The 72,089-nt window shown below is 46.4% G+C and overlaps 1 protein-coding gene across 1 annotated transcript; it reads left to right on the plus strand.

Annotated features, from left to right (window-relative positions):
* The first annotated feature begins 913 nt into the window (after window positions 1-913).
* Window positions 914-45,229, plus strand: LOC143995822 (ly6/PLAUR domain-containing protein 2-like). Its single transcript, XM_077490534.1, has 3 exons — window positions 914-1,079; window positions 24,902-25,033; window positions 44,976-45,229. Exons 1-3 carry the CDS (start codon window positions 1,028-1,030, stop codon window positions 45,167-45,169), a joined length of 378 nt encoding a protein of 125 aa, XP_077346660.1. The 5' UTR covers window positions 914-1,027; the 3' UTR covers window positions 45,170-45,229.
* Window positions 45,230-72,089: the final 26,860 nt, after the last annotated feature.

The following is a 72,089-nucleotide window of genomic DNA, read 5'->3' on the forward strand; positions in this document are numbered from 1 at the left end:
GGGGGGGGGGAATAATGATGAAAAGGGGGAAGAGAAAGGGGGGGGAACAGAAAAGGAGGGGAAAGAATGATAAAATGGGGAAAGAGAAAAGGGGGGGCGATAAAATGGGTAAAGAGAAAAAGAAAAAGGGGGGAAGAGAAAAGGGGGAAAAAAAGAGAAAGATAAAATGGGGGAAGAGAAAGATAAAATGGGGAAAGAGAAAAGGGGAACGAGAAATGGGGGAAAAGGAGAAAGATAAAATGGGGAAAGAGAATGGGGTAAAGAGAAAGAAAAAAAAAGAAAAGAGGAAAAAAGAGAAAATGGAAAAAGAGAAAAAGAGAAAGAGAAAAGGGGGAAAGAGAAAGAAAGAGACGGAGTAAAAGGCTCATACACACTATGAGCATTTTCGTCCAAAGACTTCTGTTCGATTTTCGTATAGTGTGTACACAACTTTTAACAGCTGATTATTATGAATTTTCTTACGAAAACTCCAGAAGGGACAAACTCCAAAAAACTTCTCATACGGGAACAGAATGAACGATTTTCGTTTTAATGTGTACCGTTTTTGTTCCAGAAAAATCAGAAAAGAAAGACTGCAAATGATCAGAAACAATAAACAAAAAATGTGTTACGAGAATATTATTAAGAATGTTTGTACAAATTTTCTTTTATCTGTTCCGATTCGCTGTGAAACATCGAGAAAAATCGGACGAACGTTCGCCCCCCCCCCCCTTTGTTTTTTTCATCCCATGTCATGTCTATGGGTGCACATTGTTTTCAGGTTCATACATTTCATGTCATAAATCAGCTTCTGCTTCGGATCTGCAGATATTTTGTACAAAACCTGACTGTGGAATTCTTCTCTGGGAAGACCGAAGCATGTATCTACACGCGGCCAGCTTCTGAGCCAGTTATCTTTACACCCCAATGTTGTGTGCTGGCATGTATTGAATCCATGCTAATAGTTTCATTTCTGTTTTGGGGATAGGCAGAAAACAAAGGAGCAAAGGCGTAGCTAAAATCCATCACACGGCTCCTCCAGCTCACAATGGCAGCACAAGCAAGCGCTCTTCTCCTGGCCGCTTTCTGCATAGGAACAGGTAAGGGGCCACCAAAGTTTTATAGCCAGTAATTCTTATTGTAATATTGAAGCCCACATTTTTTTTTTAAACTGTCTTGCGTCAGAAAAATTACATCTTTATGGTACAAAACTGCCATAAAGCTTTGAGCCATAAAGATGTTCATTCTAATGTTGCGTACACACGACCGGACTTTTCGATGGACTAGGTCTGACGGTCTTTCCAACAGACTTTCGGTGGAGTTCCAACGGACTTTCCGAATGAACGGACTTGGCCACACACAATCACACCAAAGTCCGACGGATTCGAACGTGATGACGTACGACCGGACTAGAATAAGGAAGTTCATAGCCAGTAGCCAATAGCTGCCCTCGCGTCGGTTTTTGTCCGTCAGACTAGCATACACACGAATGGATTTCTCGGTCCGGCGGAGTTCCGGTGGAAAAATTTAAAACATGTTCTATTTCTAAAGTCCGCCGGATTTTTGGCATGCAAAGGTCTGATGGAGCCCCACACACGATCGACTTGTCCGACGGACTCGTTCCGTGTGTACGCGGCATCAGACACATGGTTCAGATCATTCAGTCATAACACAAGTTTTTCTTTTTCTTGTATTCAGAATAATAATTATTTAACCACTTGCTTACTGGGCACTTAAACCCCCCTCCTGCCCAGACCAATTTTCAGCTTTCAGCGCTGATGCACTTTGAATGACAATTGCGCGGGCATACAACACTGTACCCAAATGAAATTTTTATCATTTTTTCCCACAAATAGAGCTTTCTTTTGGTGGTATTTAGTTACAGCTCGGAGTTTTATTTTTTGCTAAACAAACAAAAAAAGATGCAAAAAAAAAAAAAAAATCATGTTTCATAGTTTGTTATAAAATGTTTCAAACAGGTAATTTTTCTCCTTCATTGAAATGTGATGATGAGGCGGCACTGGTGGGCACCGATAGGCTGCACTGGTGGGCACTGATAGACACAGTTAAGGTGGCACTAATAGGCACAGATAAGGCAGTACTGATGGGCACAGATAAGATGGCACTGATGGGTGGCATGGATGGGTGGCACTAAGGGGCACTGATAGGTACCACTGATAGATGAGACTGATGGGCACTGATAGGTGGCACTGGTAAGTGGCTCTGATAGGTGGCACTGCTGGGCACTGATGGGCACTGGTAGATGACACTGATGGGCACGGATATGTGGCACTGGGGTGCAGCACTGTTGTTGAGGCAGATTGTGGGCTCTGATAGGTGGCACTGATAGGTGGCACTGTGGGTACTGATGGGTGGCACTGTGGGCACTGATGGGTGGCACTGATGGGTGGCACTATGGGCACTGATGGATGGCATTGATGGGGGCTTTTTTTACTATTTAGGTGGCACTGGCAGGGGGCAGGTGGGCACTGATAAGCTAGCCATGATCGGGACTGATGTCCCGATCACAGCCGCCGGTGATCGACTTTTTTTTTTCAGCGCGAGGAGGAAAAATAGCCTCTGTTGTGTCACATGATCAGCTGTCATTGGCTGACAGCTGATCACGTGGGAAGGGGTCGGGATCGACCCCTTGCTCCGATCCGTGATCAGGCGAGTCTCATAGACTCGCTGATCACAGGCCGCACGTGCATGGGACGACGTCAGTAGACATCGTCCCGGCAAAGCAGGTCCGCGCTGTAGCCGTCATTCGGCTATAGCACGGATCTCTAGTGGTTAAAGGTGTGTGACTGACTTTCATCGGGGCCGGATTAACATGAGGCTATTGGAGCTGCAGCTCCAGGCCCCTTACCTTAAGATAGGCCCATTTGCCAAAAAAAAACCCAACCATTAATCAAAGTTTGGGGCTTCTACGACTTATGGTTCCGGGGATACAGGGATCCTGTCAGAAGCTCCATACAGAGAAGCCAGTTTAACCACTTCTAACCCCGGGCACTTTTGCCCCCTTCCTGCCCAGGACAATTTTCATCTTTCAGCGCTATCACACTTTGAATGACAATTGCGCGGTCATGTAACACTGTACCCACATGACATTTTTATCACTTTCTTCCCACAAATATAACTTTCTTTTGTTGGTATTTGATCACCTCTGGGTTTTTTATTTTTTGCTAAACAAAGTAACAAAAAGACCGACATTTTTGAAAAAACAAAACAGTTTTTCTTAGTTTCTGTCATAAAAATTAGTTTTTCCCTTCACAGACGGGCACTGATGAGACGGCAATGATGGGCACTGATGAGTTGGCACTGATAAAGTGGCACTGATGGGCACTGATGAGGAGGCACTGATATGTAGAATTGATAGGCACTGATAGGTGGCGCTGATTTGCAGCACTGATGGGCACCACTGATGGGCACTGATAGTTGGCACTGATGAGCACTGACAAGCGGCTGTGATGGGCACTGATAGGCGGTACTAATTGGCACTGACAGGTGGCACTGATGGGCAGCGCTGATGATGACGAGGTACTAATAAATTACTGATAGGTGTTACTGCTGGGCACTGACACTGTGGTGGGCAGGGATTGGCACTGTGGTGGGCACTGATTGGCACTGTGATGGGCACTGATGGGCACTGTGGTGGACACTGGCAGACTTTAATATTGGGACACTGCTGGGCACTGGTTGGCAGGTGATTGACACATCTGAGTGGGCTGTGCTGATAATCAATGTGCGGATTATCAGCACAGACCCCCCTCTGACAGGGAGAGCCCCCAATCGGCTCTCACTGTCAGCACGACCCAAGGAATGCTCTTTCCCGGCACTCCTCTCCTGTACATATTACCCACCCCCATACACTCCACACTCCTCTCCTGTACATATTACCCACCACCATACACTCCACACTCCTCTCCTGCACATATTACCCGTGCCATACACTCCGCACTCCTCTCCTGTACATATTACCCACCGCCATACACTCCACACTCCTCTTCTGTACATACTACCCACTGCCATACACTCTTCTCCTGTACATATTACTCACCTCCATACACTCTGCCCTCCTCTCCAGTACATATTACCCACCACCATGCACTCCACACTCCTCTCCTGTACATATTACCCACGCCATACACTCCACACTCCTCTCCTGTACATATTACTCACCTCCATACACTCTGCACTCCTCTCCTGTACATATTACCCACCTCCATACACTCTGCACTCCTCTCCTGTACATATTACCCACCTCCATACACTCCGCACTCCTCTCCTGTACATATTACTCACCTCCATACACTCCACACTCCTCTTCTGTACATATTACTCACCTCCATACACTCCGCACTCCTCTCCTGTACATATTGCTCACCTCCATACACTCCACACTCCTCTCCTGTACATATTACTCACCTCCATACACTCCACACTCCTCTCCTGTACATATTACCCACCTCCATACACTCCACACTCCTCTCCTGTACATATTACCCACCTCCATACACTCCACACTCCTCTCCTGTACATATTACTCACCTCCATACACTCCACACTCCTCTCCTGTACATATTACTCACCTCCATACACTCTGCACTCCTCTCCTGTACATATTACTCACCTCCATACACTCCGCATTCCTCTCCTGTACATATTACCCACCTCCATACACTCCACACTCCTCTCCTGTACATATTACTCACCTCCATACACTCCACACTCCTCTCCTGTACATATTACTCACCTCCATACACTCTGCACTCCTCTCCTGTACATATTACTCACCTCCATACACTCCACACTCCTCTCCTGTACATATTACCCACCTCCATACACTCCACACTCCTCTCCTGTACATATTACTCACCTCCATACACTCCACACTCCTCTCCTGTACATATTACTCACCTCCATACACTCTGCACTCCTCTCCTGTACATATTACTCACCTCCATACACTCTGCATTCCTCTCCTGTGCATATTACTCACCTCCATACACTCCACACTCCTCTCCTGTACATATTACTCACCTCCATACACTCCACACTCCCCTCCTGTACATATTACTCACCTCCATACACTCCGCACTCCTCTCCTGTGCATATTACTCACCTCCATACACTCCACACTCCCCTCCTGTACATATTACTCACCTCCATACACTCCGCACTCCTCTCCTGTGCATATTACTCACCTCCATACACTCCGCACTCCTCTCCTGTACATATTACTCACCTCCATACACTCTGAATTCCCTATTTAACATGACCACATTCTGCACTATATAAGTCATCTCAGACTTTCTTTAACAACACCCCTTTAAACCAATATTTAGCACATATTAAGACATGTCCACTGTTCACCACGATGCGCTTTGCGTGCCATATTATTGTTCTTCTTGATGCCTAGGGCCCACCTTTGATCTTGCACATAGGCCCACTGATTTCATGATATGCCCCAAAAATCTGCAAAAAAATATGTCAAAAATCATCTTTTTTTTTGGGGGGGGGGGTGTCCCTGAATGGCAGTTTGGAAATGTGGTCACCCTAGTGTCATGTCACAGTAAGCCCCGTTCCCACACAGTTAGAACACATCCCTAGGACACACTTGACCCCTTGATCGCCCCCTAGTGGTTAACCCCATTCACTGCCAGTCACATTTACACAGTAACAAAAAATTATGGAAAGAATCCCCAAAAAGTATTCGTCAGCGAGGACAAAGCGGGTATAACAAGATTTTATTAACGCTTTCACACACATGTATATACAAAAAAAATGAACTATTAAATATCCCTCAATAAATGCAAACCCATTAAAATTAAGACTAGGGATTAATATGACACCGGTGTCTCTTAGCCCCTGTACACACGGTCGGACATTCTGCCAACCAAATCCGTCGGATTTTGTCCGTCGGATTTTGCCCGTCGGATCTTGTCCGAAACTGTTGCATACACACGGTCGGACTAAGTTGTCGAAAAATCCAATCATTCAGAACGTGATGACGTAATTTCGTTACGGTGGGACTAGTAGCCAATAGCTTTGATGTAGGAATTTGATCTGAGCATGCGTGGCACTTGGTCCGATCAAAATTCTCTGCACATGATCGGAGTATGTCTGATCAAACCAGTTGGTCGGAAAATATTTCCAACATGTTGGAAAATTGGGTCGGACGGAGATTCGGACAGAATCAGTCCGATGCATACCACACACAGTCGGATTATCCGACAACACGGTCCGATAAGACGCATTCCGACGGATTCTCCGACCGTGTGTACAAGGCTTTATCTGTAAATCAGCATGCACAACATCCATTCCATCTACACAGATATTCGTTTTCTCTAGAGAAATACCCACAATGACCATGTGAGGTTTAATGAATAATATATATATATATATATATATATATATATATATGTATTAAAAAAAGACAATAATACTCTAAAAAAAATGTCTCCAAAGAAAGATGAATGTGTTGAATTAGATTTCCATTTCTGATGCCGACTACCCTACAGCAGGATATCACCATTCTGGCATGTACATACCCTGTTTCCCCCAAAATAAGACCTATCGTGATTGTCGGGCTTTACACGCGCTTTTTTTAACGCTAAAGCGCCAGAAAAATGCATGAAAAACGCCCCAGTGTGAAAGGGGTCTAAAAGTTTTTCCAAATACCGCTATTCATCTTCCGTACAGCATGATGCTGTTTCATTTGCTTACTAGTTTCCCCTGACACCCAGGCTTCCTCAGAGCATGCGCAATGCTGAGGTCTGGGTCATTTTATCTTAACATTTGTTAATTAGTAATCAATACTGATCAGACACATCCTAATTTCACTCAGCCGCACCATTAACATTCATTCATACTTTCTACTGACCTGACACTAGTTGTACATGATCTCTTGAAGCTCCAGAGAAAAAACACTAAATCAACATATTCGCACACCAGATAGAGACTAAACAGAGGCTTCCGGTATTCAAACATCATCTCATCGTTATTATAACCCAATGGGAGTTCACCCCCCCCCCCCCTTTTTTAGATCGCATCTCAACCTTAGCCCTTGTAAACACGGTCGGAGATTTCGACAACCAAATCCGTCAGATTATGTCCGTCGGATCTTGTCCAAAACTGTTGCATACACACGGTCGGACAAAGATGTCAAAAAATCCGATCATTCAGAACATGATGACGTAATTTCGTTACGATGGGCAGGGCCAGATTAAGAACATCATGGGCCTGGTGCTGAGGATTTTGGTGGGGCCTTTTATAAACAATAAATAAATAAAAATGCAAACAATTTTTTGTTGTAACAAATTAAAGAGAGAGAGGGAGGATGAGAGAAAGAGAGAGAGAAAGGGGATGAAAGAGGTGTGAGGGGTAAGGGAGGGAGGATGAGAGAGAAAGGGGGGATGGTAGAGAGAGGATACGCATGAGCATGTGTGGGAATGACATCAACGCAGCCTGGCCAAGGCAAATGACGGAAGGCACAGAACCCAGAAGAAAGACCGGGTGAAGATGGAAGTGCCCGGGCCCCGCCGGACTGATCACAGCACAGCACTGGAGGGCTCAGTCTGACAATTTAAGTGTACCCTAATGTGCTAATATGCTGGGCATACTTGTACATTATGGCATAACCTACCCCATGGCCTCTAAAAAGTAATAATGTTAGAAAAGTTTACTACCACTTTAATATCACAGGAGCCTCTCATGGGGCCCCCTACTGACCCTGTGGCCCTTGGGCAGTGCCTAAGTGCAGAGTTGTCAACATTTGAAAAATATTTTCAGGGACGCTTTTTTTTTTTACAAGTGCTATATTTAGAGTAGCTGACATCCCCTATGTTCCTCTATACATCACAATAGTAATTACAAAATTAAATAAGTACTAATAATGGGGCAGAAGAAATATGAGGACTGTGAGATTTCCTTTAGTTGAACTGTCAAAAGTGCCTATTCTAGAGCTGGTAACATTGAGGATATTCAGTATAATTTTAAAGAACAGTTTTTGTGGTTAAGAGGCATAGGGGAGGAGTATGGATGGTATAAAAGTGGGAAGTATGTGCAGGTGAGGGAGAGGAATGTGGAGGGTCTAACAGTGGGCACTATGTACAGGAGAGGAGTGCAGAGGGTATGGCAGAAGGCACTATGTACAGGAGAGGAGTGTGAAGGGTATGACAGTGGGCAGTATGGACAGCAGAGTAGTGTAGAGGGTGTGACATTGTGCACTATGTATAAGAGAAGAGTGTGGAGGGTATGACAGTGAGCAATATGTACAGGAGTGTGGAGGGTATAACGGTGGGTAGTGATGGACGAACTTCCGACGGGACGTTTCGCGAACGCGAAACGCGAACGGGCACAAACGTTCGCGAAAACGACCGTTCGCCGCGGGCTCCATTGACTTCAATGGGAGGCGAATTTCGCAAACCTTTAGGTCGAATTTGCGGCCACGGGGTAATTATTAGGGGGTAGCACGTAGTCCCACCACCTGGACAATAGCATAATACATGTATGAGGTGAATTTGGGATCGATAACTACAAGCATTTTTTTTTTATTTGGGAAATTGTTCTGACAATTCAGGACTATGGAGCTAATGAAGGCAATGGAGGAGAGGGAAGGTCAGGGACCAGGGTAGGCAAACAAGAGGGTGCAGGAGATACAGAGCACTGACAGCAGCACCGTAATACAGAGCACTGACATCAGCACCGTGACATACAGCGCTGACAGCAGCTCCGTGACATACAGCGCTGACAGCAGCTCCGTGACATACAGCGCTGACAGCAGCTCCGTGACATACAGCGCTGACAGCAGCTCCGTGACATACAGCGCTGACAGCAGCTCCGTGACATACAGCGCTGACAGCAGCACCGTGACATACAGCGCTGACAGCAGCTCCGTGACATACAGCGCTGACAGCAGCTCCGTGACATACAGCGCTGACAGCAGCTCCGTGACATACAGCACTGACAGCAGCTCCGTGACATACAGCGCTGACAGCAGCTCCGTGACATACAGCGCTGACAGCAGCACCGTGACATACAGCGCTGACAGCAGCTCCGTGACATACAGCGCTGACAGCAGCTCCGTGACATACAGCGCTGACAGCAGCTCCGTGACATACAGCACTGACAGCAGCTCCGTGACATACAGCGCTGACAGCAGCTCCGTGACATACAGCGCTGACAGCAGCACCGTGACATACAGCGCTGACAGCAGCTCCGTGACATACAGCGCTGACAGCAGCTCCGTGACATACAGCGCTGACAGCAGCTCCGTGACATACAGCGCTGACAGCAGCTCCGTGACATACAGCGCTGACAGCAGCTCCGTGACATACAGCGCTGACAGCAGCTCCGTGACATACAGCGCTGACAGCAGCTCCGTGACATACAGCGCTGACAGCAGCACCGTAAGCAGCCCCAGGAGGAAGTCAGCACAGCACAGGGATGGTGTGATCCCCTCATAATAAGAACCCCCAGGAGGAAGTCAGCACAGCACAGGGATGGTGGGAGCCCCTCATAATAAGAACCCCCAGGAGGAAGTCAGCACAGCACAGGGATGGTGGGAGCCCCTCATAATAAGAACACCCAGGAGGAAGTCAGCACAGCACAGGGATGGTGGGAACCCCTCATAATAAGCAGCCCCAGTAGAAATATGACACCGCTCAACCTCTTCAAAGAGGAGGGTAGGGGCATATAGTACGGTGTGCTTTTTTGGGTCAGGGAAGTGAGCCAAATGAATTAAGAAGGTCTGTGTGCTTGATTCCAAAAATTGTTTATAGACATATACATGGTCTACTGATCACATGTGTTGAATTCCTCCGAGATCCATGCCTCATTCATTTTTAGAAATGTGAGGTAGTTAACACTGTCGTGAGCTAGGCGAGTACGCTTATCGGTCACAATCCCCCCTGCTGCGCTGAACGTCCTTTCGGACAGGACACTGGATGAGGGGCAAGCCAACAGTTCGATTGCAAATTGGGCAAGCTCTGGCCAGAGGTCAAGCCTGCCCACCCAGTAGTCTAGGGGTTCATCACTCCTCAGAGCGTCCACATCGGCCGTTAACCCAATGTAGTCGGACACCTGACGGTCTAGGCGTTCCCTGATGCTGGATCCGGATGACACCTGTCGATGGGTCGGCTGAAAGAATGACCTCATATCCGAAGTCACCAACACATCTTCAAACCGGCCTCTTCTTGCAGGCGCTGTTGGATTGGTACCCGCAAATCCTTCTCTGGGAGTGGGAATTGCTCCTCTGCCAGCGCACGCAAAAGCAGAATGCAGCATTTCTCGAAGCAAGGCCTGGAAGTGCTGCATTCTGACAGCCCTCTGCGACGGCGGTAACATTTCCGCCATTTTGTGTTTGTACCGGGGATCTAAGTACGTTGCCACCCAGTACTGGTCCTTGACCCTCATGCTTTTTATACGGGGGTCCCTATTAAAACACTGGAGCATGAAGGCCCCCATTTGCACTCAAGCGGAAGGTATGTGGTGGTGGTGGTGTTGTTGGTGGTAGTGTCTTTGGGGGTGCACATAGCAGAGAGTGAAGAAGAGGGTGCAGATCGAGAGGATGAGGAGGGTGCAGAAGAATAAGGCTGAGTGAGCCACTCAACCAAGTCTGGTGCGTCCTTTAAAGTAATTGAACGCACCTTCTGCAACTTCCCACTTTGGCTCAAGGCTGTTGCTCCTGCCCTACCCCTACCACCCCTGCGGAAGGGCCTGCCTCTTCCTCTGCCTGTCATTTTTTAAATCACCCTGTGACAAAACTCTTAGTCCCTATACCGCTGAAGGACTGCTGCAGTATAGGGCAGCGGTCAGCAGTAGTGCACGTCAACCCTATGTATTGTGGACCGATAGCGGTCCTTACAGAACAGCAGACTGTACTGCACTCAGGCCTATGTACCGTAGCACCCTATACCAAGTTACCAGTCCTTATAAGAACTTTTGTGGACCAAGCAGGTTGTGTGTTAGTGATTAGCAGACTGTGCGTCAGTCCCTATACCAATGAAGGACTGCTGCAGTATAGGGCAGCGGTCAGCAGTAGTGCACGGCAACCCTATGTATTGTGGACCGATAGCGGTCCTTACAGAACAGCAGACTGTAACGCACTCAGGCCTATGTACCGTAGCACCCTATACCAAGTTACCAGTCCTTATAAGAACTTTTGTGGACCAAGCAGGTTGTGTGTTAGTGTTTAGCAGACTGTGCGTCAGTCCCTATACCGCTGAAGGACTGCTGCAGTATAGGGCAGCGGTCAGCAGTAGTGCACGGCAACCCTATGTATTGTGGACCGATAGCGGTCCTTACAGAACAGCAGACTGTAACGCACTCAGGCCTATGTACCGTAGCACCCTATACCAAGTTACCAGTCCTTATAAGAACTTTTGTGGACCAAGCAGGTTGTGTGTTAGTGTTTAGCAGACTGTGCGTCAGTCCCTATACCGCTGAAGGACTGCTGCAGTATAGGGCAGCGGTCAGCAGTAGTGCACGGCAACCCTATGTATTGTGGACCGATAGCGGTCCTTACAGAACAGCAGACTGTAACGCACTCAGGCCTATGTACCGTAGCACCCTATACCAAGTTACCAGTCCTTATAAGAACTTTTGTGGACCAAGCAGGTTGTGTGTTAGTGTTTAGCAGACTGTGCGTCAGTCCCTATACCGCTGAAGGACTGCTGCAGTATAGGGCAGCGGTCAGCAGTAGTGCACGTCAACCCTATGTATTGTGGACCGATAGCGGTCCTTACAGAACAGCAGACTGTACTGCACTCAGGCCTATGTACCGTAGCACCCTATACCAAGTTACCAGTCCTTATAAGAACTTTTGTGGACCAAGCAGGTTGTGTGTTAGTGATTAGCAGACTGTGCGTCAGTCCCTATACCAATGAAGGACTGCTGCAGTATAGGGCAGCGGTCAGCAGTAGTGCACGGCAACCCTATGTATTGTGGACCGATAGCGGTCCTTACAGAACAGCAGACTGTAACGCACTCAGGCCTATGTACCGTAGCACCCTATACCAAGTTACCAGTCCTTATAAGAACTTTTGTGGACCAAGCAGGTTGTGTGTTAGTGATTAGCAGACTGTACGTCAGTCCCTATACCAATGAAGGACTGCTGCAGTATAGGGCAGCGGTCAGCAGTAGTGCACGGCAACCCTATGTATTGTGGACCGATAGCGGTCCTTACAGAACAGCAGACTGTAACGCACTCAGGCCTATGTACCGTAGCACCCTATACCAAGTTACCAGTCCTTATAAGAACTTTTGTGGACCAAGCAGGTTGTGTGTTAGTGATTAGCAGACTGTACGTCAGTCCCTATACCAATGAAGGGCTGCTGCAGTATAGGGCAGCGGTCAGCAGTAGTGCACGGCAACCCTATGTATTGTGGACCGATAGCGGTCCTTACAGAACAGCAGACTGTAACGCACTCAGGCCTATGTACCGTAGCACCCTATACCAAGTTACCAGTCCTTATAAGAACTTTTGTGGACCAAGCAGGTTGTGTGTTAGTGATTAGCAGACTGTACGTCAGTCCCTATACCAATGAAGGACTGCTGCAGTATAGGGCAGCGGTCAGCAGTAGTGCACGGCAACCCTATGTATTGTGGACCGATAGCGGTCCTTACAGAACAGCAGACTGTAACGCACTCAGGCCTATGTACCGTAGCACCCTATACCAAGTTACCAGTCCTTATAAGAACTTTTGTGGACCAAGCAGGTTGTGTGTTAGTGTTTAGCAGACTGTGCGTCAGTCCCTATACCGCTGAAGGACTGCTGCAGTATAGGGCAGCGGTCAGCAGTAGTGCACGGCAACCCTATGTATTGTGGACCGATAGCGGTCCTTACAGAACAGCAGACTGTAACGCACTCAGGCCTATGTACCGTAGCACCCTATACCAAGTTACCAGTCCTTATAAGAACTTTTGTGGACCAAGCAGGTTGTGTGTTAGTGTTTAGCAGACTGTGCGTCAGTCCCTATACCGCTGAAGGACTGCTGCAGTATAGGGCAGCGGTCAGCAGTAGTGCACGGCAACCCTATGTATTGTGGACCGATAGCGGTCCTTACAGAACAGCAGACTGTAACGCACTCAGGCCTATGTACCGTAGCACCCTATACCAAGTTACCAGTCCTTATAAGAACTTTTGTGGACCAAGCAGGTTGTGTGTTAGTGTTTAGCAGACTGTGCGTCAGTCCCTATACCGCTGAAGGACTGCTGCAGTATAGGGCAGCGGTCAGCAGTAGTGCACGGCAACCCTATGTATTGTGGACCGATAGCGGTCCTTACAGAACAGCAGACTGTACTGCACTCAGGCCTATGTACCGTAGCACCCTATACCAAGTTACCAGTCCTTATAAGAACTTTTGTGGACCAAGCAGGTTGTGTGTTAGTGTTTAGCAGACTGTGCGTCAGTCCCTATACCGCTGAAGGACTGCTGCAGTATAGGGCAGCGGTCAGCAGTAGTGCACGGCAACCCTATGTATTGTGGACCGATAGCGGTCCTTACAGAACAGCAGACTGTAACGCACTCAGGCCTATGTACCGTAGCACCCTATACCAAGTTACCAGTCCTTATAAGAACTTTTGTGGACCAAGCAGGTTGTGTGTTAGTGATTAGCAGACTGTACGTCAGTCCCTATACCAATGAAGGACTGCTGCAGTATAGGGCAGCGGTCAGCAGTAGTGCACGGCAACCCTATGTATTGTGGACCGATAGCGGTCCTTACAGAACAGCAGACTGTAACGCACTCAGGCCTATGTACCGTAGCACCCTATACCAAGTTACCAGTCCTTATAAGAACTTTTGTGGACCAAGCAGGTTGTGTGTTAGTGATTAGCAGACTGTACGTCAGTCCCTATACCAATGAAGGGCTGCTGCAGTATAGGGCAGCGGTCAGCAGTAGTGCACGGCAACCCTATGTATTGTGGACCGATAGCGGTCCTTACAGAACAGCAGACTGTAACGCACTCAGGCCTATGTACCGTAGCACCCTATACCAAGTTACCAGTCCTTATAAGAACTTTTGTGGACCAAGCAGGTTGTGTGTTAGTGATTAGCAGACTGTACGTCAGTCCCTATACCAATGAAGGACTGCTGCAGTATAGGGCAGCGGTCAGCAGTAGTGCACGGCAACCCTATGTATTGTGGACCGATAGCGGTCCTTACAGAACAGCAGACTGTAACGCACTCAGGCCTATGTACCGTAGCACCCTATACCAAGTTACCAGTCCTTATAAGAACTTTTGTGGACCAAGCAGGTTGTGTATTAGTGTTTAGCAGACTGTGCGTCAGTCCCTATACCGCTGAAGGACTGCTGCAGTATAGGGCAGCGGTCAGCAGTAGTGCACGGCAACCCTATGTATTGTGGACCGATAGCAGTCCTTACAGAACAGCAGACTGTACTGCACTCAGGCCTATGTACCGTAGCACCCTATACCAAGTTACCAGTCCTTATAAGAACTTTTGTGGACCAAGCAGGTTGTGTGTTAGTGTTTAGCAGACTGTGCGTCAGTCCCTATACCGCTGAAGGACTGCTGCAGTATAGGGCAGCGGTCAGCAGTAGTGCACGTCAACCCTATGTATTGTGGACCGATAGCGGTCCTTACAGAACAGCAGACTGTAACGCACTCAGGCCTATGTACCGTAGCACCCTATACCAAGTTACCAGTCCTTATAAGAACTTTTGTGGACCAAGCAGGTTGTGTGTTAGTGTTTAGCAGACTGTGCGTCAGTCCCTATACCGCTGAAGGACTGCTGCAGTATAGGGCAGCGGTCAGCAGTAGTGCACGTCAACCCTATGTATTGTGGACCGATAGCGGTCCTTACAGAACAGCAGACTGTAACGCACTCAGGCCTATGTACCGTAGCACCCTATACCAAGTTACCAGTCCTTATAAGAACTTTTGTGGACCAAGCAGGTTGTGTATTAGTGTTTAGCAGACTGTGCGTCAGTCCCTATACCAATGAAGGACTGCTGCAGTATAGGGCAGCGGTCAGCAGTAGTGCACGGCAACCCTATCTATTGTGGACCGATAGCGGTCCTTACAGAACAGCAGACTGTACCGCACCCAAGCCTATGTACCGTAGCACCCTAGACAGACCAAGTTACCAGTCCTTATAAGAACTTTTGTGGAACAAGTGAGTTGTGAATGATTAGCAGACTGCAGCAGAAGGGCAGCAGTCAAGTATAATATTCTTTCTATATTTGGAAGAAAGAATATTATACGTGTACAAGCCTATTACCGTACCACTGATACCAGTCCTGAAAAGAACCTTTGTGGAACTAATAGTAACAGCAAGTCTTTAAAATTATCCTCACTGCCTGACACACTGCTTCCTGCCTGTCCCTATACAAATTGGCAAAAAAGAGTAGGCTGGAACGATTAGCTGGAACAGCTCTTTTGTGGACCTGATAGTAACAGCTAATGATGATGATGATGATGATGATGAAGAAAGACTAATCTGGCTGAGCTGTCCCTAAAATAGCAGCATACAGCGCTCTGTCCCTTTATCTAAACTGACAAAAGAAACTCAGGCTGCTGACCTAACACCTATACCAGTCCTGAAAAGAACTTTTGTGTACCAAATAGCTAGCGTTTTCTCTGTCCCTACTCCACACAGGATCCTTTCCCTACAGTGACAGAAGAAAGAATGTAAAATGGCCACCGGATCGGGTGTATTTATAGGTTAGGGGGAATGTCCAAGTGTCCATGAGCTGTCATGTCTCAATTGGTTGTCCTGTAACACATGATAAACGTGTCACGAAAGGTTAAAGTTCTTGTATACATTAAACACGTAAGTCCGCCGGGGCGAACGACGGAAAAAGGCGTTCGAACCCGCGGACGGCGAAAGTCGGAAATTCGCCGCGAAACGACCGCCGGGCGAACCGTTCGGCCATCACTAACGGTGGGCACTATGTATAGAGAGAAGTGTGGAGAGTAGGACAGTAAGCAGTAATTACAGGAGAGGAGTGTGGAGGGAGGGTAGGACAGTGGGCACTATGTATAGGAGAGGAGTATAGAGGGTATGACGGTGGGCACTATGTATAGGAGAGGAGTGTGGAGGGTACAACAGTGGGCACTATGTACAGGAGAGAAGTGTATGACAGCAGGCACTATGTACAGGAGAGGAGTATGTAGGATATGACAGCGGGCGTTATGTACAGGAGAGAAGTGTGGAGAGTATGACAGTGAGCAGTATGTGCAGGAGAGAAGTGTGGAGAGTATGACAGTGGGCACTATGTATAGGAGAGGAGGATGAAGTAATCTGGGAAGGAAAAATACAAAGGTTTGTGAAAGGATGTTTAGGGACTGCGTAGTGGTTAAGCGGGCCAGACATGGATTGAAATTCCACCAATTAAGCAGAGACCAGCCATAGTCGATCTATGTATGGGCTAGCTGGTTTTACACAAGTCAACCTATTAACCGACTTGATTACAACCAGCCTGTCAGGTTTTCCCCAAAACAATCAGTGCTGCCAGCTATAGTTAGCAACACTAATCATTGTATTCACTGGCAGAACACAATAACACTGTGGGAGTGATCGCCCCATTCACAGGTCAGCGGGTGAGAGGGTGTGTGGGGACAGGCTGGGGAGAGATACTAGTCAGTCCCTGGGTAGGCACTGGTTAGTATCAGAGCCAGATACACACAAGTTAGAGCGAGAGCAATAATTCTAGCACTAGACCTCCTCTGTAACTCTAAACATGTAACCTGTAAAAAAAATGTAAAGCATTGCTTAGTACACAACAAAAAATCGTGCAAACTTTAGTGTTTTTTTTATGAATGAAACAGTTTCTTTCCAAAAAAAAGTTTGAAAAATTGCTGTGCAAATATCGTGTAACATAAAAAGTTGCAAAGACCACCATTTTATTCCATAGGGTCTCTGCTAAAACAATATATAATGCTTGAGGGTTCTGAGTAATTTTCTAGCATAAAAAAAAAATGATGATTTTTACATGTAGGAGAGAAGTCTCAGAATGGGCCTGGGTGGCAAGGGGTTAATTATCATAAGTAATATACAAATAATTATTATAAGCTCTGTGAGTTCATCCTCTCAGAAGCTACATACAGAGCGGCCAGTTTAAATACAAGCTGGAACACTCTGCAGCAGACTGACAGGCTGTGCAAGGAGCCCCGTATCTCTGGAACCATAGATGATAGCAGCCCCATATTTTAACCAGTGCTGGAGTGGGTCTTTAGCTACCCACCCACCAAATGTGGGGTCTCTGTGACTCCTGATTGCCGAGCTACAATCCTCAAAGTCGATCTTTTTTTTTTTTATTTTTTTTTTTTTTTTTGGGCAAATGGGCCTATCTTGAGAAGGGGGCCTGGAGCTGCAGCTCCAATAGCCCCTATGTTAATCCGGCCCTGACGATGGGACTACGTTCAGGCTAGTAGCCAATAGCTTTGGTGTAGGAATTTGATCTGAGCATGCGTGGCACTTTGTCCGATCAAAATTCTCTACACATGATCGGAGTATGTCCTATCAGACCAGTTTGTCGGAAAATATTTCCAACAAGTTGGAAAATTGGGTCCAACGGATATTCCAACGGAAACAGTCCGATGGAGACCACACACAGTCACAATATCCGACAAACCGGTCCGATAGGACACATTCCGTCGAAATCTCCGACCGTGTGTACAAGGGCTAATAGATAATGTTCAAGTGGAGGGCCACCCTGAAAAAAAAAGAGCATTAATATTATTAATTTTTTTTTTTTTTAAACATTAAAAAAAAAAAATGTTTTACCTGGTCACAAATTGCTGTTGCTAGGCAGTCTTCCTAATCTGCCTCCTTCCTGCTCCTCGTGATCTTCGGTCTTCTGGGTAATGGGGCGTGCTGTGCTCTGGGAACTGTGTGTTCCCTAACACAGCGCGTCCCATTCACAAAGCGCCGCACGACTCGCGCAAATGCGCAGTAGGAAACGGGCAGTGAAGCCACAAGTACGAATGGCGGCGCTATGACCCGAGAGCCGAGGGCGCCCTGGAGAGGTAAGTCTCCTTATTAAAAATCAGCAGCTACTTTTTATTACAAAGAAGTATTTATGTACAAGTAAATCAGGAGAAGCAATCCAAATGACTTAAGACTTGGTAATTAGATTCGCAAGCAAGCAGTTAATATATCACGAGCCAGCGATGGGTTCATTTCCAGTTATCCAGATCTTATCACCAATTATAATCTAGACGCAGCAATGAATATTGATCTCTACAGCGAGAGTAAAACATTTTGCTCTTCATATAGCACATTTACATCCACATTATATCTTATTTTTATATAGTGGTATCGCACGTATATGGGTGTTAATCGATCCGAGGTCGGTATTATATAAAATATATGGCCTGTTTTGGTCTATCTTGTCTGTGAATTACTGACATCAATCTGTGGACGTCATTGGATCGATATGACACTGATGGTTGTGTGATGCGACTTTGTCTTGACACAGGATGTGGGCTGGACATCAGGATATAATTCCACTTGTGGGATAGGATTTTTCGGGATTGGGGCTTTTCCAATTAATCTACTTAGTGTCGTTTTTTTTTTTTTTTAAACTGTGATTGCTTTTCTATTTCATCCCGGGGCTGGACTGGGACAGAAATTTGGCCCTGGAATTCATCCAGACCGGCCCACTTACATTTTGAGTGTCCCATCAGCAGCCCCCTTACATCAGAGTGTCCCATCAGCAGCCCCCTTACATCAGAGTGTCCCATCAGCAGCCCCCTTACATCAGAGTGTCCCATGAGCAGCCCCCTTACTTCAGAGTGTCCCATCAGCACCCCCTTACATCAGAGTGTCCCATTAGCAACCCCCTTACTTCAGAGTGTCCCATCAGCACTCCCTTACATCAGAGTGTTCCATCAGCAGCCCCTTACATCAGAGTGTCCCATGAGCAGCCCCCTTACATCAGAGTGTCCCATGAGCAGCCCCCTTACATCAGAGTGTCCCATGAGCAGCCCCCTTACATCAGAGTGTCCCATTAGCAGCCCCCTTACTTCAGAGTGTCCCATCAGCAGCCCCCTTACTTCAGAGTGTCCCATCAGCAGCCCCCTTACATCAGAGTGTCCCATCAGCAGCCCCCTTACATCAGAGTGTCCCATCAACAGCCCCCTTACATCAGAGTGTCCCATCAGCAGCCCCCTTACATCAGAGTGTCCCATCAGCAGCCCCCTTACATCAGAGTGTCCCATCACCACCCCCTTATATCAGAGTGTCCCATCAGCAGCCCCTTACATCAGAGTGTCCCATGAGCAGCCCCCTTACATCAGAGTGTCCCATGAGCAGCCCCTTTACATCAGAGTGTCCCATCAGCAGCCCCTTTACATCAGAGTGTCCCATCAGCAGCCCCTTACATCAGAGTGTCCCATGAGCAGCCCCCTTACATCAGAGTGTCCCATGAGCAGCCCTCTTACATCAGAGTGTCCCATTAGCAGCCCCCTTACTTCAGAGTGTCCCATCAGCAGCCCCCTTACTTCAGAGTGTCCCATCAGCAGCCCCCTTACATCAGAGTGTCCCATCAGCAGCCCCCTTACATCAGAGTGTCCCATCAACAGCCCCCTTACATCAGAGTGTCCCATCAGCAGCCCCCTTACATCAGAGTGTCCCATCAGCAGCCCCCTTACATCAGAGTGTCCCATCAACAGCCCCCTTACATCAGAGTGTCCCATCACCAGCCCCCTTACATCAGACTGTCCCATCACCAGCCCCTTTACATCAGAGTGTCCCATCAGCAGCCCCTTACATCAGAGTGTCCCATCACCACCCCCTTATATCAGAGTGTCCCATCAGCAGCCCCTTACATAAGAGTGTCCCATGAGCAGCCCCCTTACATCAGAGTGTCCCATGAGCAGCCCCCTTACATCAGAGTGTCCCATTAGCAGCCCCCTTTCTTCAGAGTGTCCCATCAGCAGCCCCCTTACTTCAGAGTGTCCCATCAGCAGCCCCCTTACATCAGAGTGTCCCATCAGCAGCCCCTTACATCAGAGTGTCCCATCAACAGCCCCCTTACATCAGCGTGTCCCTTCACCAGCTCCCTTACATCAGAGTGTCCTATCAGCCCCCCTTACATCAGAGTGTCCCATCAGCACCCCCTTACATCAGAGTGTCCCATCACCAGCCCCCTTACATCAGAGTGTCCCATGAGCAGCCCCCTTACTTCAGAGTGTCCCATCAGCAGCCCCCTTACATCAGAGTGTCCCATCAGCACCCCCCTTACATCAGAGTCTCCCATCAACAGCCCCCTTACATCAGAGTGTCCCATCAGCACCCCCCTTACATCAGAGTCTCCCATCAACAGCCCCCTTACTTCAGAGTGTCCCATTAGCAGCCCCCTTACTTCAGAGTGTCCCATCAGCAGCCCCCTTACATCAGAGTGTCCCATCAGCAGCCCCCTTACATCAGAGTGTCCAATGAGCAGCCCCCTTATATCAGAGTGTCCCATCAGCAGCCCCCTTACATCAGAGTGTCCAATGAGCAGCCCCCTTATATCAGAGTGTCCCATCAGCAGCCCCCTTACATCAGAGTGGCCCACTGAGCCATATCAGAGCCGATACAGAGAAACTAATCTCTCCATTTTCCTGCTGCAGCTGCTGAAAGCCTGGAGAGGAGAAGTGGGGGAAATGGAAAGATCAGTTCCTCTATATGCAGCTGCTACCACCGCTCCTCATATGCAGCTTCTTTCTGTTGCCCCCCCCGTGTGCTCTCCAGCCCCCCTGTACCTTTTCCTGCCCCCCCATGCTCTCTCCTGGCCCTCCTCTTGTCCCCACAGCTCTGTAGAGTTCCCCCTCCCCCCCTGTGTGGTCTCCAGCCCCCCCCCCCTGTACTTTTTCCTGCCCCTCCTCCGTGCTCCCTTCTGGCCCCTCCGCTTGTCCCCACAGCTCCATAGAGTTCCCCCCCCCCCTCTCCTGGTGGCTGCAGAAGGGTATCTGTCAGGAGGAAGCCTTTTATGAATGGAGAATCAGCGATCCATACCGATCACGGACTCTCTATACAGAGCTATTCCTGTGTGTTCATTCTGTGCAGCTGAGGCTGTGTTCTCAATTTCCTTTCTCAGTCTTAAAGGTGAAACACATCAGACGTCTGCTTAGACCCCCTGATATCTCACCAAAGCCCCCCCCCCCCCCCCCCCGTAAAAAAAAAAAATGGTAAAAAATATTTAGAAAAGATAATATTGTAAAAAATTCAAAATAATAATAAATAAAAACAGACGCCAGTGGCAGACCTACCAGAGTCACGAACGTCACCAGGCCATTTCCGCCACAGGGTTCGGAGGGAAGGGCCCCAGCTGGGGGTCAGGGGGGCCCTTCATTGTTTCTTGCACCGGGGCCCTGAAGGTTCTAGTTATGCCTCTGGATGGGGCCAAATACATGGCAATCTTAAAAAGACTTCAGACTGGGGTGGAGGTTCACCTTCCAGCAGGACAATGATCCGAAACATCCAGCCAGAGCTACAATGGAATGGTTTAGATCAAAGCATATTCATGTGTTTGAATGGGCCAGTCACAGTCCAGACCTAAATCCCATTGAGAATCTGTGGCAAGACTTGAAAATTGCTATTCACAGACGCTCTCCATCCAATCTGACAGAGCCTGAGATATTTTGCAAAGAAGAATGGGTAGAAATGTCCTCTCTAGATGTGCAAAGCTGGTAGAGACACCCCCAAAAAGACTTGCAGCTGTAATTGCAGATTAGCACTTACCCCTGAAGGAGCGGCTGAATTTTTCTGGGCTTACCGGTTACCTCCTCCAGCTCGCACTCGTTGTCCTTGTCTAGGGGTTCCCAGGGTTGATGACCCAGTAACTGTAGAGACCGACACTTAAATTCCTTGTTAGGATTTTTATTTTGCATAAAACGGTTGAACAAACTCAGTCTCTAAGTTGGGAATAGAGGGTATTTGGTAGAGTTTAGCTCAGGTGCTTGGAACTACTGACTTCAAATAAAAGTCTCTCTCTCTGTACACGATCCAGGGAATAGCCGCTCGCAACTGGATCCTTTAGCTGTTGGATGAATCCTTGAGCTTGGACTTAGCAGCCAACAAGTAATTCTAGCCTTGCAAAGTCTCTCACACAGACTTGGTTATAAACTTGGTTACGACTGGAATGGTAGAAGTAGGAACTTTTCTTACTGTACCAGAATCTTTCAGCCTGTCCGGCGATACCGTAAAAAAATGTGTATTCGATCAATGTCCATAACAGCTCAGCTTCCAGGCTCTTACCGAGCAACCAGCCTTGTGCGTGGCTCTCTGAACGAAGAGTCCTCCCCTGGTCGCGCGTAGAGTTGCTGGGCCTCTCCAAAACCCGAGACGGCACCGGAACACCTTAGAATCCTCCTAGTTACTGCGCCTCGAACTAGCCAGTTCCGAGGCTCGGAAACGGACGGATCCGCACCCCAGGCCATGAGGGCCCCCGGGGGCTGGTCAGGAGGACCAGGACCACGGAGTCAACAACAACTTCTGGACCAGAACCCCAAACAACGTGACTTCGGCACCTTAAGTACCCCTTCCCGGATTACACAGCGAGACAAACTCCCACTGATTGGCTCAGAGAGAGAGATTGGTACCCAATGCGCCCAACCAGACTGCGTTCTAAGGCCTCTCACAGGTGCGAACCCCACCTATGACAAGGCAGAACCTTAGTACAGCCCAGCCAAACTGATGCCAAAGCACAATTTAGCACGATTAACCCCAAAACTTAACTATAGTTTTGGGCAAAAACTACATTTACGAACATAGTGCGTACTCATTAGGAGTACCGACGCTACACAGAGAAAGGGGGTTCTACAAAGTATTCACTCAGGGGGGCGCCATACAAATTCCCCCCCCCACACTTTAAACATATTTGTAACAAAAATTGGAAAACCATTTATCATTTTCTTTTTTGTTCAAAAAGTTTTTATTACATATCTAAAAAAGAAAGGTAACACAAACAAAGCATCATATAAAACAGTGTTTAACCACTTGGCGCCCAAGGTACGTCATATGACAGCATCGACTTTGTGGTGTAATATCTGAATGATGCCTGAGGCTACAGACATCATTCAGATATCGGCATTTTCAGCCGGCGATTCCCTGCACCATAAGAATGATCATAGCAGCTTTTCCACCGCTTGATCGTTCTTACGGGCGGCGGGAGGGGACTCCCCCCCTCCCACCGCCCTCCGGTGCTTCTACCGACTCACCGCTTTCATCGGTGAGTCGGTCGCAGGATCCGATCGGTGAGTCGGTCGCAGGATCCGCCGGCCCCCCAGATAATGATCATAGAGATTTCCGGCGGACCAGATGGTTGCCGGAGTCTCTATGATAGTTCAGAGGCCGGGCGCGATGTTATGATGTCATGCCCGACCTCTGCATTCAAAATAACGGCCCCGCCTCGGCTGGGAAGCCAGGATCGTTTTTTTGGGGGGGGATTTTAGGCTTCCCAGCATAGAGGTGAGATGTGGGGTCTTATTGACCCCGATCTCACTATAAGTAGGTCCGATCATGCCATATTCCTATTACAAGGGATGTTTACATTCCTTGTAATAGGAATAAAAGTAATAAAACATTTTTTTTTTTTTTAAAGTGTCAAACTAAAAAAATTTAAGTAAAATTAACAATAAAAAAAAATAAAAATTTTAAATCGCTCCTGTCCCTGTGAGCTCGTACGCAGAAGCGAACGCATACGTAAGTCACGCCCACATATGAAAACAGTGCTCACACCACACATGTGAAGTATTGCCACAAACGTTAGAGCGAGAGCAATAATTCTAGCCCTAGCCCCCATCTGTAACTCAAAACATGTAACCAGTAAAAAAAAATGTAAAGTGTCGCCTATAGGGATTTTTAAATACCAAAGTTTGGCGCCATTCCACGAGCGCGTGCAATTTTGAAGCGTGACATGTTGGGTATCTATTTACTCGGCGTACCTTCATCTTTCACATTGTGCAAAAAAATTGGGCTAACTTTACTGTTTTTTTTTTTTTTTAAAGCATGAAACTGTTTTTTTTTTCTGAAAAAAACGTGTTTTGAAAAATTGCAACGACCGCCATTGTATTCTCTGGGGTCTTTGCTAAAAAAAAACATATATAATGTTTGGGGGTTCTATGTAATTTTCTAGCAAAAAATTTATGAATTTTACATGTAGGAGACAAAAATGTCAGAATTGGCCTGGGTCCGAAGTGGTTAATACAATGTACTAGTTGCATCTCCAGAAATACAAATTATGATTTTATAAAGAGAAAAAGGTTAAAACGGGGAGAAAGAAAGAAAAAATAAATAATTTTCCTTCCACTTCACAATTATGTGCCACTTTGTGTTGGTCTATCACATAAAATCCCAATAAAATACATTTATGTTTTTGGTTGTAACATGACAAGATGTGGGAAATTTCAAGGGGTATGAATACTTTTTCAAAGCACTGTAGAGCGTTTGTAAAGGTTCATCTTTTTTTTTTTTAAATAACAAACATACTTAACTGCTGTGTGTAATGGTTTCGCACAAAGCTGCCCGATCCTCCTATTCTTGGGTCCACCACTGTGGCCCCCCCTGCTAAAAGCCCCAACAGCAAGCTGGTTGCTATGGGGGCACTCCTGCGTGCTCACTCCCGAGGCACCTCTTTGCGTCTCTGAGACACACAGAGCAAGGCTCTGCCCTGAACCCTCACACTCCCTCCTCACTGGCTGTGATTGAACAGTAGGAGCCAATGGCTCACGCTGCTGTTTCACAGCCAATGAGGAGGTGGAGACCCAGGAGAGCTTCGGCTCTCATGCACATCGCTGGATCGGGATGAGACTCGGGTGAGTATAAGGGGTGGGGTTGAGGGGGGAAGCTGCACAATGAAGGTTTAGGAGGGATGTTGCTGAACCCACACCCTCTCCACCAATCCAGTGTACTTCTGGTAAAAACGATCTTCAGCCTTAACAACCACTTTAAATTGTTCTCTTTCAGCCGATTCGCTGCAATGTTACACATGCACAGTTGCAACCAGGAACAGCAACAACAACAACAACTGCAAAACAACGACTGCCTGCCCATTCCTATACAACTACTGCCAGACCAGCTTGGTAAAATCTTTATTTGGTAAGATTTACTCAATCCAATTATTATCATTATTATATTTATAATCAACACAGCGTCAAAGAGCACTAATCAGCCCTAATGTGAAGAACAAGGCCAAACTGCAGCAGAATGACAGCTGATAGCGGGTGTATATAGAGGAATGATAGCGGGTGTATATAGAGGAATGATAGCGGGTGTATACAGAGGAATGATAGCGGGTGTATATAGTGGAATGATAGTGGGTGTATACAGAGGAATGATGGCGGGTGTATATAGAGGAATGATGGTGGGTGTATACAGAGCAATGATAGCGGGTGTATACAGAGGAATGATAGCGGGTGTATAAAGAGGAATGATAGCAGGTGTATAAAGAGGAATGATAGCAGGTGTATAAAGAGGAATGATAGCGGGTGTATATAGAGGAATGATAGCGGGTGTATATAGAGGAATGATAGCGGGTGTATAAAGAGGAATGATAGCAGGTGTATAAAGAGGAATGATAGCGGGTGTATACAGAGGAATGATAGCAGGTGTATATAGAGGAATGATGGCGGGTGTATATAGAGGAATGATGGTGGGTGTATACAGAGGAATGATAGCGGGTGTATACAGAGGAATGATAGCGGGTGTATACAGAGGAATGATAGCGGGTGTATAAAGAGGAATGATAGCAGGTGTATAAAGAGGAATGATAGCGGGTGTATATAGAGGAATGATAGAGGGTGTATACAGAGGAATGATGGCGGTGTATACAGAGGAATGATAGCGGGTGTACACAGAGAAATGATAGCGGGTGTATACAGAGGAATGATAGCGGGTGTATATAGAGGAATGATAGCGGGTGTATACAGAGGAATGATAGCGGGTGTATATAGAGGAATGATAGCGGGTGTATACAGAGGAATGATAGCGGGTGTATACAGAGGAATGATAGCGGGTGTATACAGAGGAATGATAGCGGGTGTATACAGAGGAATGATAGTGGATGTATACAGAGAAATGATAGCGGGTGTATACAGAGGAATGAAAGCGGGTGTATACAGAGGAATGACAGTGGGTGTATACAAAGGAATGATAGTGGGTGTATACAGAGGAATGATAGCGGATGTATACAGAGGAATGATAGCGGGTGTATACAGAGGAATGATAGCGGGTGTATACAGAGGAATGATAGCGGGTGTATATAGAGGAATGATAGTGGGTGTATACAGAGGAATGATAGTGGGTGTATACAGAGGAATGATAGCAGGTGTATACAGAGGAATGATAGCGGGTGTATACAGAGGAATGATAGCGGGTGTATATAGAGGAATGATAGTGGGTGTATACAGAGGAATGATAGTGGGTGTATACAGAGGAATGATAGCAGGTGTATACAGAGGAATGATAGCGGGTGTATACAGAGGAATGATAGCGGGTGTATATAGAGGAATGATAGCGGGTGTATACAGAGGAATGATGGCGGGTGTATACAGAGGAATGATAGCGGGTGTATACAGAGGAATGATAGCGGATGTATACAGAGAAATGACAGCAGGTGTATACAGATGAATGACAGCAGGTGTATACAGAGGAATAACAGCGGGTGTACACCATGTTAATTTTTACATCAAATTTCGATTTCGTTTTGGTTATAGTCTTTTGACTAAAATGTCGTTTTAGTTTGTCGTAATTTAGTCATCCGTCATCATTTAGTTGTATTTTACACGTGTGGTTGTGCTTTAGGGTGCACACCCCAATGCAATAGGCTGCGCACACCTATGGTGGCAACCCTACGCAGGTTGAAATGCTGAGTGGTGAGATAGCTGCTGCCCCGCCTGGGTAGGAGAGGGTTAACCAATTTCCCACATTTTCCCCTGAGCTTGGCCTCTCTTCCTGTGGGGTGAATATAAAGGCGAGGGCTGCCCACGCACGCACAGTTGGCATGGGAGAGGACACAGACAAGATCCAACATGTAGTCTCCAACTGAAGGGATATTTAGCTTAACCGCTTTCATTCTTTAAGAAATTTGGTTTCCATTTCGTGTCTCTCTAACATCCACTTCACAAATAGACACGCTCAAGTTTTGCTAATCTAATTTCCTTTCTCATGTTGCTGTTATCTTCTTTCTGTTGTTTCGTTTCTTGGAAAGCACATGATTTTGAGGAATCACTAGTTTCACTTTTATTGTAGGCTGTACTTGTATATGATTGGATAATCTGTATGACACGTTCAAAGGGCGGTATTTTCTGAAAGCCCCCTTTAAATATTCACACCAAAGAATAAAGATTAGATTTGCTCGGAGAGACTTTGTTATTTTGTGTCATTGTCTCAATGGGCTAATCTTCCAGGCCTGTGTGGGTGATTGGACATCACACTTTGACTGACATGAAGGGATTAAAAACCACCTCTAGACAATCTACATTCCCTTCACTGACTACTACACAAAGCCAATGCAGCTGCCAGTGCCAGAGGAGTTTTGCCCGGAAAGGAGACTTGCTCACACACAGCCAGTAAAATGTAGGAGAGCTGCTGGAACCTGCAATCCCACCTAAAGATGCCAAGTCCTGGTTTCTGCCAAGAATGGACTCTCCCTATGCAGGTTTGCCTGGGCAGCACTCAAGTCTGTAGTTATAGTTAGGGAATAAGGAATAATAATACCTTTTTCAGTTGGTCTGTGAGAAGTCTAATTTGCACCTTTCTTAAGCAAAATATTGAAACCTTGTCTTTGCCAGGTCTGAAGTTACTAAAGGGGTGTATCATACGTAACCGGTCAACTAGTGGGTCTTAACACATTGGGGTATGAAGATATCAGTGTGAAGTGGAGTAATGTGAAGACTTAAGTAGTTGCCAAGAGTAATGCCGCGTACACACGACAGGACTTTTCGACATCAAAGGTCCGACGGAACGATTCCGGCAGACCATTCGATCGTGTGTGGGCTGCAGCAGACTTTTGATTTGCAAAAATCCGTCAGACTTTAGAAATGGAACATGTTTCAAATTTTTCCGCCGGAACTCCGCCGGACCCAGTTCCTACCGAGAAATCCGCTCGTGTGTATGCTAGTCCGACGGACAAAAACCGACGCGAGAGCAGCTATTGGCTACTGGCTATGAACTTCCTTATTCTAGTCCGGTCATACGTCATCACGTTCGAATCCATCGGACTTTGGTGTGATTGTGTGTGGCCAAGTCCGTTCATTCGGAAAGTCCGTCAGAACTCTGTCAGAACTCCGTCAGAACTCCGCCGAAAGTCCGTCGGACCTAGTTCCTTTAAAAAGTCCGGTCATGTGTACGCGGCATAAGGGATGTGTAACAAGCAGCCTGTCAGTAGCGTGTACCTGTTATGGGTGGCACAGCCTCTAGCAGTTAGGAAAATGTTGTCAGCACTGCTTCCGCCAGTGGCCTGTCTCCCATAGCAACAGAAGTGGATTGCAACAGAGGTTACCCATCCTGTACAGAAGTACAGATAGTTCAAGAGTTAGGTTGAGTGCATGTGTGGAGCCTTCGCAGAGTGCACGCCGGGGCCCACTCCACTACTGAGGACTAGTAGTGGAAAACACTGGAGAGCTGGTTGTGGCCTTTGCGCGTCCCCCCAAAATGCAAGTTATGGCGAAGGTGTACATTGTCACGGGGAACCGAGAATTAACTGAAGAACAGTTGCAGTGTCAGTGTGCATGGTGTACGTTCATCTCCAAGAGTAGAGGTCCACCTTAAGCTTGAATATCCCCCCCCCCATTAAATGTGACCCAGCACTTGGCACCCAATAAGTGAATGGGAAAACATGGAAGACACGGAAGACATGACAAGCAACCACAGCACTGCCCAACCTGCCCACAGGGTCCTTTCAGCTACATCCCCCCAGCCAGCAGTCCAGGGACGCAAAGACAAGAATTCCTCACACTGACATCCTTCCTGGCCAAACCTGGGTAGGAAAAACTCTTGGACTCATATCCTCTCCAAACAAAGTCTGGGAAGCAAAGTCTGGGAAGCAATTACTCTTCTAGAAGTTATCCCCAAATATTTATTCCCTTCCTGTCACGCTTACCCCTAACACAGGTGGTCAGACACTATAGCTATCTTCTGTGTTCTTCGCCTAGAGCAGCCCTCTTTCCCATAAGGCAAGCCGGCCTACCAGGGCTCAGTTGCCACCAGAACTTATACACAATGCCATAATGCCTGCCTACCATGCCAGGGCAGGTGTAAACTGAGCAAAGCAAACAAATTCTTGTGGTTGGCAGACAGGCAGAGTGGTTCAATGACAGTCCAGGTACAAGGCAGGCGAGGTTTAGAATACTCAAGTTCAATCTGTAGTTGGCATAGTTCAGAGAATAGTCTGATATCTGAGCCGAGATTCTCAACAAGCAAATCCAATTCAGCAAAGCAGGGCAGATAAACAGGGAGCTTTGAACACATGTAACAAACACAATATCAGAAGAACGAGACTGCAGGGTTGGCAGGCTTAAATCATGGTTGGGTTCCACCCAGATACTGTCTATATTAATCACCTTGCTGGTGGACAGACAGACGAGGGGAATGCCACAGCCAAAACCAGAATGCTGGAATGAGGAACAGAAGTGCTAGACTCTACTGACACTTCCCCAGCCCACACCTCTGATATAAACCTCTAAGTCACAGGTGGCAAACACAAGGCCCATGGGCCGAATCTGGCCGCCACCTCCTTTCCACACCATCTGCTTTGCACTGTCATGGTCTCCTTGACAGCAAGCATAACTAATACCTGCTCTCTCCTCATTCTCCCAAACGGTGTCGGCTCTGTATGTAGCTGAGCGCATGAACGGTTGGTCTGGCATAGCCTGTTAGCGGTGGAGGTGCATGACAGCTCCGGCGCCTGTGTTCTTCCCCATCCAGAGGGCTGTGTCCTGAGGGAAAGCCTTTGAGGACTTGCTGCACCCAATAGTGGCCATGAAGAGAGACAGTGTTTTAAAAACGATCGTACAGCATACATTTTACATGTGATTGCAATTGCTTTTTATGGTGAAATAAAACATATTATACTAGCCCAGAACTAAATTCACTCGTTTTGAAGCTGCACAGGGAGGTAATAACTACAGCCCAATACACAGGGTGGGAGCCACCTACACCAGGAGGTAATAGAGCTGGGCCAGGTAGGAGAGAGTACAGATGTGAGGTTTACTTTGGGGGAAGGTGTTGAGGGCTGTGGAGGTGTGGAGGCAGATGTGTGCAAAGGTGGGGGGATGGGTTCACAGATCGGAACCCGGGAGGAGGGATGGAAATAAGATGTTGCACATTTTGCATAGCACACTCCCGAAGCCTGCACTTTGTACGCAGTGCACTCCTGAAGCCTACACTTTGTACGCAGCATACTCCTGAAGCCTACACTTTGTATGTAATGCATTCTGAAGCCTGCACTCTGTACGTAGGGCACTCCTAACCCTGCACTCTGTATGTAGCACACTCCTAAACCCTGCACTCTGTATGAAGCACACTCCTGAAGCCTGCACTCTGTACGTAACGCACTCCTGAAGCCTGCACTCTGTACATAGCGCACTACTAAACCCTGCTCACTGTACATAGCGCACTCCTAAACCCTGAACTCTGTATGTGGCACACTCCTGAAGCCTGCACTCTGTATGTAGCACACTCCTGAAGCCTGCACTCTGTATGTAGCGCACTCCTGAAGCCTGCACTCTGTACGTAGCGCACTCCTGAAGCCTGCACTCTGTACATAGTGCACTCCTGAAGTCTGCACGCACTCCTAAACTCTGCACTCTGTATGTAGCTCACTTCTGAAGCCTGCACTCTGTATGTAGTGCACTCCTGAACCCTGCAATCTGTATGTAGCACAGTACTGAAGCCTGCAATCTGTACGTAGCGCACTCCTGAAGCCTGCACTCTGGACGTAGTGCACTCCTGAACCCTGCACTTTGTACGTAGTGCACTCCTGAAGCCTGCACTCTGTATGTAGCGCACTCCTGAACCCTGCACTCTGTATGTAGCGCACTCCTGAACCCTGCACTCTGTATGTAGCGCACTCCTGAAGCCTGCACTCTGTACGTAGTACACTCCTGAACCCTGCACTCTGTATGTAGTGCACTCCTGAACCCTGCACTCTGCACATAATGCACTCTTGAACGTAGTGCACCCCACATACAACCTGCCCTTTTAGGGCAACCATACTGCTGATGCAGCCCACAATGAAATGGAGTTTGACACCCCCGCTCTGATTGTCCAGGCCAGCATATTCATAACCTATATTGTATCTTCTTACTCTATCTACTAGGGAACCCCATACCAAGAAGCAGACAGAAGCAAACAATGTCCATGGGTCCAGGAGAAACCTAACATATTCAGACAACAATAAAAAAGCTCAGGCTGGCTACAGCCTAGCTTCAAACATTTCATTTGAATTAAGGACACTTCAGTTAATCTCAAAGTCCCCACATGTACTACCAAATAAATCTCTGTCTATCCAGAACAAGAGACCTTTAATTTTATAATAGTCTCAAATGATACGAATCTGACTGTGAACATGCACTGTGCTCTGCTGTTTACTATATAAATATGTATACCCAGCTAAGTATACATGTTTATGTTGCGAAGAAATTGTTCTGTTATTTCAAGTTTAAATGCTATGCATCACATCAAAAAGGATATCCTTTTTGTTTTTCCTTTTTATTGCTCAGCATGGACCTAGTATGTCATGGAGTACACACCATGGATATTCAGAAACCTTCCTGTACAGTGCCCATTAGCTTTGTACTGTATATTGCTGTCCTTATAGTATTTTTTGTTCTCAATAAAATAGAGATTTAACCTCAAATCAGCCTTTCTCAACCTTTTTACTCTAGAGGAACCCAAATAATTTATAGGCCCCAAGAAACCCCCTTGTTAAAACTAGTTCATCATGTGTAAGTTAACAAAATGCCTTATACATTTGTAGTCACAGTGGTGGTCAGTGGGAACAATGCTCCTTACAAAAGGAGGGGCCTGTTTTTAATGTTTTAATGTAAGTGTAGCGCTGACCCCCGAAGGAGCGGCTGATTTGATTGGGCTTACTGTTACCTTCTTGACCTCGTGTATGTCTAGGGGTTTCCCGAGGTAGATGGCCCAAGAACTGCAAAGACTGACACCAAATCCACTTAAAGCGGGAGTCCGCCGGGAGTCCATGTTTTTTTTTTTTTTTAAAAGCCAGCAGCTACAAATACTGCAGCTACTGACTTTTAAAATAGTGACACTTACCCGCCCAGCGCACCCGCGATGTCGGCACCGGAAGCCGATCTCTCGATTGTCTCTCGGGTGCTGCCGCCGCCATCTTGGGTATGGGAATCAGGAAGTGGAGCCTTTTGGCTTCATTTCCCGGTTCCCTACTGCGCATGCGCGAGTCGCGCTGCGCAATAAGGATGGACCCGCTGCCTCTGGGATCTGTGTGTTTCCCAGCAGGCAGCGGGGGACTTTCGGAAAGGGGCGTAATCTACGCCCCTTTCCACAGAGAGCTATCCCGGAAGTGGGTGCAGATACCTGTACTGTACAGCTACCTCCACCCCCCTCCCCCGTGAAAGGTGCCAATTGTGGCGCCAGAGGGGGGGGGGGAATCCAATGAGCGGAAGGTCCACTTTAGGGATTTTTTTTTTGCAAAGAAGAATAAATGAAACACAGTCTCTCAAAGTAGGGTTAGAGGGTTTAGGTAGAAAAGTCCAGGTACTCTTGGAACTAAGTCAAGTAGAAAAGAGTCTCTCACATTAGGAAAATCCAGAGAATAGCCATTCACAGCTGGATCCTCACCCTTATCAGATAGTCCTTCTCTCACCAGGCCTAGCAGCTGATAGAGTGCTCAAACAAAGCGAAGTCTCTGCCAAAAACTTGCTATAGGACACTTGAATAAAGTCTCTGCCACAGACTTGTTATAGAACACTTGAATAAAGTCTCTGCCACAGACTTATTGTAGAACCCTTGAATAACTGAAAGATGTAGACAACTTAGAGAACCCTCGTACAGTACCAGTATCTTGCAGTCGGTCCGGCGATACCATAGGAGATCGGTTTTCGCTTGGGGTCTTTCAACTAAGCCTCCAGGCTCCTTCTGAGAAGCCAACCTTTGCGTGGCCTTCTCCCGAAGAGTCCTCCTCTGGATGCTTTTCCCAGTTGCTGGGCCTCTCCACAAACCAAGACGGCACTGGACCACCTACGAATTCTTCCTTCAATTACTTTGCCTCGGGCCAGCCAGCCACGAGACTTGCAATCGAGTGGATCCACACCCCAGGCCATGTGAGCCCTGGGGGCTGATCGGGAGGACCAGGACCAAACAGACAGAAAGCACTTCTGGACCGGAACCCTAAAGCACGTGATGTCAGCACCTTAAGGACCCCCTCCCAGAATGCACAGCAAGAGTGACACTCCCACTGGGCTGATTCCGAGAGAGAACTGGCACTCAGTGCAACTGGACTGTGTTCTGGCACCTGCCAGAGATGACAGAGCCACATATGGTCAAGCAGAACAAATGCAATCCAGATAGACTGGTACTTGAAGGGAAATGTAGATTGTCTAGAGGTGGTTTTTTAACCCCTTCATGTCTGTTAAAGTGTGATGTCCAATCACCCACACAGGCCTGGGAGATTAGCCCATTGAGACAATGACACAAAACAACAAAGTCTCTCCGAGCAAATCTAATCTTTATTCTTTGGTGTGAATATTTAAAGGGGGCTTTCAGAAAGTACCACCCTTTGAACGTGTCATACAGATTATCCAATCCTATACAAGTACAGCCTACAATAAAAGTGAAACTAGAGATTCCTCAAAATCATGTGCTTTCCAAGAAACGAAACAACTGAAAGAAGATAACAGTAACATGAGAAACAAAACTAAATTAGCAAAACTTAAACATTTTGTGAAGTGGATGTTAGAGAGACACAAAATGGAAACCAAATTTCTTAAAGAATGAAAGCGGTTAAGCTAAATATCCCTTCAGTACTGAGACCAAAATTTTGTGTAATTGAGCCGAAAATCAAACTGTGGTTCCAGGAATATTAAATGACAAAAACACATAGTGCATGCTCTTCAGGAGCCAGCGCTACATAAGAGTCCATTTGGGTAGTTTTCATAAATAGGATTTTGTTTTGTCCATAACTTTCTTCACTATTGGAGGCTTCTTTGCTTTGTTCCCCTTTTATACTGAGGCAAGTTGTTCTGAATATATCTGAGTTTGTGAGCGGAATACCTCACTTTATCCTATCTATTGGAGGAATATCTGAGAGCTTAGCTACAGTGCATACTCCCTAATGAAGTGCCCATGAGTGACAGTGGAGACTCCTGACTATTTATGGATGCAATTTACTTGTAGAATTGAGGTGAGAGTTTTGGGAGACTTGAGCACTTAGGCCGCGTACACACGAGAGGATTGTCCGCCCAACTTAGTCCGCCGAAACACAGTTCAGCGGACAATCCGCTCGTGTGTGGGCTTCAGCGGACTTTTTCAGCGGACAGTCTGCCGAACCAAGTCTTTCGGAATTTCCGTAAGACAGTCCGTCCAAACTTGGTTTCAGCGGACAGTCCGCTCGTGAGTAGGCAAGTTGGACGTACTAAGTTTGGCGCATGCTCAGAAAGGATTTCCACGGCGGAAGGTTGCATTGCAGTGTATTGGACTTCGTGTTTTTAGTCCCGTCGTACGCGCTGTACACGTCATCGCGCAAGTTTTCAGCGGACTGTCTGTTCGTCATGTGTGGTCAAGTCCGTTCATTTAAAAGTTGGACGGACTGTCTGTCAGACTGTCTGACGAACTTAGTTGGGCAGACAATCCGCCCGTGTGTACGCGGCCTAAGAGGCTGCCTTCAAAATATCAAAGAACATACATGGACATTTTCAAGTATGGACATCCATTTATCAGTTCTCTTTATATGGATCCATCAGTCCATGAAGACGGCGGAATTTTGATCATTTTATTTATTACTTTATCCACTAATTTAGAGGCTTGTAGCCCCATTTTATTTACCCTTTTGAGATTTACTCATGTGTACGTTCTTTGTTTATTTTATCTTTGAAGACTAATTATTTCATGTGACCTTAGGAACTGCTTTGGACACTTCATTGCCATTTTTTGCACACTGGATTGCTATTTTTGCACATTTTAATGCTAGTTTTGCACAGTCCTTCATTTAGCACATTTGGGACTGTTAGGTGTGACCTCAACAAGTCACCTATTTGTCAGGTTATGTTACCGTTTCCCAATTGTTAGTTAGAGTTCTTATCCAAGCAAAGAGACACAGAGGTATTATTCAGTATTTCTGCTCAGAAGTCCGTCGTTAACTCTGACTGTCTCTGACTGACTCTGGCTCTGAGGCTTCTTTATTACATCTTTTATAGACAGAAAAGGGCAAACATCAGCAAATGTAAAAAAAACAACATTTTCAAAGAAAAGACAATTCTCCGGGTGTTATCAGCTGATAAGACAATCTTCTGGGCGTAGACTGCTTTTTAGGGCTGATGCGGCCTCTTCTTGATGAGTACGTGACAATAGATGACGAATCCTTATTTTACAGAGAAGGATAGAAAAATACATGTATTTAGTAAGACATACGGTCAACCATTTTGTTTTCCACATACCTTAATCCTTACATTTCCCCCTTTGACATCACCCCTCCCTCTTGCCCTGGGTCCACCTGAACAAGTTCTAGTCAGCCTATATCCAGAGTACTCTCCCTGACCGCGAGTTGTCAGAGGGGTATACACCCATCCCCCTGGACAGTACCAACATCTAAAATTCAGGAAGAGTGGCTTTTCTGACAGATGGGTGATGTCAAGAAACTAAATCTACCTATCTTCACAAAAGTTCCATCTTTTCCGCATCATTTACCTTGGCTTTCTTGCAAAAGCACATGAGCAGTTTAAAGCATACATAAAAGAAAAATACGAATAAGAGCACCACTATAATCGTCATTGCTGCCTTCTTAACCCAAGAGAATAACCCTGAGAAACTAAAAGTTCCACCAAACGGATCCCAGTCGCGACCAATATTTCGGGCCTTCTCTTGTAAATTCTTTACTTCCGTACGGTGTTGTGCAATGATGTCATAATAGTCAGGTACCTCAATGCTGGTGTTATGTATCCAAGTACAGCACTCATAGTCCTCAGTAGTTTCACAGAGTCCTGTCAGTGCTGCACTCATACTTTCAATTGCTAATTCATGTAATTCTAATTGTTGTCTGATGGCTCTGGTCTCCAGATTTAACTTAGTAATATCATCAGAGTTTTTCTCCAAAACATCATTAATAATTCCTGTATAGTTATTTAGTCTTTTCATTAAGTCTATACCCCATCCTGTCCAGGACGGGAACCAAGCCCATGCCATGTCCTTCTTCAGGAATATTTCTCTTTTACTACGATACCTGAGGGGATATCTAGGATGCATGCTAGCTTCTAATAGGTGATCACCTCGTTCATCACCTACTACTCCCATTACTGGTACTAAACTTGCGAGGTAGCACCATCCCTGAGCTCTTCTAGGTATCCAAGTATAACATTTATCCTCACAACAGATGTATATATTGTTTCCTAGAGCTACTGATCTTGAACTGATATCATTTCTATAACGAGAGGTGTATCCATAGAGGGATAAGTTTATTATTATCCACAATGTTAGTGAGGAAGTCAGATAATGTCTGGTGTGTGCTGGAATTACTGGGATAGAAGCTTCCATTTAATACGACAATGGACAAATTAAACTTGCTGTCTTGGCATTCTCCATTTCCTCCCGTTGTGTTCCCTAAGTTGAAACACCAATCAGGGGAAAAGGCGAGACCATTTGACTTAAACATTACTGTCTCATTGGTATTTGTTCTAATTATGTTAATGCTACTGTTAGCAAGATCAGTATAGTTTATAGGCCCTGCCATCAGTGGTATACTTGCTGTGCTGGGGTGTAATTTGCTACAAATCCAACATTTCTCATATCCTGACTTCTGGGCATAAGCATATTTAAACTTCAGTAATAACATTTTTTTAGAAAATCCTTCATCCTTGTGTATTTTATTCTGTGAGGTAACCAAACTATTAGCCAGAATTACTGAAACAATAAAAAGATACATGTTGTCATTTGCCAACTGGCTCCTTTTTACAATGAGAAGCGTGGATCCAGATAGGTTTCCCTTCCAATTTCACTGAGGTTGCTGTAATCAATAGCACCTGGAAAGGACCTTCAAACCTTGGTTCCAGTGTCTTTCTGGTATGTTTCTTTACATACACATAGTCTCCTGGTTGTAGATCGTGAGTACCTGTGACAGAATTAGGGTCTGGAAGAGAAGAATACACACTCTTGTGGATTTTAGTCAGACGTTGTTGCAACTGTATTACATACGTAGTTAACCTATCACATTGTAATTGCATACTTTGAGGAAAATATAAACCTAATCTAGGTGCACTTCCAAACAGTATTTCATATGGGGATAACCCTGTTTTTCCTGTTGGGGTGTACCTAATAGAGAACAAAGCTAAAGCTAGGCACTCAGGCCATGGTTTGTTCAACTCCTGCATAGCTTTTTGTATTTTCAGCTTGATTGTACCATTTACTCTTTCTACTGATCCTGAACTCTGTGGGTGGTAAGGAGTATGAAAACTTTGTTGAACCCCTAACATTGCCATCACATTTTGCATTATTTCTCCCGTGAAATGTGTCCCCCTATCTGATTCTATTGTTTCTGGGAGACCAAACCTAGGTATCAGCTCAGTAATCAGTTTCTTGGCGGTGGCTTTTGCCGTAGCTGATTTCACAGGATAACTTTCGGACCAGCCTGAAAAATAGGCAGATGCACACGAGAACAAATTCAAAGGGGCCGCTCTTAGGCATTTGTATGTAGTCAATCTGCAGTCTCTGAAAAGGATATTGGGCCCGGACCTGATGTTTACGTGGGGTTTTCACTCTCTGTCCTGGGTTATTAATCAGACAGATTTGGCATGCAGCACAGTAGTTCCTTGCAGTACTACTGAATCCAGGGGCTAGCCATCCTTGGCTTACAATCCTATACATAGAATTGGAGCTGACATGAGTGGGTAAGTGAACAGCCACTGCCATTGCGGGGTATAGAGAAGCGGGTAGACATATTTTGTCTCCTTCTCTCCATACATTGTCAAGGCCTGGTGCAGCTCCCTCCTTAACCCAACGGTCCTTCTCAATAGCCCCTGCTTGTTCCTGTAGTTCCATTAGCTGCTGCCATGTGGTTTCGGGCATACTCACCTGTACCGTGGCTAAGGTCTCAGGGCTTACTTCCCCTAGAGCTGCCTTCTTTGCAGTTAAATCTGCAAATGCGTTTCCTTTTGCCTCAGTTGTTTTTGCGCTCGTGTGTGCCGCTATCTTCATGATGGCTACTCTTTTAACCTTTTGAAGATTGTTCAGGACTCTTTTGATTCCTTCACCATGTTTAACAGGTGTGCCTGCTGCTGTAAGGTAACCTCTAGCTTTCCATATGTGGCCATAATCATGTGCCACACCGTAGGCGTATGCGGAATCAGTGTAAATGTTCCCTTCTTGTCCCTCCAAGTGTTCTAGGGCTTTCTCTAGAGCGGTTAGTTCCGCTTCTTGTGCCGACATGTGTGCTGGTAGTGACTTTGCCTCAATTACCTGTGTGTCCGTTACCACAGCATAACCTGTGTGATATTTACCTTTGTCATCGGCAAATCTACTACCATCTATGTACAGTGTGTGTTCTGCATTTGCAATGGGTATGTCTGTGACATGTGGGAACCCCGTGGTTTCTTGTTCCATAAGTTGAAAACAATCGTGTTCATCAGATGTTATGTCATGAAATGAAAGTGTGTCAGAATCCTGAGTATCTTGTGCTGTATCTACACCATTATCATCATTACTCCCCCCTGTCAAATCTGTCTGTAATGGTAAAAGCTGTGCTAAGTTAAAAGAAGTGCATCGCTGAAAGGTAACATTGGGGGGTAGGAGCAAAGTGCATTGTAGACGCAGCTGCCTTGCCATTGATATGTATTTTGGTTGGACCTGTGACAAGATGGCGTGTATGTCATGTGTGGTATGTACCACTACAGGATTGTCTAAGACAATTTCTGAGGATTTGTCAATGATAATTGACACTGCTGCGACTGCTCGTACACAGGACGGTGATCCTCTAGAGACAGGATCGAGAGCCGCCGAGAAGTATGCTACCGGCCTTTGTTTGATGTGTTGTTGTGTCAACACCCCTGTTGCGTGTCCCGTGATTTCAGCAATGTACAAATGAAATGTTTTGGTATAATCAGGGATCCCGATCGCAGGTGCCGAAATTAGTAACCTTTTTAAGGTGCTAAAAGATTCATGACCTGCTTCTGTGAGTACATAGGGTACTATTTTCAAGCAATCATATAATGGCTGCATCAGAGAACTGGCATGTGGTATCCATTGTCTACAATATGACACCATTCCCAGAAACATACGAAGTTGCTTAAAGTTGCGTGGGATATTCATTTGTCTTATGGCCTGGACTCGGTCTTCAGTGAGGTGTCGAGTACCCTGGGATATACAGTGGCCCAAAAAGACAACCTTTTTCTGACATACCTGTAACTTAGTTCTATTCACCTTGCACCCTTTTTCAGCCAGGAATTGTAACAATGAGAGAGTGGCTTTTAAACAAGTATCGTTATCCGGACAACATAACAATAGGTCATCTACATATTGCAACAATACACAAGTGTCAGGCGGTAGCCATTCCCCCTATTTTTACTTTTTAAGGTTTAGTCAGTGGGGCATCAGTCAAAAGACCGTCATAACCACTTATGGGTATGGTGTCACGGGACGTCATGTGTGGAGGGACTACTGAATCAGACAACAGACTGCGTGACGCTCCTGTGTCAACCAAACAAGGAATATGTTTACCTTCCACCTTCATCAACATGTGGAGCATTTTGTTCTCTGATTCAGCTAGGACTGGGGCAAGTCATGCGGTCGGATCGTCCCTATCATTGGTACGCCTCTGTCTGTAGTCCCTCGTGTCTCTGTCCGTGTTTCCTTCCTGTTCGTCTTTTATCCTTTTCCTACAGTCTCTTTTTATATGTCCCACCTTGTTGCAGTAATAACAGGTAAGAGGTTTACGGGAGGAATTCCCTCCTTCCCCGACCCGGGCAACAGTGTTAACTCCCGGTGTCCTTCTGGGTTTAGTTTCTGCTAAATCAGCCTCTATGCCTTGTGCTTTCTGCAACAATGTTCCTCTGTCCCGTATGGCTCTCCATTCGGGAGTACATACCTTCAGTTTGTCACCTATTTGGGGTACTAGTCCTTCCATAAACTGTCGATTGAAAGCCCTAATAGTGACGGGTAAGGCTAAATCTAGACCTTCGTCAGCCATCATGCTTTCCATGTTGAGGTAAAATTCTGTAACAGTCTGACCTGGGGCCTGTTTTATGGGCGCTGTCGAACCCCTTTCCTGCTGTTTCCCTTGGCAAAATTCTCGTAACTGAGCAATAAACAGGGGTCTAGAGTCTATATGACGGGGATGTACTCCTGGCGGATCTGCCGCTGGATCCCCTTGTGGTCTATGTGGAGCAATTTCATTCATAAATTGATTAAACATCGTTAGTGTCATTTTATGTCTACACAATTCTTCCCCATCTTGCCAAGTTGCTTCATGTGTGTCTAGTAATTGTGTCACGAATCTACAGAATGCGGCAGGTTTTGCTACGGGATCAGGAGCATTCTGTATTAATGCCATAAGAGTGTCAGCCGACCAAGGTGTCCATGTCCTCAGAACGACTTGTCGGGTCACTGTAGGTGGCTGTCCTGCTTGACCCGCATTTGGATTATTTACTTGTATTACCCTAGTCCGACTATGGACTGGAGCTACGGGCTCTGGTCTTTGAGCGCCGCAATGCACACATTCCTGTGCCCAGTCTGGGTTCTGGATACCGCATACTCGGCATACCCATCCTCTTCCTCTTAAGGAAGGATAAAGTTTTGGTCTTTCATTACCTGGTGTGGTAGTGTTATAAGGAGGTGGAGTACCTCCCGTATTTACCCTATCGCCGGGAGCAGAAGGAAGACTTTTGTGTCGGACCTTCATATCCCATCCACCCTTTTCCTGACAATACTCCCATCCCTCCTCTTCAGCCCTGTTGGAAACCTTAATTAAACATTGTATTTGTGATACCCATCTGTTCTGCAATATCTCTCCCTGTCTGTCTCTCTTTATTTCTTCCCAACCTTCTACACTTAATCCATTTTCTCCATCCATCCCCAATTTCTTGAGAACCCTATTTGTGCCCTGTGCCTTATCCTTCCCATACAACATTGTAATTATGTCTTTAACAGCATAACATTTCTGAGATTCCTCCTGGGGTTTACCATGTGTCTGGCCCATTTTGACAGTCCTGCCTAGGTGGCGTTTGGATCACTTACTAAGTGTCTCGTTGCCTTCTCCTCCTAGGGTGCCAAAATACTAAAAAACCTCTCCTGGATGAGATTTCTGAAATCGAATTACCTTATATGCTAGCCAACTGACAAATATTATGACCAGACTGACGGCTACAACATATACAAGCATTCCCTTTTGGTGGCCAAACACATATGACTAGGTCTCCGGGCTTTGTGGAGACCTTATTTCCTTCCCATTACCATGGAATCTCTCAGCATTCGTTTCTTATTCCTGCTTTATTGAGGCAGTCAGGACTTATACTTTCAACCCGTTTTTAGGCTCATGAATCAAAAAGCGTATATCAAACTTAAGTGTCGGACCCCCAAAGTACTCTTACGAGTTAAGGGCGCATTCCGTTACCCATTGGGATGATATATGTTTCAATTCACACCATACAAACAGGGCTTATCTCATTCACAACAGACAGATGACAAGTAGACAGACAAGAAACAACGGTAACATAAGCCAAAATATTAAGTTCAAGACCCGCTTACTACAGAGGTTGGTGTTTACCTGAAGAACAATTCAGACAGATCAGGTGGGCACAAATCTAAGAAGCACAGAGTTTATAAGAAAATAAAGCTTTTCTTACCTGCGCAGGATTTGTCTGTGGTTCTTGATGTGCCCGACCATTTCGTTCCGTCCTTATGTTCGTTCGCCTCTTGTAGTTTCTTCAGCGAGTCCCTATTCGCGGCGCCAGAAATGTTAGGTGTGACCTCAACAAGTCACCTATTTGTCAGGTTATGTTACCGTTTCCCAATTGTTAGTTAGAGTTCTTATCCAAGCAAAGAGACACAGAGGTATTATTCAGTATTTCTGCTCAGAAGTCCGTCGTTAACTCTGACTGTCTCTGACTGACTCTGGCTCTGAGGCTTCTTTATTACATCTTTTATAGACAGAAAAGGGCAAACATCAGCAAATGTAAAAAAAACAACATTTTCAAAGAAAAGACAATTCTCCGGGTGTTATCAGCTGATAAGACAATCTTCTGGGCGTAGACTGCTTTTTAGGGCTGATGCGGCCTCTTCTTGATGAGTACGTGACAATAGATGACGAATCCTTATTTTACAGAGAAGGATAGAAAAATACATGTATTTAGTAAGACATACGGTCAACCATTTTGTTTTCCACATACCTTAATCCTTACAGGACACTTTGCTGACATTTTTTCACATTGTATTTTTGCACATTGTTATCAGGTGGAGACACTCTTCCCCCCCGTTTTGAGTAATTTATCTGTTGGGTATCTTATTATAGTGTTTTTAGTGATAAATATTTTATTATTATTTTTTGCGCAAAATCACTTTTTACAGATTTTAAATGCTCCTTACAGTGGTGGTTAGATGGATCAATGCGCCTTGCATTGCTGGTCAGTGGGAACAATACCCTCCTTACAGTGGTGATCAAAAATCCACCATTTCAGACATCTAAAAAGATAATTGGTGCTATCCAACCACCCATGTAGTGTTGGCCATGAAATTATGCATGCACCGTTAGATGGGAAGTCTCAGGGAATCTAGGATGGAAAAGGACCTGGGGGTTCTAGTAGATGATAGGCTCAGCAATGGCATGCAATGCTGCTGCTAACAAAGCAAACAGAATATTGGCATTAAAGCACGAGTCCGCCGTTTTTTTTTTTTTTTTTAAAAGCCAGCAGCTACAAATACTGCAGCTGCTGACTTTTAAAATAATGACACTTACCCGCCCAGTGCGCCCGCGATGTCATCACCCGAAGCCGATCTTTCGATCGTCTCTCGGGTGCTGCCGCCGCCATCTTGGGTATGGGAATCAGGAAGTGGAGCCTTGCGGCTTCATTTCCTGGTTCCCTACTGGGCATGCGCGAGTCGCGCTGCGCAATAAGGATGGTCCCCGCTGTCTCTGGGATCCGTCTGTTTCCCAGCAGGCAGCGGGGGACCTTCGGAAAGGGGCGTAGATTCTGCGGAAAGGGGCGTACCTTCTGCAGAATCTACGCCGGAAGTGGGTGCAGATACCTGTACTGTTCCAATGAGCGGAAGCTCCACTTTAGGGTGGACCTCCGCTTTAAAAAGGGGGTTCAACTCCAGAGATAAAATGATAATTCTCCAGCTCCACAAGACTCTGGTCCGGCCGCACCTGGAGTATACTGTCCAGTTCTGGGCACCGGTCCTCAGGAAGGATGTACTGGAAATGGAGCGACTACAAAAGAAGGGCAACAAAGCTAATAAAGGGTCTCGATGATATTAGTTATGAGGAAAGGTTGTGAGCTCTGAACTTATTCTCTCTGGAGAAGAGACGCTTGAGAGGGGATATGATTTCAATATACAAATACCGTACTGGTGACCCCACAATATATAAATACCGGACTGGTGACCCCACAATAGGGATAAAACTTTTTTGCGGAAGGGAGTTTAACAAGACACGTGGCCACTCATTAAAATGAGAAGAAAAGAGGTTTAACCTTAAACTACCTAGAGGGTTCTTTACGGTAAGAGCGGCAGGGATGTGGAATTCCCTTCCACAGGCGGTGGTCTCAGCGGGGGGGCATTGATAGTTTCAAGAAACTATTAGATAAACACCTGAACTACCACAACATACAGGGATATACAATGTAACACTGACATATAATCACACACATAGGTTGGATTTGATGGACTTGTGTCTTTTTTTAAGCTCACCTACTATGTAAGGTCAACAAACCCCCAGCAACCTCTGGAGGAACCTTAGGGTTTCATTGTACTCTGGTTGAGAATGGCTGCTTTAATGTAAAGCTTTCACAAAACAAGTGTCAAAACAATCATTGGATCTGAAAATATCAAATCTTATATTTCCATGTGAAAGTTGAAGATTGCCCCCTCCCTTTAGCTGCCTGAATTTCTTAATGGGATGGATTGCTTCAAAGATCAACTAAGGAATCACCAAGAAGCTTCAAGTGTTGTAAGGGGCAAATCTTGACTTACACTGGAAAAGTCAGGATTGCATACACAGTTAGCTGCCTATAGCTCTAAATTTACTGATTATTGTGACAAATGGCTTTCACCGAAGGTCGTCTCTGTTTATGCATTTTTTTCATCATATGCTTAAAGTGGAGGGCCACCCTGAAAAAAAAAAAATACATTAAAAAAAATATTTTTTTTTAACTTACCAGAAATGCCTGTTGCTAGGCACATCGTCCTAATCTGCCTCTTCCTCCTCCGCGGAGATCTTCTGTCTTCTCTCCTCCGTGTGGCGTCTTCTGAGTAATGGGTCGTGCTGTGTTCTGGGAACTGTGTGTCCCAGAACACAGCGCGCCCCATTCACAAAGCGCTGCGCGACTTGCGCATACGCAGTAGGAAACGGGCAGTGAAGCCGCAAGGCTCCACTGCCTGTTTCCCTTAGCCAAAATGGCGGCGCCGGGACACAAGAGCCGAGGGACGGGTCAGCCTCGGGCGGCCGTCATCGCCCTGGACAGGTAAGTGTCCCTTTTTTTTTTTAAACGGCCCTCCTCTTTAACTTGAATTGGCCTGTTTTGGGACAGGTCCACCTAAGAGGTACATTGCCTCCAAACGTAATCATATAATCCAATTTCCAGGTTACATTCAGGAAGGATAATATACTGGAAATTAAAGAATGTTCCATTTGTTCTCTCTGTAGGTACAACTGCAATGACTAAGTCCTGCTCATTCAGCTGCATGGAATCCAATGTCAATAGTATCGGGGGTTCAACTTCTGTGTCCTGCTGTTCCAGTGACTTGTGCAATGGAGGCATCAGCATCAGATCCAGCTACTCCACAATTTTCCTGGTGATGGGAACCGTTGTGATGCTCTTCAGCCACACCCTTCTCTGATATATGACATGAGATAACAGATTGTCCAACCTGCATCAATAAACAGGTTTTATTATAAAACCCTTGATTTGTCTGGTTCTTACAATGTCTATAATAGTGGAGAGCAGACACCTCCATACCGTGCCTGTCTGGCGTCACATGATGCCTTTTGCAAAAATACCAATGATGCCATTTTTGTTCTCATGTACTTTTATGTATCGTCCGACTATTCTGACATTCAAACAAAAGCATTATATTTCTTTCCCCAAGATTTTATTGATTTTAATTGACAATCAAATAGAGTACAAAGGTGTACATGTCAGGATAAGGAAACACAACTCAAAGTTTGCACAAGAACATTTTTATGAAATCCTTCTAAGCCCCTGTACACACGGTCGGAGATTTCGACAACCAAATCCGTCAGATTTTGTCCGTCGGATTTTGTCCGTCGGATCTTGTCCAAAACTGTTGCATACACACGGTCGGACTAAGTTGTCGAACAATCTGATCATTCAGAACGTGATGACGTAATTTCGTTACTATGGGACTACGTTCAGGCTAGTAACCAATAGCTTTGATGTAGGAATTTGATCTGAGCATGCGTGGCACTTGGTCCGATCAAAATTCTCTACACATGATCGGAGTATGTCCGATCGAACCAGTTGGTCGGAAAATATTTCCAACAAGTTGGAAAATTGGGTCAGACGGATATTCCGACTGAATCAGTCCGATGCAGACCACACACAGTCGGATTATCCGACAACGCGGTCCGATAGGACACATTCCAACGGATTCTCCGACCGTGTGTACAAGTGCTAAAAGATTATGGATCAGCAGGAAAAAAAAATGCAAAAACACTGCAATGTAGGTCTTCAACATAGCTTTGAGGCTCGGTTCACTCCTAATGCTGGTGCGGCTCACAGCAGGGGTCCGGTGCGTCCTGGTTCACCGTTTCAGGTCCGATTTCAGCCTGAATTTTGGGCTGAATTTGGACCTGAAACGGACCAAAGGACTCACAGAACTCCTGTGCGAATTCGCACCGTGACCCGCATCGGAGAAATGTACGGAGAGAGCCAGTCACAATCTCCTGCTATTGCGAATTAGTTGCGGTGATCCCGCATCCAATTCGCAGTAGTGTGAACTACAGCTGCACTATTAATCGTTAAAAAAACACAATCTCGATTCACTCCCTTGACGATCTCTCCCGCTAAGAGTAGGCGATTCTTTCATATAAACAAGTGGAGAGATTATCCGCTCACTCAGCTGTCAAAAGAAAGCATCCCGGGCAATCTGCCAAGTTTAGAACTTGAAACATTGTAACTAACTTACTTCTTAGATCAAAGGGATAGAACTTCTTGTGTAAACAAATAATCTGGGCAGTCTGCCAAGCTTTCAACCACCTGTAAATGCAGGAAGTTTAACCACTTAAAGTCTAAATCTTTTTCTGACACTTCTTTCTTAAAGGGGTTGTAAAGGTAAATGTTTTTTCACCTTAATGCATTCTATGCATCTCGCCTGCGCCCCCAACCCCCCCCCCCCCGTTTTACTTACCTCACCCCTCGAAAGTCCCGCGCTCGCCCCTGCCGTCCTCTTCCCCGCTCAGCCTGGCCGCTGATTGGCTGGAGTGGATGGATTGAAAGCAGCGCAGCCATTGGCTCGCGCTGCTGTCAATCACATCACATGACATGGAGCGCCGGGGGCGGGGCCGTGTGATACAGCGAGCGGCTATAGCCGCCGGCTGTATCACGGGAGCGTGCCCGCAGGTGCTTCTCACCATGGGAAGCAGAGACAGCCACCGTGGGACCCCAGAAAAGCAGGGTCGGGTCCACTCCGTGCAAAACGAGCTGCACAGTGGAGGTAAGTATAACATGTTTGTTATTTTTTATTTTTTTTTTACTTTACAATCCCTTTACACTTTACAAGTTAAAATCAATATTTTTTGCTAGAAAATTACTTGTAACCCCAAACATTATATATATATATATATATATATATATATATATATATATATATATATATATATATATATATATATAAAATATATAATTTTAGCAGAGACCCTAGGGAATAAAATGGCAATTGCTGCAATATTTTATGTCACACTAATTGTTTGGGAAAAATACACTTCAATAAATAAAAAAATAAAAAAATAGTAAAGTTAGCACAATTTTTTTTTGTTTTAATGTGAAAAATTATGTTATGCCGTGAGAATCCTGAGAGAATTGTGATCTATCTTCTAAGCAAAAAAAATCGTGATTCTCATTTTAGCCAGAATCGTGCAGCTCTAGTGTGAACCCAGCCTAATGCCCTGTACACACGGTCGGACATTCCGACCACAAAATCCCTTGGAATTAGTGTTGCATACACACGGTCGGACAAAGTTGTCGGAAAATCCGATCGTTCGGAATCAGGTGACATCCATTACGTATGATGGGACTACGTAGAGGCCAGTAGCCAATAGCTTTGGTCTCATAATTTAATCTGAGCATGCGTGGCACTTTGTCCGTTGGAATTCTCTACAAACGATTGGAAAAAGTCAGAGTGGATTTTGTTGTCGGAAATTTTTTTAGATCCAGCTCTCAAACTTTTTCCATCGGAATTTCTGACGGAAAAAGTCCGATAGAGCTCACACACAATTAGATTTTCCGACTACATAATCCGATCGGACCTTTTCCGTCGGAATACAGGGCATAAGAGTAGGAGGATAGTGAGGAGGAACTGGGGTATCAGGGCGAGTGCTATATAGCTATACCCCAAGATTACGACCCACTGCTCTTTCTAAGTCTCCCTACAAAAATATTTGGTGTTGAGTAAAACCTTTCATTCATCTGCTCTAGGATTGTAGCAGAGTTATAATGTCCACTAGTCCTGAACTACCTGCTTTCCTATGTTTAAAAAGACGCCTGTGGGTGCTTCAGGGTTTTTTATCCCTGCCAGATGTAGCATCCTAGTAACATTTAAAGGGGAGTGAAATAGGATTGGGGTATACAGATTGAGAGGGTGCGATATAAATATAATAGTTGATTTAAGATGGTCATCTTAAAGGCTGTGAGACGCCCTGCCCAGGAAAATTTGTATTTAGGTAATTGGAGCAGATCCTGACTACATTTCTGACGGAAGGGGATGTCATTTCCTTTATATAGCCCTTTGGTGGTTTTAGTCCGAGTGATCCCCAAGTAAGAGATGTTTGATTCGTCCCAGACATATGGATATACTGTACATGTTGCAACAGATTTTGCAAAGTGCCGTCTATGTCCAAATCCAGGATAAGAGATTGAGAGTCGTTGACCTTATAATAAGAGATATAAAAAAAAAGTATGTTGCTCTATCCCAAGTGAAAACATAACATATATAAAAAAGTGTTGATGAAAAAGAGAGGACCGGATCGAGAATGCATCCAAGAGGAATGTAGAGGAGGGCCGGACATGACGGCGTGTCGAGTGACACACTAGGGCAGGGGTGGCCAACCCGCGGCTCTCGAGCCGCATGCGGCTCTTTGGTCGGTTTCCTGCGGCTCTTCGGGCTGGTTCGGGCTGTGTCGATCGGTTTCCTTCGGCTCTTCGGGCTGTGTCGATCGGTTTCCTTCGGCTCTTCGGGCTGGTTCGGGCTGTGTCGATCGGTTTCCTTCGGCTCTTCGGGCTGGTTCGGGCTGTGTCGATCGGTTTCCTTCGGCTCTTCGGGCTGTGTCGATCGGTTTCCTTCGGCTCTTCGGGCTGTGTCGATCGGTTTCCTTCGGCTCTTCGGGCTGGTTCGGGCTGTTTCATTGCGGTGACAGGCAGCCCGAGTCTCTGCACTCCTCCGCTCCTCCCACACATCAACAGCCAATCAGCGTGTAGTGTCCCCCAGCCCGCCACATTTGAATACATAGGCGCTGGAGTGAGGCTGAAAGGGGGCAGAGGAAGGAGAAACACGCTGTATCTGAAGCCGATGAGATACAAAAAGGTATGACCACAAGTGTGCAGGTTACTGATCTGTCCTCCCTTCTCCCTCTGTCTTGCTCTGTACTTTTTTTATTTTTTTTAATAACGTTTCACCTGAACACTGATAAGATCTGCTCAGCACATTCTTGGTCTGTTGATAGTGTGACACACTGCTGGCTGTTAACCATTTCAGCTTCTTTTCACTTATTTATCCAGCATGCGTATGATGTGGCTCTTTGCGGTAACTCGGTAAAAAATTTGGCTCTTGGTCTTCGTCTGGTTGGCCACCCCTGCACTAGGGGGTGTGGTTTAAAGAAAAATGTAGGCGGAACGGAGGAGGGGGAGCGGCCATTTAAAAAGGGGCGGAGCCACGAGCGGGCAGTTGGGAAGAGAGAACGCACGAGGAGGCAGTTTTTTCACTGCTCCTCGTATACCTCGCAAGGTGGCGGACGCGACGGACTTGTTGGCCCAGCTGAGAGCAGCGGCGGCATCCCGGGGGCCCTAATGGATTAAGCGGCAGGTCACGGCAGTGTTGGCAGAAGCGGGAGGACGGCAAGACGAAGACAGACGTGCAGGGGAGGACGGCGCAGTAACTCGCGGCAGGATATCGAGGCCGCCGACAAGGTACTCTCCAGGGGCTGTGGTGGGGCCTTCCTGGGGGGCCAGGAGTACGAGGGGGGATCGGTCAATGCCACCAGCTAAACGGAGCCAGCCAGAGTTCCCGGTGGGGCCAGGGCGGCCTGCACGCCGCGGCCTCGTGACGGGGGGTGGGGCCACGGGCCTACATGGCGCCGCTTCCCCGGGGGAGAGGAGGAGAGGATCCCAGGCAAGATCATCCCCAGTGGCTCTGCACGAGTCAGGGGGAAGGAGAAGACGCACTTCCAGGAGCCCTAGAGGGGTGGATGGGGACTTGTGGGTGGGGCGGGAGGACAGGGACCCTACACTGGTGTCGCCCCCAGCAGCTCTGCACGAGCTGAGGGGGAGGGGGGGTCGTCAGCACATGGCACTGCAAGGATGAGGAAGGAGCCAGGACACATGGCAGCTGGAACAGTCACCCCTGCAGCTCTGCACGAGCAGAAGGGGGTCAGTGGCAGGAGGCCACGCAGCGCGGCGAAGAACGCGAGGCAGGCGGCGTCCAGGCAGGCCGCGTAAAGCCCCCGGTGGCTTCGCACGAGCTGAGGGGCGGGGGACAGCAGGGGGGCGTCAGCAACAGCCTCTGGGGGTCATGCTAGTGTTTCGCTGGACGGTGCTGTGGGTGGGCGGACGCCACCAGGAGACAGTGGACGGGACTTACGCGGCAGGAGTGGTGCTAGGTCCGGCCCACCTGCGTGCTCAGAGGGAGGACAGCCACGTCACTTGGCCGGCACTGCGATGGCTTTGCGATGGGTGTGGCTTCTGCAAGGGGGGGGAGACGGTGCCTCCCGCTACGCTGTTGGCAGGTCCTGTCCAACCGTGGGTGGAGAGTGGGGCTACGGTCCCGGGTTCCGGGGGTCATTTGCAGGCATTGCTGGATGGTCTGCGGGTTTTGGTAGTCCGGTTCGAGGGTGGCCAGGTGAACACGCCGGTGGATGCCCCTGGGGGCGGTGCCACGACAAGAGTGGTGCCGGTCGTCGGAGGAGAGCAGGGTCCCTTGGCTGCGGGGACGCCGCCAGTCCAGGAGGCGGTGGAGGCCACGGAGAAGGTGAGTGTGTCAGAGTCAGGGACCACGGAATGAGCAGGGAGAGCCGACATTGTGAGAATCGCGGATGCAGCGCACTGCAAGGTGTATGTGTGCTTCGAGGGACCGTTAGGAGCCCACTTAAAGCAGGAGGTCCGGGAAAAAATTTGGAAAGGGGAATATGTGGAGATTTTCTCCCTGTTACCTCTTGAGAAGTTTAACCTGGACAGGGTAAAACCGGACGATACGAAGAAGGAGGATGAAGAGAAACGGCGTTACCGCCTGATTCCGCATACATTTACAAATTGGCTGCAAGCCTTTGCTATCTTTGCAAGTGTCGTCGGTGAGAAGAACCCCGAACACTGTTCGGCATTATTTTGTTACATGGACGCCATTGGGGAGGCGTATCGGGTTTATGGGGGCTCGGCATGGCTGCGCTATGATGAGCAGTTTCGCCAGCGCAGGGCGGTACGCCCGGCCCTGCGTTGGGACCATAAGGATATTAGCCTCTGGATGCGGCTAATGGCGTCGGTTCGGGCCCCGCCACAGTCCTTTCAAGGGGGGGCCAGGGGTAGCACCTCCTCGGAACTGCCGGCCGGAAAAAAGTGGGGAGTATGCTGGCAGTTCAACGAGGGCTCTTGCAAGTTCGGCGGTGGCTGCAGATTTAAGCATGAGTGTTCAGGATGCGGGGGTGCGCATACCCTCGCCAAGTGTTTCAAAAAAGGAAAGCGTGCTGGGGAGCCTGCGTACAAGAGGGACGACTCCGGTGATGCGGGAAAGGATGCTGCCTTTTCTAAATAGGTACCCAGATAGAGCGGCGGTGAGGTTGATCAGCGCTGGATTTCAGGACGGTTTTAGGATCCCGTGTACATTGACTGTGATTCCCCCGATTGCGAATAATTTGCAACACCCGGCAGTGGTCTCTGAAAAATTGGCAAAGGAGATATCATTGGGGTGAATGGCTGGGCCATTCGATCAGGTTCCTTTAGACGATTTAGTGGTGTTCCCGCTGGGGGTGGTTCCCAAAAGGGAGCCAAATAAGTTTAGATTGATACACCACTTGTCGTTCCCGAAAGGGGGTTCGGTGAACGATTTCATCGACCCCGAGGCCTGCACGGTTTCTTATCCCTTGTTCGATGCGGCAGTCCGATGGGTTCGCCGTTAGGACCAGGGGGCGCTAATGGCTAAAGCCGATGTGGAGTCGGCGTTTCGGCTATTACCGGTGCACCCGACAGTTTTCATTTGCTGGGTTGTTGTTGGCAGGGAAGCTATTACGTGGATAGGTGTTTGCCCATGGGCTGTTCGGTTTCTTGTGCTGTGTTTGAAGCATTTAGTTCCTTTTTAGAGTGGGTAGTATGGGACGTCGCTGGGTTGGATTCCATCATCCATTACTTGGATGATTTCCTCTGCGTGGGCCCTCCTTCGTCCAATGTGTGTGCGATTTTATTGTCCACGTTGCAACACATTGCAGCAAAGTTTGGTGTGCCTTTGGCTGCCGACAAAACGGATGGCCCGCGGATGGAACTGAGTTTCCTGGGCATTGTGATTGACTCCGTGGCCATGGAGTGCAGGTTGCCGGAAGGGAAGCTCAGGGATTTGCAGGCGGAGATTAGGGCAGTTTATGGTTGTAGGAAGGTTCAATTATGTGCATTGCAGTCCCTGCTGGGAAAGTTGAACTTCTCTTGCCGTATCATTCCCATGGGGAGGGTTTTCTGTCGGCGGCTGTCGGCCGCTACGGCGGGGGTAAGGGCGCCTGCGCACTTTATCCGGCTGAGTGGGGAACATAGGGAGGACCTCCGGATTTGGTATCAGTTCCTTTCCGAGTACAACGGCAGGTCAGTGTGGATGTCGGGCCCGGTGAGCAACTTCAATGTAGAGTTGGTTACGGACGCCGCAGGATCTACAGGATACGGAGCGTTTTTTCAAGGCCGCTGGAGTGCTGCGCTTTGGCCTCAATCGTGGGTTGAAGCCGGTTTCTTGAGGAATTTAGTACTGTTGGAACTTTTTCCGGTAGTGCTGGCTTTGGAATTGTGGGGACAGGCTTGCCGGAACCTGAAACTGCGTTTGAATTGCGACAACATGGGCGTAGTGCAGGTTATCAATAGCATGTCGGCGTCTTCACAACCTGTCATATGCTTGATGCAACAGTTGGTGTTGCGCTGCTTGCAATTGAATGTCTTTCTCTATGCTGTACATATTCCGGGAGTGGACAACACCCTAGCTGATTCTTTGTCTCGATTCCAGTGGGACAAGTTCAGGGCCCTGGCGCCGGAGGCAGACAAGGAAGGAGTACCGTGCCCGGATTGGATCTGGGGATTGAGTTGGAATCGCCGTGAGGTGGATACAACGGTCAGTGAGTATGTCCACGTGGTCGGCGTACCAAAAGGTATGGCAGGAGTGGTCGGAGTTAATTTTGGAGTCGGAGGTCAGCGGGGGCGAGACAGATTTTCGTCTGCTGGTTTTGTACTTTGTTTCCAGGAATATGGAGGCGGGGAAGTCCGCTTCATCGATAGAAAACAAGATGGCGGGCATAGCGTTTTGGTTTAAACTGCGGGGTATGTCGGATTGGACTAAGGACTTTTGGGTTAAGCAAGCCATGAAAGGGTACAGGAAGGGGCACAGGAGGCAAGATAAGAGGTGGCCTATTACATTTGCGAATTTGTTGGCGCTGGGGGAACAACTGGAGTCGGTGTGTTCCTCTCTATATGAGGTTGTTTTGTTTTTGGCCGCTTTTTCGTTGGCCTTTTTTGGGGCGTTTCGCATTAGCGAATTGGTGAGCCCTTCTCGGCGGATGGTGGGTGGATTATATAACCAGGATGTAGAGGTGTTCGAGGATAGGGTGTCGGTGCGGCTGCGGAGGTCAAAAACCGATCAAAGGGGAGTGCTGATAGGGTTGTACGCCATTCAGGGGTGTGCGGTATGCCCTGTTCGGGCTGTGGGGAATTTTGCACGGGTAAGACCCAGGGGAGAGGGTCCTTTCTTGATACATGAGGATGGGTCACACCTGTCAAAGTTCCAGTTTGTGGCAGTACTACGGAAATGTTTGGGGAAGATGGGCATGGAAAGTTCTGCATACACTTCACACTCCTTCCGCATTGGGGTGGCCACTGAGGCCGCCAGGCGCGGGTTGGATGAGGCGGAAGTGCGCAGATTGGGTAGATGGGAATCTAAGCGATTCCGCTCTTACATTCGACCTCAGTTGGTGTGTGAATAATTTAAAAAAAAATAAAAAAAATAAGAATAAATAAATAAAATGAAATGTTACTGTTACCCTAAACGGGGGGGTTGTTATGTTAGTACTGGTTAAGATGCGGGGATGCTGTTGGTTCGCTGACAGTTGGGTGTGTTTGTCTTTTCAGATGGAGGGCCTACACGCCTCATCTGGATCCTGGGGCACTCATATGTTTGTTGGGATGCCCAGAGAGGGGACGCAAGACCAGGTGGGAGACAGTTGGGTATCTCTAGGAGGGAGGCGGTTATACGGTGGATGGGTAGACCGGGTATGTTGTGGGGCAGGGTGGTCCCGGAAGTGGAGAGGTATGCGAGGATGGACAGACCGCCGGATGTATTGGTGATACATGCAGGGGGCAATGATTTGGGAGTGCGGACTGTCAGGGATCTGATAGCGGACATAAAGTCTGACCTAGTGTACCTGCACGCGGCCTAACCGGATACATTGATACTATGGTCGGACATGGTGGCACGGACTACGTGGCGCATGGCTCGGTTGGTGTATAGACTGAATAAGGCGAGGATTAGGGTAAATAAAGTGATCGGGTGGTTTCTGCCCCTGGATGGGGGGATGGTAATTCGCCATAGGGAATTGGAGACCAATGTGGGTCTCTATTTACGAAAGGATGGGGTCCACCTCACTGACGTGGGCATCGACCTTTGGTCTCAGGGGCTTCAGGAGGGTATTCGGGCGGCCCTGCGGGTGTGGAGGTGCCATCAAGGGTGAGGTTTTACCCTTTCAGGCTGTGGTGGTATTTATTGTTGGTCAGTGACGGTAGCATTAAAAGAAGTGGTTAAGTAGGTGGGGGGCTCATCGGGAGATGGCCCCTCCGGTGTGTACATCAAAAGTTTTGATGTTAATGGTGTTGTTGCACTGCGGGAAAGGTGGTTGTCTCGGAGCGATACAGCTGGAGGCCGGTAAGGTTGTGGTAAAGGTCCCGCAGTGCCCCCTGGTGTGTATACAGATATGTATACTTGGAAAAAGTAGCTCCGTCACTGACCAACAAAAACTGGGTAAAACATGTTGTTTCTCATATGTTGTTTCCACATGTTGTGGAAAATGTTTATTATATTAAAATTAAATTTTGGAGTTTTATTTTGTTTGGTTTAATAAAGGCTGTTGTGGCCATTTTACTCCACAAAAAGAATGGTGTGGTCTCTTAATAAAAGGGGGTAAAAGGGTTGGGAGTAAAAGGGTCGGTTACAACAGAGTGGGTCTTATCTGGGCTACACTAGTCAAGAAGTAGTCGATTTTGCAACCAAGGATAAGCGATGGCATGAATCACGCTCCCTCCATCACAGGGGTCAACCACCACCACACAAATGGGATATGCTCTTACCAAAAGGCCCGGACCCCTTTGACAGCGAGGTCAAACACTCAATGGGGACTCCCCCTATTACACACTCCAACAGGGATCGTAGAAACAGCAGAGAGGCGGTATCATTGAGTGTAATCCGCAGTAGGAGCCATGGACTCCCAAATGCATGAGGTCAATAAATAAAGCACTATAGAGTGTAAAATCTTAAAACCTGGTATTTATTTGTAGCGGATGACATTTTGGACAAAATGTCATACGCATTGTAAATTTAGTTTTTGCCTCAGAACACTAGGGGTTCTGAGGGTTAATTACATAGGTTGGCTTGACATCAGTCTGGCCAGGTTGTGTTTGGAAGTTCTGCCTGGTCATGTGAGCGGTGAGGTGCACATGACAGGCCAGAGCCAGGCCTGGTTGGATGTTTAAGTATCAGCCTTCTCGGAAGCAATCAGTGGGAGTGCCGGGGCCTGCTGAGGACCCTGGGAAGGGGTACTTAATAGGGGTGGGTCATGTGTTCAGGGAGAGGAGTTTGTGAGACCCGTGTGGTCTGTTCTGGTTCCAGGAGCCCCGTGAGGGGTCCCGGTGACGGGGTGTTCGACACCCCACAACATGTTCCTGTTGGAGGCCCCTGATAGACCTGTCTGGTCTGGGGTAGGGATCCGTCTGTTCCCAAGTCTCGTACCCGGCTGATCCGAGGTGCAGTAACTGAGGGAGGATTCAAGGTGTCCGGGTGTGCTCTCGGCTTGGAGAGGCACCACAGCTCGTGGAAGTGACCGGGGGAGGACTCTTCAGAGGAGGGCCGGCAAGTGGCATCCTTGGAAGTGCCTGGTTACTGAGTTGGGAAGGACATTGACGAATTCACGCTTTTCCAGTACCATTGAGGAGACGGGAAACGTTCCAGGTACTGAGAAAAAGGTTCCTGTTCACCTTTAGTTACAACTTGTCCATGTTCACAGGACTGTTTCAAGTTTTGAGTCAATTGCTGACTGCCACGATCTCTGGCTAGAGATCTGTTCAGCCTTGAGATACCCAGCTGCGAGTGGATACTCACTGGGTGGAATTGGAGACTTTGCAAGGCCGCAGTTCAAGGTGCCTGAGTTCTTCACCCGTGCCCTCTGTTCCATCTGAAAAACCATGCATATGTCAGAAAATCTCCAGGCAGGAAAATGGTGTATTCGCCTTCAGTTCTGGGTAGCACAATGATAAAACAGATAACTCCTCCCTACGCATTTCGTCACAATAGGACTCATTTCAAGGCGCAAGCGCCATGTCTACTCATCTCCTTTATATCCAATACCAGCACCCATGCCTCGATTTCAGCTCCAGCGTCATGCGGCCCAATATAAACAACCAAGCCTCCCTTTCATTTTACCAACTTGCCACCCAGGACAATTCTGACACTTCTTTCCTACCGTCAACAGCTCAGGTTGCCATCGCAACAGGCGGAAGCTTGACGTCACTTCAGGTTTCTAAATCGCGCACAGACTTCTGGGAACAAGCAAAAAAGATCCCAGGAGACAGTGCGGAACAAAAGGAACTGACAAAATAGCCGCAGCAACCCCGCCCATATCCGCAATCCCCAGAACCAGGAAATAGGCAAAATGTGCAGGAAAAAAAAGGTACATTGAAAAAAATATATAAAAAAAGGCCCGTTTTATATTTACAGCAGCTATATAATTGTCGGGAACCATTGTCTATAAATCGGGTGGAGCTCCGCTTTAAATGTGTTGATTTGGTCATTTGTTTTTGATTCAAAAGGTGGCCTCTGATTTGTTGGAACTCTAAGGCCGCGTACACACGCGCGGACTGTTCGCCCAACTTTGTCCCTCAAACAGTTTTGGCAAACAGTCCGCTCAAAATTAGCATGGACGGACATGGCCACACACGACGAACGAACAGTTTGCTGAAACCGTGCGCGATGACGTGAACGGCACGTACGACGGGACGAAAAATATGACGTCCTATACACTGCATTATAACTTTCGGCGTGAAAATCCTTTCTGAGCATGCGCGCAACTTTGTTTGACGAACAAGCCTACACACGAGCGGACTGTTCGCTGAAACAAGGTTTCAGCGGACAGTTTTTCGGAAATTCCGAAAAACCTTGTCCGTCAAACTGTCCGCTGAAACTGTCCGCTGAAAGCCCACACACGAGCGGACTGTCCGCCCAAACACTGTTCAGCGGACAAAGTTGGGCGAACAGTCCGCCCGTGTGTACGCGGCCTAAGGAAAAAAAACCTTCTTTATTTCTCCCCTCCATTCCCCTCCTGGTTTCTCCACCTATCCAAGAAGGGAATGATGAGAATTATCTGAATCTTTGGAAGGCCCTTTTTTTTTCGCTGTTTTTGGATTAGTGGATCTTTATCCTCTATTGATTACCCCTTGTCTTTTCCCATAGATGGACCATTAGTGGGCATTTGTTTATACATATATATATCTCTCTCTACGGTTACACCAATTGATTAAAATTGATTCATCCCTATGACTCTAGAGCCTTCAAAATCTTTTAAAACTTACTCTTTGAATTCACAGGTAATCCATTTGACCTAATTTTGGTTGTCGCTTGATTCTTGCCCACCCAGGAAAATGAAATTAAATAATGTACAGATTTATATTTTGTATTTGTTATATTTTTTATCTTTCTCTAAAAAAAGTTTCTATTTTTGACTCTTTCGTGATCATTTGTACAGTGCCTGATAATAACACATTGGTATGGCGAAACATGTAGAGATTCAATGAGTTTGCACCTGTTTATGTATTGTATGATCATGTTTTGATATATTCATGTCCCCATATTGCTTTTAATGCCTTTTATAAATTAATTTAGATTTTTTTTTTTAGATTTTTTTTCTGTATTTGTGCACCTTTAAAATCCCCAAATTCTTCCCTGATATGCTTTGCTTATATGAGGGACGTGGTGCTAAATGATTCTCAGATGCTCAGTAAAAAAAAATTCTCTTTTCTGATTGATTGAATGTTTCTTTTGACAGGTGTCTTTTATACAGGTAACAAACTGATGTTAGAAGCACTCCCTTTTACTGCTTGCTGACCGCTCGGCCTTTTGGCTAAGATAAAGTGTTGTCCGACTGCCTTGTATCTTAGTTGAAAGGTGCCTGGGGTACCCGAGGGTCAGCCTTGGGGGGAGCGTCCCTTTTCGATGACCCCCCCCGCTGCTATTGGCCTAAGGCATAGCCTCCAGGCAACGAGGAGCGATCTCCCTTCTAAAGGCGGTTGGAGAGAGCTTCAGGGGCCCCCTTGGGTGCCAGGATGACGTTCCGCGGTATGCGTGACTCGATACGGTTCCTTATGAAACCGGAGAATAGAGGAGAAGTCAGCTTGAGAACTATTGTGGTGGATATCCCGATGGAGTTTCTTGGCCTGAGGGTAAGAGATATTGTTTGTCTACAAGATTTACCTCAGCAGAGGTTATATGATATCACATTTCTTTCTACTGAGATCTTTTGGAATGTCTATGAAAAGTTGAAGAATGCAGATAATAAATTGCTGCAGAAAATGGTTATACCACTTTTTATGTAGGACGAGAAGACAATAGTACAATCCCTTTGTGGATGTGAGCCTGGTTAAGGAATTTCTGAACAATTATTGTGAAGACATGCGGGGTGGTTATAAGGTGCTTAAAGAGGAAGGAAACCCTGATGGGTTTCCTTCCTCTTTGATTCCCTGCAAAGGTAAAGCATAATGGACTACTATGCATGGCATCGCATAGTAATCCATTATGTGTCACTTACCTGACACAGGAGCCAGCGAAGTCACCGCTGTCCCCTGTAGTTCCGAGCGTCCATCTTCTTGGTGGGTGGTCTCGCTGCTCCGGCGCTGTGATTCGCCGGAGCAGCGATGACGTCACTCCCGCGCATGCGCATGGGAGCCGACACTCGCGGCATGTCGCCGCGATCTGCGGACTGCCCAGTGCACCTGGGCGCCGCTGTTTACGGCACATGCACCGTAGACAGCTGTGGCTGTCTTCGGGTAAATATCTCCTAAACCGTATAGGTTTAGGAGATATTTCTTGGACCTACAGGTAAGCCTTAATCTAGGCTTACCTGTAGGTCAAAGTGGTTTGTAAGGGTTTACAACCACTTTAATAAATTTGACATCTGGACTGGGAAATATTGATTTTATGGGAGATTCTAATCTGACCCAGATTGTGTTGGGAGGGTGAGGAGGCCCCCTGCGGTATTTAATATTGGTGGGGAGAGGGGGTTTATCTTCTACACAGGACAACCTGTTTACTGTAAGCCCTAGAACACACGGTCGGACATTCCGACAACAAAATCTGTTGGATTTTGTCCGAAACTTGTGTTGCATACCCACGGTCGGACAAAGTTGTCGGAAAATCCGATCGTACGTAACGTGATGACGTTATTTCGTTACGACGGGACTACGTTCAGGCTAATAGCCAATAGCTTTGTTCTAGGGAATTTGATCTGAGCATGTGTGGCACTTTGTCCGATCGGAATTCTCTACACATAATTGGACAAAGTCCGATCGGAGCATGTTGTCGGAAAGTTTTATAGCCCAGCTCTAAAACTTTCTCGGTCGGATATTCCGACGGAAACAGTCCGATGGAGCCCACACACAGTCAGATTATCCAACAACACGGTCCGATCGGATATTTTCCGCTGGAATGTCCGACCGTGTGTACAAGGGCTAAGAAACGCTACATTTATGGTCATACAAGTGGGGAGTGTGATTGGAGGGCTAAGTGCAGGTTTTGTGGTAAAGAGCATCATCCCTCAAAAGAATGCAGGCAAAAGAAGATGTGTAACATCTGCAAAAAAATGGATAAACTGGTGAGACAGTGTGAAGAATACTTTGCTGCTAAGAGAGATCCTAGTTTAGAGGAGAGAGTGGTGAGAAGCATGCGAAGCAGCAGCATAGGTTATTAACGGAGTTGCGGAGGGGAGGTGGCAGTGCGGGACCCGCTGACGCGGTTCAGCCTGCTGCATCCCCAGGCCAGTAATGCTGTACCTACAGAGAAGGTGGAGGTGGTAATCTGGAATGTGGGCGCTGGCACTGCTACTGTGTGTGCAGTGGCAGGTTGTTAGCGCTGGCTCCGGGAGCCTTGTAACTGTGGTAGGTGAAGAACACCAAGTGGAAGCCAGTGTGGTTTCAAGTCACCCGGAGGTGTAGGAAGAGAGGTTGGCACAAAGATCCCCACAAGTCAAGGTGTCGTTGGACCAGAGGAGGTGCAGGGGAGTGTGGCACTGACAAGCCCTGGACTACTTTCGGAATTAATGAGCGGGCTGTCATCTAGTATTGAGGAGGAGGAAGAGGACGAAGATGAGGAGATGGACAGCGACGAGAGTTTAGACGTCTAATGATTGCAATGGATGAGACTGCTCAGTCCTCTTCTAAAAGTGGAAAGGGCTCTCGGTGAGGAGTGGAAGCACGGGGCTTCTCTGCAGTCTCCCATGTGCGATTCCGGAAATAAGGGGGTGGGGATTCTGATTAAGAACCCGTATGTTCAGTGTGTATCACGTGAGGTGGTGGTGCCTGGGTCTAGCACTAGACCTCCCTCTGTAACTCTAACCTGGTAACCAGAGAAAAAATGTAAATCGTCGCCTATGGAGATTTTTAGGTATCGTAGTTTGTCGTCATTCCACGAGTGCGTGTAATTATAAAGAGTGACATGTTTGGTATCTATTTACTATTTTACTGTGAAGAAAAAGATGGTGTTGTCTGAAAAGAATTGTGTAGATTGAGTGATGGCGAAGATGTTCTATGCTTTGGCTGTAGAAAGGAAGAGTATGGGGGTGGAGGAGGCGGATGTGTTGTGGAATTTTGGGAGGTAGCAGGAGGGAGAGGGGTAAGAATAAAAATGTATGATGTAAAGTATCTCACAAAAGTGAGTACACCCCTCACAATTTTTGTAAATATTTTATTCTTTTCATGTGACAACACTGAAGAAATGACACTTGTCTACAATGTAAAGTAGTGAGTGTACAGCTTGTATAACAGTGTCAATTTGCTGTCCCTTCAAAATAACTCAACACACAGCCTAAACCGCTGGCAACAAAAGTGAGTACACCCCTAAGTGAAAATGTCCAAATTGTCCAAATTGGGACCAATTAGCCACTTTCCCTCCTCAGTGTCATGTGACTTGTTATTTTGAGGGGACAGCAGATTTACACTGATATACAAGCTGTACACTCACTACTTTACATTGTAGACAAGTGTCATTTCTTCAGTGTTGTCACATGAAAAGATAGAAGAAAATATTTACAAAAATGTGAGGGGTGCACTCACTTTTGTGAGATTCTGTATATATGAATTTTATCCACGGTTTTACCTTTTTGTAAGTATACGCTAGAATATGCTACAATAGTCTGAGTAGCGTTTAAAAAAAAAAAATCTGTTCTTATCAGTTGCCAGAGGAGGCGCTTTGCTGCTCCCATCAGGGAGGGCTATGCAAATCCGTTGGCGTGATGGTATCTAGATGGTCTGTTTCAGCAGGGGCTGAACCTGGTGCTCCTTGGAATTTTAGGAGGCTAGTACTCGGTCGAGTCTGAGCGGGCCAGAAGGGTACTCCTGGTGAGGATGGGTGCTTGGCTGATCTGGCCGAAGGCTGGGCCATCCTGGCCTTTTGGCTAGGATTGGTGTGGTTTCTGTTCCTGTTGGCGTCCGGTGGAGGAGCTGTCACCCTGACTGAGGGATCAGGGTGTTGCCATGTAAATCCACTGAAATGATGGAGGCCTGGAAAGGCTAGTATCAGTGAAGGTTGTGTTTGATGTCCAAGCCTCTCCCAGAGAAAACCTAGAAGGGCTCACTATCTGGCAGGGATGGGGGCTGCACTGGTCCTGCTGAAGGCCAGGCCAGAAAAGAAGCCCGTGGTGCATGTGCCCCTGGAGTGGCAGTCCAGGGGTGCCATAAATTCACAATGAGTGAGGGTCACTTTGTGTTGTGGCACCAAGGTCACTGCACTTCCCACACTTTTTTTCCTCACCTGCCTCCTGGGCCGGGCCTTTTGGCTGGGACCTGAGGAATTTTTGATTCAATGGTAACTTTTCACTCTCCTCTCCGCTTCCTTCTCCACCACTTTCTTTTATTGAAGCCCCCTGTTTTTACACCGTTTTGCATGTGTGACTGGTAGGGTGTAGGTCATCGGGGCTGCCCTGAAAGTCTTGGGAGGGGGTGGACATGGCCTTCTGGCTTGGCTCGCCCTCTCTCATGGGATCTCCCTTCAGGGGAGTCCTACCTAGTACTTGGGGGGGGTCTGTTTCAGCAGACCCTCCAAAGAATGGGGTCTGTCTGGTTTCGGCTAGATGGACCAAGTGTAAGTACCCCAGTCCCCATCTGGAGCCTAACGCCCCGGGGGATCAGGGTAAGGTCCCTCGATTTCGGAGGACTTATGCTATACACTTTGCACGTTTTTGTGTTGCACTCTTTATGTATGTGAACTTTTTTGGCACCAGATTTTTGTGTTCAGGAAACCAAAATGGGGGAGAGACTGGAATCTGATTGATTGCTTTGGAAGATCCACCCCCCCCCCTCCCTCCCCTGTTGTGACCAGGTAATTTTTTGCAATACAGGACTGCGTTACTTTAACAGACAATTGCGCGGTCGTGCGACACAGTACATAAATAAAATTTATATCATCTGTTTCTCATAAATAGAGCTTTCTTTTGGTTGTATTTGATCACCTCTGCGGTTTTTATTAGCTGCGCTATAAACAAAAAAGGAAAAAACAATATTTTTAACTTCCAGCTATAAAACATATCCAATAAAAAAAAAATTGAATAAATCAAATGTCTTCATAAATTTAAGCCAATATGTATTCTGCTACAATAAGCGTATATTGATTGGTTTACATAAAAGTTATAGCGTGTGCAAACTATGGGAAATATACTGAAATTTGTATTTATTTATTTATTTTTATACTGGTAATGGCGGGGATCAGCAACTTATAGACTGTGATATTGTGGCAGACAATCTGACACTTTTCACACTTTGTGGGAACCAGTGACACTAAGCCCCCGTACACACGGTCGGAGAATCCGTCGGAATGTGTCCTATCGGACCGTGTCGTCGGATAATCCGACTGTGTGTGGTATGCATCGGACTGATTCCATCGGAATATCCGTCGGACCAAATTTTCCAACTTGTTGGAAATATTTTCCGACAAACTGGTCCGATAGGACATATTCCGATCATGTGTAGAGAATTCCGATCGGACAAAGTGCCATGCATGCTCAGATCAAATTCCTACATCAAAGCTATTGGCTACTAGCCTGAACGTAGTCCCATCGTAACGAAATTACGTCATCACGTTCTGAAAGATTGGATTTTTCGACAACTTTGTCCGACCGTGTGTATGCAACAGTTTCGGACACAATCCGACGGATTTGGTTGGCAGAATGTCTGACCGTGTGTACGGGGGCTAATACAGTGATCAGTGCTAAAAAATATGCACTGTCACTGTACTAATGACACTGGTTGGGGCCAGTATCATTAGTACAAAGCAAAGCACATCCCTTAGGAAAAGCAGCACGCATAGTGTTCACATAAATACTGGCTAGGCGCACATCAGGGGCGATCAAACTGTGTGCCTAGCCAGTGTTTATGTGAACATTATGTGTGCTGATTTTACTAAGGGATGTGCTTTGCAGGGAAACAAAATCTAGCACATCCCCACTGACAGAACGGAACTCTGCCTTGTCTACATAGGCAGAGCACCATCCGGCCTGTCTCCTTGCTGATTACTGAGGTGCTGGCAGACATCCATTGGCCGGCACCCGCTGATCAGCATCTGCTGTAATTAATCACAGCAGAATCTGCACAATGGCAGCGTTTTCGTGCACTTCCTACCCGGAAGAGCAGATTTAAGTATATATATGTAATTCTGAACAGAACGGCCGCCCTGTAGAAGTAAATATGCTCTAGGGTGGTCAGCATGCGGTTAAAGTAATTGTGAAGTTATGTTATCCCATAAATGTATTCTAATAAGTATCAATATATCTTTCAATAATACATAATTATAAATGTTAAAAAAAAATATGCTTATATGTCTTTTTCACTGATTTCTGGTGCAGGTTATGGGATCGCTTTTCTTCTTTCAGTGCATCGCAGACCTGCAGTTGGGTGTGACCAACTTGGGGGGCATTGATGTCAGCTCGACAGTGAAGCTGGGGATCCACTAAAGGGGAATCCATTGTCGATCTGGAGAGGAGGGATGGGCAGGGGCGTGGCTACATTCTGACCATGGAAGACACAGGCACGCTGCTTTAACGGTGTTCCTGCAACTCCAAAACAGGGTAAAAAGGGATGCAAACTGACCACGCCAGCACAAATCAGCTGATTTGGGGAAAAGGCAGGATCAACCAGGAATTACCAAAGGAGCACAATAACATATATATATATAATTATATATACACTGTATATATGTATGTTGTATATCACAAAACACTGTTTATGCCTTTAAGAGCCGCATGTATTATGTTTCATTTTTAAGGTTACAAACACTTTAACCTCAAAGGACAATCTGCTATCTCATGTCATATATCAGAGAAAGGAATCGCTGATGAGCATCACAAGGGTTCCCACCTCCAGGGAAATGATGGAATAGCTGGACTTGATGCTGATGGCTCCGCTGGGAATGGCTACGTTGGTGATGGTTCCGTTGGTGATGACTCCGTTGGTGATGACTCCGTTGGTGTTGGTTCCGTTGGTGATGGTTCCGTTGGTGATGGTTCCATTAGTGATAACTCCATTGGTGTTGGTTTCATTGGTGATAACTCTGTTGGTGTTGGTTCCATTGGTGATGGTTCCATTGGTGATTACTCTGTTGGTGATGGTTTCATTGGTCATGGTTCCGTTGGTCATGGTTTCATTGGTGATGACTCTGTTGGTGTTGGTTCCGTTGGTGATAACTCTGTTGGTGTTGGTTCCATTGGTGATGGTTCCGTTGATGATGGTTCCATTGGTGATGACTCCATTGGTGTTGATTCCATTGGTGAGGTTTCCATTGGTGATGACTTCGTTGGTTCTGTTGGTGATGACTCCGTTGGTGTTGGTTCCGTTGATGATGGCTCCATTGGTGATGTTTCCATTGGTGATGACTCTGTTGTTGTTGGTTCCGTTGGTGATGGTTCCATTGGTCATGACTCCGCTGGTGATGGTTCCATTAGTGATGGTTTCATTGGTGATGACTCCATTGGTGTTGGTTCCATTGGTGATGGTTCCATTTGTGATGGTTCCATTGGTGATGGTTCCATTGGTGATGAATCCATTGGTGTTGGTTTCGTTGGTGTTGATTTCGTTGGTGATGGTTCCGTTGGTGTTGCACAGGTCACTGGAGCAGCAGGACACATTGGCCGAACCCAGAGAGGCACTGACGGTGGTTGCTGGACAGCTGGCCGTGCAGGTTTTGTTTAGTTCAGTTGCAGAAGTTCCATCTACAGAGAGAACAAATGTAACAGTCTTTTATTTCCTTTATATTATCCTTCCTGAATGAAATCCAGAAGTGGGATTATATGACTATGACAGGCTGCAGGAAAAGATGGGGCCATACCAGGCCCCATGCCCTTAACATTAGGAGGGTGTTTTGGGGTAGTACCCCCCCCCCAAGCACCTTGTCCCCATGAGAAGGGCCTCATCCCCACAACCCTTGCCCGGTAGTTGTGGGGGTCTGCGAGTGGGGGGCTTATTAGAATCTGAAAGCCCTCTTTAACAAGGGGACCCCCAGATCCCACCCCCTGTGTGAATTGGTAATGGGGTACAAATGTACTCCTACCATTTCACAAAAAAAGTGTCAAAAGGGTTAAAAAAGAGATGGTTTTTGACAAGTCCTTTATTAATTTCTTCTTCTTTCTGGTTCTTCTTCCATCTTCTTTCTTTTGGTCTTCCTTCGTTATTCTTCATCTTCTTCTTCTTCATCATCTTCTTCATCATCTTCTTCTTCTTCCATTCTCTTTGTCCCGCATCTTGCTCCGGCTTCTTCTCTGCTCCGTCCACATGATCCGCCTCACTGGGAGTCTTCCACCGTGTGATGCTTCGGTTCTTCTGACATTTCTTATATAACAGAGGGCGGGGCCACCTGGTGACTTCCCTATGACTTTCCTGTGTTGTCAGAGGGGGATGGGGTCACCCGTTTACGTAAACAAGGTGATCCCACCCCCTTTGACATCACAGGGAAAGCCAGAGGGGGTGGGGTCACGGGTGGCCCCACCCTCCGTTATATAAGACATGTCAGAAGAACAGAAGCATCACACGGTGGAAGACTCCCACTGAGGCGGATCGTGCGGACGGAGCAAATAAGAAGCCAGAGCAAGATGTGGGACGAGAAGAGCGGAGGAAGAAGAAGATGGAGAAGAAAATGGAGAAGAAGAAGATGGAGGAAGAAGAACACCGAAGGAAGACCAGAAGAAAGAAGGTGGAAGAAGCGGAAAGAAGAAGAAATTATTAAAGGACTTGTCAAAAACCATCTCTTGTGTTTTTTAACCCTTTTGGCACTTTGTTCGTGAAATGGTAGGGGTACATTTGTGCTCCATTACCAATTCACACAGGGGGGGCTGGGAACTGGGGTCCCTTGTTAAAGCAGGCTTCCAGATTCCAAGAAGCCCCCGCCCGCAGACCCCCAAAACCACCAGGCAAGGGTTGTGGGGATGAGGCCCTTCTCCCCATCAACATGGGAACAAGGTGCTTTGGAGCTACACCAAAACACCCTCTCAATGTTGAGGGCATGTGGATTTCTCCCATAGACTTTTAAAGGGTGTTCTGCAGCTTTCGAACACCCAAATTTGTTCGCTGTTCGGCGAGCTGACGAACAGCCAATGTTCGAGTCTAACTCATGTTCGACTCGAACATAAAGCCCATCCCTAATCTCCATCATTTTTTTTGTGTGCGTCAAGTTTACATAACAACATTATTATCTTGTCTTTTTAAAGCTCAAGGAGGTTGGTTGGTGTCCCTTGTTAATTTGACATTGTATTTTTGAAATTTACCTGTCTACTCACAAACTATCCTATTTGAAGAAAAACACATAGGCAAGTATTTAAAAAAAATCTCCATTTATTCTGGCTGATAACAAAATAAAGAAGGCAACACTGGAGAAACTGCTGGAATTTGCGAAGCCTTTCTACCACAGGGCACACATCAACTATTTGGAAAATAAAATTGGTAGCTTGAGAAGTCCATATAATGGGGAGCACAATCTGGTCCAGGACTCACAGAGATCAGGAACAGCAGCAGATGACATATATGTCCCCAGGCCGTGGTACTACAACAGCCTGCGTCTTCTGTCAGACCGGACTGAACCCATGCCATCACTTTCTTGTCTTCCTTGCAGCCTTCCCTGCAGCCTTCCTTGGAGGATGTGGCTCTGGAGCCGGACTTGTGGCAGGAGGAGGAGGAGGAGGAGGCTGGGTGAGCATTTATAAGTGCATGTTATCACTTATTTGGCCACTCAACCCCTTCTGAATGGCTTTAAAAATTGATTTCTCACACCTAAGGGGTTGGCCCTCCTCCATTTGCTGCAATTTAGCAGCTACATAGCAGCCATAGGCCTCTTCAGAGTCGGGGGGGGGATTTTCAGGGCCGCATTAGCCTCCTTAATGAGGCCCAGTGCTGCCTCCTCCAAGTTACTCCCCTTCCTGGCCCTTTTTGTTGGAAGGCGGAGGGGAGGCACCTGGGATTGGGTGAGGCTAAAGGGCCCTGCCACCTACTGGCTGACACTTACCCCCGCCTCCTCCTGGCTGACACTTACCCCCGCCTCCTCCTGTCTACCACATTCCAGAGCCTCGTCCTGGCTGAGGTCTTCCTGTGTATGAAAAAGGGACATTCTTTTAGTTTTTGGTTCATCAATCACACCCAGATTTCAGCTTATCACTGCTAAAAATTGAATGTTAAAGCGGAAGTCCGCCGGGAGTCCGCCGTTTTTTATTTTTTTAAAAGCCAGCAGCTACAAATACTGCAGCTGCTGACTTTTAAAATAAGGACACTTACCCGCCCAGCGCGCCTCTCGGGTGCTGCCGCCGCCATCTTGGGTATGGGAATCAGGAAGTGGAGCCTTTCGGCTTCATTTCCCGGTTCCCTACTGCGCATGCGCGAGTCGCGCTGCGCAATGAGGATGGTCCCCGCTGTCTCTGGGATCCATGTGTTTCCCAGCAGGCAGCGGGGGACTTTCGGAAAGGGGCGTAGATTCTGCGGAAAGGGGCGTACCTTCTGCAGAATCTACGCCGGAAGTGGGTGCAGATACCTGTACTGTACAGGTACCTGCACCCCCCTCCCCCCTGAAAGGTGCCAATTGTGGCGCCGGAGGGGGAGAGGATTCCAATGAGCGGAAGGTCCACTTTAGGGTGGACCTCTGCTTTAATAAATAAAAAAGACTATCATTCTGACCCCAGCATTTTTCATTCTTGTCACACAAATTGTTGGCCCCTTCTGTCAATTGATATGTTAAACAGTTTTTGTTAAATCATTCATTTGTTAGCAAGAATAACATCTAGTTAACAACAATCATTTTCAGACAATAAATATGTTAAAAAATACTACACCTGGCTCCAGCTGGGCCCCTCAACTTCTTCCAGGATGGAAGGCCAAGGTCTGTCCTAGGAAGCCTCAGCTGGGGTTGAGGGAAGGGTGGATGGAATTGTATGTAGCACTGGTGTCCTTGCCTACTAAATTATGTTAGCATTTACAATGAAAGTCTATGGACGTTTCTATGGCTTAGTGTTTGGCGCCATCTAGCGACCAAACACTGATAGTGGACTTAAATGATTTTTGCTTTATCAAAGCATTGAACTTTGTACAGGAAGTGACTGTTATTTACACTGGAGAGTTGACCTTTTTACCCAGGATGCTGAGTGACCTACCCATGGACACCCTCTCTGACAGTGCATGCTGGGTAGGAGATAAAAGGAGCCCGAGTGGCCATCTTAGGTCTCTCGGAACGCGTGGACTGCCTGTGAGGACTTGCGAGGCGGCCTCCCGGAGGAAGCAGCCTAATGCCCTTGCGGAGCGCAACCCTGCTCGGTTGTGTGAGTGACCTGAAGTGCCAGAGACACAGTGATTGGATTGGGAAGATCCGGAGACACTCGTTTGGGCATCGGAATACCAGGTCCACCTATCAGAATGGAACGGAGTGACGGAAACCGGCTGACATAGAAGAAAGCTGCAGACACCTGACCAGAGCTACCATACCGAGCTTCCGATCCAGTTGGTGAGTGGGTTGCGGCCCACAGTTTACTAAACTTTGCACCTAGCCAGACTTATATACAGGCCTCGCTGGGATCCATAGTCACATGGAGGAGGAATATAGCAACTGACACTAGGCAGGCATAAGGCCTACTTACTATAGCATCTCAAGTATTGTATTATGTAGCGGGGACATATTTGTTTATTAACGTGGTTATGCATATGTCAATGTTAAATCTGTGGACAGTGCGATGGCTCAGTGTTTGGAGCCACCTATTAACAATACTAACAGTTTCCCCACCCCTCTGCCCCTCACACTGATGGGAGAGGAGAGAGGGATTGATCTGCTCCTCTTCCTCCCCCTACCCCTCTGTGTCTGCCCACACTCCAATCCCCGGGGCTGAGCCTCAGAAAAAGAAGGGGGGGGGGTCGGAAATTTGAAGTCCAGCAGACTCAGATACATCTGGATGAGAGGTGCTGACTGCTAAGGGGTGAGTGAGCTCACCATCCATCCCCGTCTGTAAATTAAGTCTCCCCCCTTCTCTCTCCTGCCTCTGAGTACACTAAGGTAAATCAGGGTTCTCAGAGCACCCCTTACATCAGCGTTCCCCTTTACGCAGTGTTCCCACTTACATCAGAGTCCTCTCTGTACATCAGAGTTCTCTGTGTTCCACCTTAAATCAGGGTTCCCAGAGCATCCCTTACGTCAGCGTTCCCCTTTACACAGTGTTTCCACTTACATCAGAGTCCTCTCTGTACATCAGAGTTCTCTGTGTTCCACCTTAAATCAGAGTTCCCAGAGCATCCCTTATGTCAGAGTCCCCAGAGTTCTCCCTTACATCAGAGTCTGCAGAGTCCCCCCTTACAGTGAAAGGAAACTCTGCAGATTCAGATGTAAAAGGAGAACTCTGTGGACTCTGATGTAAAAAGGAAATTATGTGGATTCAGATGTGAATGGGGAACTCTGCGGATTCAGATGTAAAAGGGGAACTCTGCGGATTCAGATGTAAGGGGAACTCTTGTTATTAACTTCATATGATTAGAAATGTTATTTAATAGCAAAATATATGTATCGTTTATACTATTAAAAAAATGCTGTGCGCCGCTAAAGTGTTCGGGTTTGACTGCGAGAGGAGCCGAGAGGAGCCGAGTACACAGGTCATCCGGCTCTGTCTACCTCGGCGGCGGTAATTTTAAACAATCATGTTGCAATGACACTGATAAGGCTGCATTGATAGGCATTTAAATGTAAGTTTTTTTTTCCATAAACTTCCCTCCTAAACTTGGGGTGCGTGTTATACGCCGATAAAGCCAGTCATTTTCAAATTCGAGTTCAAAAGGTTTTTGAATTCAAATAGTTTTCAAATTCTAATTTTCAATTTGTTTTCCAATTTCCAAAGAGAATAAAATAGAATAAAGAAATAGAATAGAAAAGAATATAAAACAAAAAAAAGAATAGAATATAATAAAGTAAAACAGAACAAAATAGAATAGAAAAAAAAGAACATAATAGAATAGAAACAAATATATTAGAATAAAAAGAATAGAATAGAAATAGAATATAACCATCCTCTGAAATTCAAATAGAAAATAATAAAATTCAAAAAACAATAGAATATAATAGACTGGAATGTAATAGAATAGAAAAAAATATAACCATTTCCCAAAATTCAAATAGAGTCAATTCAAATTTGAATAGAATAGAATAGAAAATAGCGGAATAGTATAGAAAAAAACAATAGAATAGAATAGAAAGAATATAACCATCTTCCTATCTGATCTATTCTTTTATATTCTATTCAAATTGATTCTATTCGGCTTTTTGGGAAATGGTTATATTCTTTTCTATTTCATTGTTATTTGAATTCTATTATTTTTCAATGTGTTTATTCTATTCTATTTTATTTTCCTATCTATTATTTTTTACTCTATTCTATTCTTCCAAATTGTGGAAGATGGTTATATTCTTGTTGTTCTATTCTATTCTTTTTTATACTATTTTGCTATTTTCTATTCTATTCCTTTCTATTTGATTCGATTGATTCTATTTCTAATTGATTCTATTTGAATTTTGGGAAATGGTTATATTCTTTCTATTCTATTCCATTCCATTCTATTATATTCTATTGTTTTTTGAATTCTCTTCTTTTCTATTCGAATTTCAAAGGCTACATTATTCTATTGTTTTTTTTCTTCTATTCTAATCTCCTGAATTTTGAAAGATGGTTACGGTATATTCTTTCTATTCTATTGTGGTGTTTTTTTTCTATAGTATTCTGTTATTTTATATTCTATTCTAAACTATTCTTTTCTATTCAAATTTGAATTGATTCAATTTAAATTTTGGAAAATTGTTTTATTCTTTCTATCCTATTTTTTTTTATTCTATTCTTTTCTATTCTATTATAGTCTCTTCCCTTCTATTCTTTTTTTTTCTAATCTATTATTATCCATTATATTTTTTCTTATGGATTTGAATTCAAAATTATTCTATGTGAAATTCGAATTTCAGAAGATGCTTATATTCTTTCTATTTAATTCTATTCTTTTTTTTATTCTGTTTTATTTTATTATTTTCTAATCTATTCTATTCTGTTCTATTCTTTTATTTTCTATTATATTCTTTTCTACTCTATTCTATTTTCTATTCCTTTTTTTTGTATATT

This window comes from Lithobates pipiens, unplaced genomic scaffold, assembly GCF_037356315.1.
Source record: "Lithobates pipiens isolate NorthernLeopardFrog02 unplaced genomic scaffold, aLitPip1_a1.2 Scaffold_19, whole genome shotgun sequence".
NCBI lineage: Eukaryota > Metazoa > Chordata > Amphibia > Anura > Ranidae > Lithobates > Lithobates pipiens.

Bases quoted from the DNA above. Each gene is read 5' to 3' on its own strand.
- LOC143995822 (XM_077490534.1), top strand. From the start codon at position 1,028: ATGGCAGCACAAGCAAGCGCTCTTCTCCTGGCCGCTTTCTGCATAGGA. The intron at 1,080-24,901 runs GTAAGGGGCCAC...GTTCTCTTTCAG, and splicing joins CGCTTTCTGCATAGGAACAG to CCGATTCGCTGCAATGTTAC. The intron at 25,034-44,975 runs GTAAGATTTACT...TTCTCTCTGTAG, and splicing joins CTTGGTAAAATCTTTATTTG to GTACAACTGCAATGACTAAG.